This window comes from Enhydra lutris, unplaced genomic scaffold, assembly GCF_002288905.1.
Source record: "Enhydra lutris kenyoni isolate GAN:26980312 unplaced genomic scaffold, ASM228890v2 scaffoldscaffold13, whole genome shotgun sequence".
Lineage (NCBI taxonomy): Eukaryota > Metazoa > Chordata > Mammalia > Carnivora > Mustelidae > Enhydra > Enhydra lutris.
Window position 1 is genome coordinate 28,220,815 of NW_019154097.1, and position 67,420 is coordinate 28,288,234.

The 67,420-nt window shown below is 43.4% G+C and overlaps 4 protein-coding genes across 5 annotated transcripts; 3 read left to right on the top strand and 1 right to left on the bottom strand.

Moving 5' to 3' along the window:
- Positions 1–8: 8 nt before the first annotated feature.
- On the top strand, positions 9–668 carry LOC111146388 (olfactory receptor 1361-like; the record flags this gene model as incomplete). The annotated part of the gene is made up of 1 exon (XM_022501921.1): positions 9–668. A coding segment is annotated over one exon (660 nt), but the record flags the coding sequence as incomplete, so codon positions are not given.
- A 24,717-nt stretch (positions 669–25,385) lies between these two features.
- Positions 25,386–26,345, top strand: LOC111146390 (olfactory receptor 5C1). The gene has a single exon (XM_022501922.1). The coding sequence runs from the start codon at positions 25,386–25,388 to the stop codon at positions 26,343–26,345; it is 960 nt and encodes a 319-aa protein (XP_022357630.1).
- A 5,936-nt stretch (positions 26,346–32,281) lies between these two features.
- Positions 32,282–33,232, top strand: LOC111146325 (olfactory receptor 1K1). Its single transcript, XM_022501837.1, has one exon. The coding sequence runs from the start codon at positions 32,282–32,284 to the stop codon at positions 33,230–33,232; it is 951 nt and encodes a 316-aa protein (XP_022357545.1).
- An 11,405-nt stretch (positions 33,233–44,637) lies between these two features.
- LOC111146409 (phosducin like) lies at positions 44,638–52,173 on the bottom strand. Of its 2 annotated transcripts, none has more exons than XM_022501949.1 (4): positions 51,975–52,173; positions 50,360–50,536; positions 47,779–47,960; positions 44,638–45,962 (listed from the first exon to the last, which is right to left on the bottom strand). In XM_022501949.1, exons 2-4 carry the CDS (start codon positions 50,529–50,531, stop codon positions 45,411–45,413), a joined length of 906 nt encoding a protein of 301 aa, XP_022357657.1. In that variant the 5' UTR covers positions 50,532–50,536; positions 51,975–52,173; the 3' UTR covers positions 44,638–45,410. The 2 variants fall into 2 exon arrangements, with proteins under 2 accessions (XP_022357657.1, XP_022357658.1); XM_022501950.1 differs by lacking the exon at positions 51,975–52,173 and adding an exon at positions 50,877–51,729.
- Positions 52,174–67,420: the final 15,247 nt, after the last annotated feature.

The following is a 67,420-nucleotide window of genomic DNA, read 5'->3' on the forward strand; positions in this document are numbered from 1 at the left end:
TCACTTACACTGGCTGCCTCGTACAGATGTACTTCTTCATGGCATTGGCCTTGCTGGATGATTTCCTGCTGGCCGTGATGGCATATGACCGCTATGTGGCCATCTGCCTTCCTCTCCACTATACCACCATCATGTGTCCCCAACGCTGCCTGCTGCTGGTCGCCTCATCCTGGCTCTGCGCCCACCTCCTGGCCTTCTCACTCACACTCCTCATGACTCAGTTCTCCTTCTGTGCCTCCCATTCCATCCCACACTTTTTCTGTGACCTTCTCCCTGTCCTCAAACTTGCCTGCTCAGACACCCAGATCTTTCAGGTCATGATGTTTGCTGAAGCAGCCCTCGCAGGTGTGGTCCCTCTCACCTGTGTCCTGGTCTCTTATGCGCACATCATGCACACCATCCTCAGGGTCTCCTCAGCTGGGGGGAAGCACAAACTCTTCTCAACCTGTGGCTCTCACCTGACAGTAGTCACTCTTTTCTATGGAACTGTCTTTCTTGTGTATTTCCAGCCCTCTTCTTCCTACTCAGCAGGCACTGGAATGATGGCATCTGTGGTGTACACAATGGTCACCCCCATGCTAAACCCGTTCATCTACAGCCTGAGGAACAGAGACATGAAGGGGGCTCTGTGGAGACTCCTTGCCTGCAGAAGATGTTGCATCTTATAAAGAGACAAGAGTAGACCGGGCTTTTTAAATACTTTCCTCAATGGAATTCTCTATTACAATTTTGAAAAGCTCAAGGTTATGGCAGGATTAATGCTTAGAAGCATAAGCAGGTTTAAGAAATAAAGTTTGCCTGACCTGGCAGGACTGGAATAGAACCATCTAGCCAAGGACAGCTCTGCAGCCTGGATAGAAGGAGTGGACAAAAATCCCAATGGGATTTCAAATAAAAAATGGCACCAAAGTTAAGCAGGCAGAGAAGGCTTTATTCAAGATTCTTGCAATAAGAGTGAACAGAGCTCAGTCTGAGCTAAAGTCTGCTGAGGTAAATGGTAATAGGACTCTTTTTTATTTATTTGTTTGTTTATTGAGGGGGGTAGAGAGAGAGCATGTGCAAACAAGTGACGGAAGGGCAGAAGGAGAGAATCTGAAGCAGGCCTTCTGCTGAGCACAGAGCCAAAGCTTGGGGCTGGATCTCAGGACATTGAGATCATGACCTGAGCTGAAACCAAGAGTCAGACACTTACCCAACTGATTCACTCAGGTGGCCCTGGTAAAAGGATTCTTAAGTGCTGGGGTGATTGGTGAGTTTTTAAAAAACACAGGCCATCCATGTTCCCTAACTGTATTTACACAAAGTTAAAATAAACTTGTCACCTCTCTATGATAGGTGGTAGTTTTGTAACTTGAAACAAGCAACAAGATTTCCACAGTCTCACAAAGAATGGGAGATGTGGGCTTCCTTCCTTGTTCATTGTATTTCAAAGACATGGCTCCCATCTATTGAGTTGGGACATTCTTGCCCTATGAACTAGCAAGAGGCTTTTTACAAGATTGACATCTCAAAGGAGCAGAGAAAGAATTTATGATCATAAATTTTCTAAAGTAAATATTCTAAGAAAATTGAGGTCAAAAGCCTAAAGTTGGAAGAAGCTTGTAAAAAAGTTCATCAACCTGAAGAAAAGGTAAAGGCCATTTTGGTTGTGACTTAATGAATAGGTATAGGTGTGCAAGCCAATTCAAACCAGAAAGTGGGAATCAACAAAAGAATGACATCAGACAAAACTCAGGTTCTAGGAGGAAGCCCAGTTAGTAGTTCTATGACTAACAGACCCCCACTCAACTATAAGAAATGTTCACAAAACTTGGAAGGGTCAAATGCTCTGAGATTCAGGGACCATTTCTAAGCCGAGCTTTGCAGTGATTCATTCACAGGGACTAACTTAGCCACAGAGAAAGCTAAACCACGAAGACACACTATTTGCTAGAACTAAAAGAACAAGAATATTTCTAGAAGAATCTAGGCATAGAAAGATTTCAGGACTGGCCCAAAATCACACAACAGGGATTGGATCTAAGATTCTGCCAGTGAGTGGTTATTAATTAATGGGACAAGTCCTTGATTCTTTGGGTTTTCATCTCTAGTTTATTTTGTTTGTCTCCAAGCAAAATATTTTTTGCAGTAAACATCATAATAAGAATATAAAATGTAAAGAAGTAGGAAAAAGGAAGAAATCAGCCACCCTCCCCCCTATTTAAAGACAATCAATGTTGGGGCTCAGTCAGTTGAGTGACTGATTCTTGGTTTTGGCTCAGGTCATGATCTCTGGGTTGTAGGATTAGATCCCCTACTCACTAGGGAATCTACTTGAAGAGTCTCTCCCTTTGCCCTCCCCCCACCCTGCACTCTCTGTCTCTCTCTCAAATGAATAAATAAATCTTTCCAAATATAAAGACAATCAATGTTCATACTGTACATCATAACCTTCTGTCTTTTGCAAAATGCTCTGGTTTCTGCTTTCACGAGGAAATGCTGTACACACAATTATACATTCTTTTTATTTAATCTGTAACAGGAATTGTCTCCCTTTGACTTCTGTATATCTTTCTTTCTGTACAGTAATATTGAGGGGACATTGTGCAATATGATTGCTCTTTTCCTGAGAAAATCTCTGAGGACAGGAATCTTATTTTGGCAGGACAGTAAAGTATCATAAAAAATAGACATGGTATAAGTGGGAGAGAAATTGAGGGGAAAGCTGGGCAGAGCAGAACAGGATCCGGTCTTCCTCCATGAGAGCCCTGGCAGCCTGAGAAGAAGGGAGCACAGTTAGATGTGTTTTGCTGGGAGAGGAGCTACTGCTCAGGGGAGGATTGTACTGTGGCTGGAGCATGGCACAGGGAGCAGGACGTGCCCCTCATGAGAATCACACAGTATCAGCAGAGCATCTTTTTGTAACATTAAAAAAAATTTTTATCTCTGTCTACCTTGATGTTGATATTCCCAGTTAATTCTTCGCCTTTTAAAAGTTCTCGATCTTTTTATGTAAAGAAGTTTTGAATCTGTATATTATGTCAAACACTTTTGCCTTGTTGTGGCTCTTCTGCTGGTCACAGAATAGAAAAATCTCTGTGCAGAGTTCATAGGAACAGGCAAACTTTCTTCTCATTTTCTCACGATGTATGATTTCTTACAAAATTACTTTAGAAGGAAATCAGATAGTTCAAATGGTTCTTTCTGAACATATTCCCCCTCGCTTCCTGCAAGAGTTTTCTCCCCCTTTCTTGTTTTGCTTTTGGTGCTTGTTTGTTTCATGCACTTATTAACATATAGAAATACTAGGTGTTTTCTGCTTGCTTCTCTCACATAAACCTGGTACATTACACCTCAGGGTCTTTCCCTCTGGTTTTTCCTCTCCATGGTGCCTTCTCTTTCTCCAGCCCAACTAAGACTCCTCCCCTACAGGGATCAGAAGGAAGGGATCCACTGGTAATTTGCATCTTCTTCTTTTTCTTTTAAATCGTGTTCAGTTAGCCACTGTATAGTACATCATTCGTTTTTGATGTAGTGTTCAACAGTTCATTAGTTGCTTATTAACATGTGTTAAAGCTGTTGAGTCATTCAAAAGGAGTTAAACTATGCAGGCAGGAACATTTTGAAATTCTCTTTAGTAGATTAATTAATTCTCAGTCCTTCCTGTACAGAATGATAGAGTTTGAAACAAACAGATATCTCAGATACTGTGGCCAAGCTAGGTCAGCAGTGAATATTTTGCTCCTAGTCACCAAGGACAGCAAATACAAAAGCAAGGAAGGAAATGCAGAATCCAACATGGAATGTATTCAGAGCCTCACCTAATTTCACCTGGGACCATCAGAGCAGTGCAATGACTCTTTGAATGGTGTCTACACAGCCAACCAAGGCTTGATTTCTACTTCACAGACAACTCCAAGTATGAGAGACCTTAGCTGAACACAGAATGTTGCAAGCAGGTCTTTCTAACTCAAAGCTCACCCTTCTTTTGCTACCTTGTGCTGCCTCCCAACTCCCCAAAACTACATACACAAAAAGGCAGCTCATAATGAAATGGACAAGAGGCTAGACTAGATGTGCCATCAAAAAAAATGTATAGATGAAGGGTCAATAAACATAAAAAAGCTCTCAATATGATCAGTCATCAGAGAAACGCCCATTAAAGTCACAGCACAATATCAACAAACACATACCAGAATAATTACAACTGAAAAGACAGACAAAATGACAAGTAATGGCATGATATGAAGCAGTAGTACCAGACATTGCTAGTGAAAGTGTAAATTTGTAGAAGAGTAGAATTACTTCATAGTATCTACTTAAGTTGACATATGCCTTATCCTTTGAGCCAGAAACTTCATTCAACCAATATATCCAAGACGAATCCAAAAGGCAGGTATAAAAATGTCCTTAGCAGTGCTGTCATAACCAGAAGCTGGAAAAAACTCAAAGATCCATCAACAGTAACATCAACAAATAAATTCTAGGATATTCATCAGTGCAATTCTACATAGCGATGAAAATGAATCAACCTACTGTTTTGGTTTTGGTGGGGTGGAGGGGCAGAGAGAGAGGGAGAGAAAGAATCTTTTTTTTTTTAAGATTTTTATTTATTTGTTTGACAGAGAGAGATCACAAGTAGGCAGAGAGGCAGGCAGAGAGGAAGAGAGGAGGAAGCAGGCTCCCCGCCAAGCAGAGAGCCCGATGCAGGACTCGATCCCAGGACCCTGAGATCATACCCTGAGCTGAAGGCAGAGGCTTAACCCACTGAGCCACCCAGGCGCCCCAGAAGAGAAAGAATCTTAAACAGGCTCCTCATCCAGCACAGAGGCTGACGTGAGATGCTCAATCTCTTGACCCTGAGATCATGACCTGAGTCAAAATCAAGAGTTGGTCACTTAACTGAGCCACACAGGCACCCCAAATCAACTACTGTTAAATGTAAATATATGGATGCTTCTCATATTATTGGGTAAAATGAATCTTAGATTAAAAACTATGTACTGGCAGATTCCATATGCATAAACTTCAAAAACAGACAAAACTAATCAATGTAGTTAAAAGTGGGGTTGTTCTTGGAGGAATGAGAGGACTGGTGATTGAAAGGACACACAAAGAGGTTTCTGGGTTAATCTTCAGGTTCTCTTTCATGACCTAAGTGCTGACTCAGTTAGTATGTGTGTTTTGGAAAAATTAATCAATCCATACATTTAAAATGTTGTACACTTTTCTGTATACATCAATAATCCTTCAATGAAATATGTACTTGAAAACTTAAAAATGCATAAAGATTGAAATAAGTCAAGCAGAGAGAGTCAATTATCATATGGCTTCACTTATTTGTGGAGCATAACAAATAGCATGGAGGACGAGGGGAGTTAGAGAGGAGAAGGAAGTTGAGGGAAATTGGAAGGGGAGGTGAACTATGAAAGACTATGGACTCTGAAAAACAATCTGAGGGGTGTGAAGGGGTGGGGGGTGAGAGGTTGGGGGAACCAGGTGGTGGGTATTGGAGAGGGCACGGATTACATGGAGCACTGGGTGTGGTGCAAAAACAATGAATACTGTTATGCTGAAAATAAATTAAAAAAAAAAGACTGAAATTAGAAAGTTGAGGGGTGCCTGGCTGGCTTAGTTGGTAGAGCATGCAACTCTTGATCTTGGGGTGTTGAGTTCAAGCCCCATGTGTGGTGTAGAGTTTACTTTAAATTAAAATAACAATAATAATAACAATAAAAGGAAAATAGTTGAAAAAACATAAACTATAAAAATTATGTAGCTATATCATTATTGAATAACTAGACTTTAAGACAAAGAGCATTATTACAGATACAAAGGTTCATGTTATAAGCATGAGGTCTTTCATTCACCAGAAAGATACAACCATTCTAAATTTTTTTAGTACAACAATTGCTGTAAATAGGCATATTAAAGTGATAGAACAACAAAGAGAACTAGACAAAAACACACATAAGATTTTAATATACTTCCCTCAGTAATTGACAGAACAAGTAGACAAAAAGAAATCAGTAGATATTTGAAAGATTTGGAAAATACAATTAACAATATTAACCTAATGTACATCATATAAAACACCACATCTAATACTTGTGAAGAACACATTCTTTTCAAGCATACAAGAAATATTTTAAAAACTTGACCATATACTGAACCATAAAGCAAATCTCAACAAATTTTAAAGGACTGAAATGGGGAGGGGGTGGTCTGGGAGCAAGACAGTGGAGGAGTAGGAGACCTAAATTTTGTCCCAGGAATTTAGCTAGTTATCAAACCATTCTTATTACCTGCAAACTCAACAGAAGAGAAGAGCAGCAATTCTATGAACAGAAAAGCGACCACTTTTTGGAAGGCAGGAGATGTGGGGAAGTGAATCTGAGGTGAGACTGCGGGGGGTTGGGGGCAGGAAGCCTCCATCAGCTGGTTACCAGTGAGGAAGCAGCAGAGCACAAACTCAGAACTTGTAGAAGTCTGCTCCACAGAGGGACTTCGCTCCAGTGGCTAAGCAGGGAGAGCAGGGGGTGGAACCCTCACTGGGACAGCATGGTCTCAGGGCCCTTGGGGTCACAGAAAGACCGGGGATGCCTGAGTGTGGCAGAGCTCCCAAGTATCACAGTGGGGAAGCCAGTTGCAAAGACAGAGCTGAGGAGGGGGCTCTCAGCACAGGATTGCCATAAACCATGATCCATGGCACAGCTGGGTCACTACTCTTCCAGCAGGAACCCAACAAGCAGCAGATCTGGGGAGACTCCCCTACCTCCCCCAGGAGTGGCACAGGAGCACACCACAGGAATCTGCTGGGTTTGGAGACTCCAAATGGGGCCATGCACCAGAGATAGATGCTCAGTCACAGGCCAGGTGAGCTTGGAGTGCGGCCAGACACCAGGGAGACAGGAGTGACTGACTGCTTTTCTCCAAGGGTGCACTGAGGAATGGGGCCCCAAGCTCTTGACTTCCCTGTATTGGAGATCAGGAAGCCGCCATCTTCATTCTCATCCTCCAAAACTGTACAGAAAGTGTTCAGAGAACAAAAGTTTCCGAGAGCAAACCCAAGCAGATTACTTAGCCTGGCCACTGGCAAGGGTGGTACAACTCTCCAAGAGACCCCCCTCTCCCAGAAGATCAACAAGAACATCTACCCAAGACCAAGTTTACTGATCAATGAGAACTGCAAAATTCCAGCGCTAGGGGAATACAGCACACAGAATTCATGGCTTTTTCCCCATGATTCTTTAGACTTTCAAAGTTAATATTTTTAATTTTCATTATTTTTTACTTTTTCTTTTTTTTGGAATTTTTCTTCTTTCCTTTTTCAACCAACATCTTATCAATTTCTTTTTAAAAATCTTTTTCAGTTTTCATTTTTACAGTCATACTCTATCCCTTCATTGTATTTAACCTTATTTTTGTATATATATATTTTTTTTCTTTAAAATTTTGGGATACAGTTTCTTCCAAAAGACAAAAGTATACCCTACATAATAGTGTGTGGCTTTGTTCTAGTCTCCTGCCTGATCACATTCTCTTTTTTTTTTTTTTCATTTTTTTCTCTAAAACAACTTCTTACCTTATCAATTCCTTTTTTTAAAACCTTTTTTAATTTTCATCTTTACAGTCACATTCCATCCCTTCATCATATTTACCCTTATTTTTGTGTGTATATATAAGTTTTTCTTTCTTTAAAATTTTGGGAGGCAGTTTCTCCTAACAGACCAAAATACAACCAAAATCTACTGTGTGGCTCTATTCTATTCACCAGCCTGATTGTATTCTTTTTTTTTTTCTTCACCATCCCCCATTCTGTTTCGGGTCTCTTCTGATTTGTTTATACATATTTTTCTGGGGTTGTTGTTACCCTTTTAGCATTTTGTTCTCCATTCATCTATTCTTCTCTGGACAAAATGACAAAGTAGAAAAACTCACCTCAAAAAAAAGAAAAGAAAAGAAAAGAAAAGAAAAAAGAATGAGAGGCAGTACTGACTGCCAGGGACCTAGTCAATAGGGACATTTGTAAGATGTCAGAACTAGAGTCCAGAATGGTGATTATAAAGATATTAGCTGGGCTTGAAGAAAGCATAGAAGATACTAGAGAATCCCTTTCTGAAGAAATAAAGGAACTAAAATCTAACCAAGTTGAAATCAAAAAGGCTATTACTGAGGTGCAATACAAAATGGATGTTCTGGGGTACCTGGGTGGCTCAGTGGGTTAAAGCTTCTGCCTTTGGCTCGGGTCATGATCCAGGGTCCTGGGATCGAGCCTCACATCGGGATCTCTGCTCAGCAGGAAGCCTGCTTTCTCCTCTCTCTCTGCTTACCTCTCTGCCTACTTGTGATCTCTGTCAAATAAATAAATAAAATCTTAAAAAATAAAAAAAATTTTAAAAATGGATGTTCTAACTGCTGGGATAAATGAGGCAGAAGAGAGAATTAGTGATATAGAAGACCAAATGATGGAGAATAAAGAAGCTGAGAAAAAGAGAGAAAAACAACTACTGGGTTATGAGGGGAGAATTCAAGAGATAAGTGATACCGTAAGACAAAACAATATTAGAATAATTATATATATATATATATATATAGAATAATAACGAGAGAAGGGGGAGGAAGGTATATTGGAGCAAATTATAGCAGAGAACTTCCCTAATTTGGGGAAGGAAACAGGCATCAAAATCCAGGAGACACAGATAACCCCCCTAATTTGGGGAAGGAAACAGGCATCAAAATCCAGGAGACACAGAGAACCCCCCTAATTTGGGGAAGGAAACAGGCATCAAAATACAGGAGACACAGAGAACCCCCCCCCAAAATCAATAAAAATAGGCCAACACCCAACATCTAATAATAAAACGAGTCTCAGAGACAAAGAGAAAATCCTGAAAGCAGCTTGGGACAAGAGGTCTGTAAACTACAATGGTAGAAACAATAGACTAGCAGCAGCCCTATCCACAGAAACCTGGTAGGCCAGAAAGGACTGCCATGATATATTCAGGGTACTAAATGAGAAAAATATGCAACCAAGAATACTTTATCCAGCGAGGCTGTGACTAAAAATAGAAGGAGAAATCAAAAGCTTTCAGGACAAACAAAAACTAAAAGAATTTGCAAACACAAAACCAGCCCTACAGGAAATATTGAAAGGGGTCTAAGCAAAGAGAGAACCTAAAAGTAACACAGGCCAGAAAGGAACAGAGACAGTATACAGTAAGAGTCACCTTACAGGCAATACAATGGCACTAAATTCATATCTTTCAATAGTTACCCTAAATGTAAATGGGCTAAATGCCCCAATCAAAAGACAAAGGGTATCAGATTGGATTAAAAAAACAAGACCCATCGATATACCATTGCAAGAGACTCATTTTAGACCCAAAGACAATTCCAGATTTAAAGTGAGGGGGTGGAAAACCATTTACCTTGCTAATGGACATCAAAAGTAAGCTGGGGTGATAATCCTTATATTAGACAAATTAGATTTTAACCAAAGACTACACTAAGAGAGGAGGAAGGACACTATATCATACTTAAAGGATCTACCCAACAAGATGTAACAATTTTAAATATCTGTGCCCTAACATGGGAGCAGCCAATTATATAAGTCAATTAATAACAAAATCAAAGAAACAAATCAATAATTATACTAGCATGGGACTTTAATACCCTACTCACTAACGGACAGATCATCTAAGCCAAAGAACAAGAAGGAAATAAAGTCTTTAAATGACACACTGGACCAGATGGACTTCACAGATATATTCAGAACATTCCATCCCAAAGGAACAGAATACACATTCTTCTCTAGTGCACATGGAAGATTCTCCAGAATAGATCACATCCTGGCTCACAAATCAGGTCTCAACTGGTACCAAAAGATTAGGATCATTCCCTACATATTTTCAGGACACAATGCTTTGAAACTAGAACTCAATCACAAGAAAGCTGGAAAGACCTCAAATACATGAAGGCTAAAGAGCATCCTACTAAAGAATGAATGGGCCAACCAGGAAATTAAAGAAGAATTTTTAAAATTCATGAAAATGAAAACACAACTGTCCAAAACCTTTGGGATGCAGAAAAGGTGGTCCTAAGAGGAAAGTATACAGCAATACAAGCCTTTCTCAAGAAACAAGAAAGTTCTCAAATATACAACCTAACCCTACACCTAAAGGAGGTGGAAAAAGAACAGCAAATAAAGCCTAAACCCAGCAGGAGAAGAGAAATAATAAAGATCAGAACAGAAATCAATTAAATAGAAACCAATAGAACAGTAGAACAGGTCAATGAAACTAGGAGCAGTATCTTAGAATGAATAAGATTGATAAACCCAAGTCAGACTTATCAAAAAGAAAAGAGAAAGGACCCAAATTAATAAAATCATGAATGAAAGAGGAGAAGTCACAACCTACACCAAAGAAATACAAACAATTATAAGAAATATTATGAATAAGTATATGCCAGAAAATTAGACAATCTAGAAGAAATGAATGCATTCCTTAGGGACATATAAACTACCAAAACTAAACCAGGAAGAAAATGAAAACCTGAACAGACCCATAGCCAGTAAGGAAATTGACGCAGTAATCAAAAATCTCCCAAGAAGGGGCACCTGGGTGGATCAGTGGGTTGAAGCCTCTGCTTTCGGCTCAGGTCATGATCCCAGGGTCCTGGGATCGAGCCCCACATTGGGCTCTCTGCTCAGCAGGGAGCCTGCTTCCTCCTCTCTCTCTGCCTGCTTCTCTGCCTACTTGTGATCTTTGTGTGTCAAATAAATAAATAAAATCTTTAAAAAAAAATCTCCCAAGAAGGGGCACCTGGGTGGCTCAGTAGTTAAGCATCTGCCTTCAGCTCAGATCATGATCCCAGGGTTCTGGGATCAAGCCCCACATCGGGCTCTCTGCTTGGCAGGAAGCCTGCTTTCCCTCACCCACTCTCCCTGCTCATGTTCCTGTTCTCTTCTCTCTCTCTCTCTCTCTCTCTGTCAAATAAATAAATAAAATCTTTATTTTTAAATCTGCCAACAAACAAGAGCCCAGGACCAGATGGCTTCCCAGGGGAATTCTACCAAACATTTAAAGAAAAATTAATACCTATTCTCCTGAAATTGTTCCAAAAAATAGAAATGGAAGGAAAACTTACAAACTCATTTTATGAGGCCAGCTTTACCTTGATCCCAAAACCAGACAAAGACCTCATCAAAAAGAATTACAGACCAATACCCCTGATGAATATGGATGCAAAAATTCTCACCAAAATACTAGCCAGTAGGATCCAACAGTACATTAAAAGGAATATTCAGCACAACCAAGTGGGATTTATTCCTGAGCTGTAAGGTTGATTCAACATCTGCAAATCAATGTGATATATTATATTAATAAAAAAAAAAGAACAAGAACCATATGACACTCTCAACAGATGCAGAAAAAGCACTTGGCAAACTACAGCATCCTTTCTTGATTAAAACTCTTCCTGGTGTAGGGATAGAGGGTACATACCTCAATATTATAAAAGCCATCTATTAACAACCCACAGTGAATATCATTCTCAATGGGGAAAAACTGAGAGCTTTTCCCCTAAGATCAGGAACATGAAGGGCTGTCCACTATCACCACCGCTATTCAACATAGTACTAGAAGTCCTAGCCTCAGCAATCAGACAACAAACAGAAATAAAAGGCATCTAAATCAGCAAAGAAGTAGTCAAACTCTCATTCTTTGTAGATGATATGATATTTTATGTGGGAAACCCAAAAGATTCCACCCCAAAACTGCTAGAACTCATACAGGAATTCAGTAAAGTGTCAGGATATAAAATCAATGCACAGAAATCCAGTTGCATACACCAACAGCAAGACAGAAGAAAGAGAAATTAAGGAGTCGATGCCATTTACAATTGCACCCAAAAATATAAGATACCTAGGAATAAATCTAACCAAAGAGGCAAAGAATCTGTACTCAAAAACTATAGAACACTCATGAAAGAAATTGAGGAAGAAACAAAGAAATGGAAAAATGTTCCATGCTCATGGATCAGAAGAACAAATATTGTGAAAATGTCTATGCTACCTACACATTTAATGTAATCCCTACCAAAATACCATCAACATTTTCAATGAAATGAAACAAATAATCCTAAAATTTGTATGGAACAAGAAAAGACCCCTGAATAGCCAGAGGAATGTTGAAGAAGAAAAGCAAAGCTGGTGGCATCATAATTCCAGACTTCAAGCTCTATTACAAAGCTGTAATCAAAGACAGTATAGTACTGGCACAGAAAAAGACACACAGATCAATGGAACAGAACAGAGAGCCCAGAAATGGACCCTCAACACTATGGTCAACTAATGTTCGACAAAGCAGGAAAGAATGTCCAATGGAAAAAAGACAGTCTCTTCAACAAATGGTGTTGGGAAAACTGGACAGCCACATGCAGAGGAATGAAACTGGACCATTTCCTTACACCACACATGAAAATAGACTCAAAATGGATGAAAAATCTCAATGTGAGACAGGAATCCATCAAAAATCCTTGAGAACACAGGCAGCAACCTCTTTGACCTCATCCTTGGCAACTTCTTCCTAGAAATATTGCCAAAGGTAAGGGAGCAAAAATGAACTATTGGGACTTCATCAAGATCAAAAGCTTTTGCATAGCAAAGGAAACAGTCAATAAAAGCAAAAGACAACTGATAGAATGGGAGAAGATACTTGCAAAGTGACCTATCAGATAAAGGGATAGTATCCAAAATCCATAAAGAACTTATCAAACTCAACACCCAAAGAACAAATAATCCCATCAAGAAATGGGCAGAAGACATGAACAGACATTTCTGCAAAGAAGATATCCAAACGGCCAGCAGACACATGAAAAAGTGCTCAACATCACTCAGAATTAGGGAAATACATATCAAAACCTCAATGAGATGCCACCTCACACCAGTCGGAATGGCTAAAATTAACAAGTCAGGAAACAACAGATGTTGGCAAGGATTCGGAGAAAGAGAAACCCTCCTACACTGTTGGTGGGAATGCAAGCTGGTGTAGCCACTCTGGAAAACAGTATGGAGGTTCCTCAAAAAGTTGATAAGAGAGCTACCCTATGACCCAGCAATCACACTACTGGGTATTTACCCTAACGATACAAATGTAGTGATCCAAAGGGGCACATGCACCTGAATGTTTATAGCAGCAATGTGCCCAATAGCCAAACTATGGAAAAAGCCTAGCTGTCCATCAACACATGAATGGATAAAGTAGATGTGGTATGTGTGTGTGTGTGTGTGTGGAATGGACACACACACACAATGGAATACTATGCAGCCATAAAAAAAACAAAACCTTGCCATTTGCAAGACAATTATCATATAATCTCTCTGATATGAGGAATTTGAGAGGCAGGGTGGGGGGTTCGTCGAGGGGGAAGGGAGGGAAAAATGAATCAAGATGGGACCAGGGAGGGAGACAAACCATAAGAGACTCTCAATCTCCAGAAACAAAGTGAGGACTGCTGGGGGTTTGGGGGGAGGGATAGGGTGGCTGGGTGATGGATACTGGGGAGGGGATGTGCTATAGTGAGTGCTGTGAATTGTGTAAGACTGATGATTCATAGACCCGTACTCCTGAAACAAATAATACAGTATATGTTAATAAAAATATATACATATTTAAAAAATAGGATGCTGACTACATCTGAACTATCACTCACTCATTTATACCAACTACATTTCCACTCAGGGTCTTTTTTCTAATGTTATTTTCCCCTCCACGGCACCTTCCTCTCCTTCAGGCCCACATAGCTCACTTAAGTCCCACATCATCTGTAGACAGCACCCTCTTACACAAGCCTACCCTAATCACCTGGACATGATCTGCTTTTCTTGTGAGCTCCACTATCCCGTTATCTATTCTTCTACCCCTCCCTTCCAAGATCAAGAATGACACAGGGGTGCCTGGATGGCACAGCGGGTTGAGGGTCCAACTCTTGGTTTTGGCTCAGGTCGTGACCTCAAGGTGGTGGGATCAGCCTTGCAACAGACTCGCACTGGGTGGATATGGAGGCTGTTTGTGATTCTCTATCTCCCTCTCCTTCTGACCCTCCCACATGCCCCCTCTCTCTAAAATAAATAAATAAATCTTTAGAAAATGACATAAAGATGTCCACTCTTGCCACTTCTACTCAACATTATACCATAGTTTCCAGCCAGAGCAATTAAGTAAGAAAAGGCAATATAAGGCATCCAGATTATAAAGAAGTAAAACTACGTCTTTTTACAGACGACAGCCATCATATATTTAAAGATTCCTAAGGAATCCATCAAAAAACCTACTAAAACTAATAATGTGGATTCGATGCAATCCTTACAAAAAATCTCAGCTATCTTTTTTTGCAGAAAATGTCAAGTTGACCCTAAATTTTAAATAGAAATGCAAGGGACACAGAACGGGTAATATATCCTTGAAAAAGAAGAGCACATTTGGAAAGACTCTCATCTTCTGATTTCAAACCTTACTACAAAACTGTAGTAATTAGACAGTATGTACTGGCACAAGCCAACATCAAAGGGACGGATTTGAGAGCCCACAAATAAACCTTCGTGTTTATGGTCAGTTATTTTCAGCAAGGCTGCCAGGCCAATTCAACAGGTAAAGAAGAGTACTTAACAACAAATGGTGCTGGGAAAACTGAATATCCAAATGCAAAAGACTGAAGCTGGACCTTTAACTCAAACCACAGATAAAAATTAATCAACATGGATCTTTGACCTCAGTGTAAGAGCCTACAAAACCCTCAGAAGCAAGCATGGGAATAAATCTTTCTGACCTTGGATTAAGAGATGGGTTTCTTCAATATGACACCAAAAGCACAAGCAGTAGTAGAAAAAAATGGGCAAATGGGATTCATCAAAATCAAGAAGAAAACCATGAAGAAAATGAAAAGACAACCTACTAAATGGGGGGAGATATTTATAAATGATATATTCAATACTGACTTAATATCAACAATATAAAGAACTTATATAATTCAACACAAAATTTTAAAAAACAACAACAAATAATCTGACTAAAAATGGGTAGATGGGGGCGCCTTGGTGGCTCAGTGGGTTAAGCCTCTGCCCTCGGCTCAGGTCATGATCCCTGGGTCCCGGAATCGAGCCCCACATCGGGCTCTCTGCTCAGCAGGGAGCAGATGCTTCCCCCTCTCTCTCTGCCTGCCTCTCTGCCTACTTGTGATCTCTGCCTGTCAAATAAATAAATAAAATCTTTTTAAAAAATGGTCAGAAGATCTGAATAGACATTTTCCAAAGAAGACACACACATGGTCAACAGACACATGAAAAGATGTTCAACATCACTATTATCAGAGAAATGTAAATTGAAATCACAATGAGATTATCACCCCACATCTGTAGGAACAGCTAGTATAAAAAAGACAAGAAATAACAAGTGCTGGCAAAGATATGGAAAAAAGGGAACCCTCATACACTATGGGTGGCAATGTAAATTTGTGCAGCAACAGTGGGAAACAGTATGGAGCTTCCTCAAAAAATTAAAAATGGAAATCCATATGATCCACTAATTCTCCTAATGGTTATTTACCCAAAGAAAACAAAAATGCTAATCTGAAAACGATATCTGGACCCTTATGCTTATTACAGCATTATTCATGGTAGCCGAGATATGGAAGCAATCGAAGTGTCCACCAACAGATGGAGATAGATAGATAGATAGATACCATCAACTTTTTGATGAAAAAAAAAAAAAGAATATATATATATATATATATATATATATGGAATATTACTAGGCCATAAAAAAGAATGGAATCTTGCCACCTGTGACAACATGGATGGATCTAGAGGGTATTATGCGAAGTGAAATAAGTAGGACAGAAAGAGATAAATGCCATATCATTTTACTTATATATACATATATGTTATATAATATATTTACATATATAAGTAATATATATATAAATATATATATATATATGCTTATATATGGAATCTAAAAAACAAAACAAATGAACAAACAAAACAAGACAGAAACAGACTCATAAATACAGAGGACAATCTGGTGGTTGCCAGAGGGGAGGGTGTGGAGGATGGGCAAAATAGGAGAAAGGGAGCGGGAGATACAGGTTTCCATTTATGGAAGGAATAAATCACAGGAATAAAAGGCACAGCATAAGGAATATAGTCAATGGTGCTGTAACAGTGTTGTATGGTGACAGATGGTAGCTACACTTGTGGTGAGCTCAGTATGACTATACACAGAGTTGTCGAATCACTATGTTGCATACCTGGAACTATGCGATATTGTGTATCAACTATACTTCCATTAAAAAAATGTAGACAACCCACCAAAAGGGAGAAAATAAATGCAAATCATATATTTTCATTGAATATAAAGAACTCTGACAATTCAACAATAAAAAGATAAATAACCCAATTTTAAAATGGCCAAAAGATTTGAATAGACATTTCTCCATATAAAATACACAAAGGGTCCATTAGCACATGCACAATGTTCAACACAGTGAGACATTAGGAAAGTGCCAAGTCAAAGCAACCAGATACCACTTCACTTCCACTAGGATGGCCACAATCCAAAAGGTGGGCAATATCACACTGAAAAAGTAAAAAAAAAATAAAATAAAAATAAAAAAATAAATTTTTTTTTGAAGTGGACAATACCAAAATCTTGGCAAGGAATGAGAGAGAGGTGAACCCTCCTACACTGGTAGCCAAACTAAAATACTGGGGCCACTTTGGAAAACAGCTGGGCAGCTTCTCAAAATACTAAACACAGAGTTACCGTGTGATGGGGTGATTCCATGCCCAGGTGCCTAACGAAGAAAACATGTCCACGCCAAAGCGTGTACGTGGATGTTCACAGCAGCATCACTGACAACCAAAGAAAAGCAACCTGAAAAGCACACCACTGTGGCAACACTCTGCGAACTCCAGTATCAGCTCAGGTCTATGAGAAACAAAGGAAGAGCGTAATCAGAGGTGGAAAAAAATATATTAGAAAGAAGTCGTGGGCGCCTGGGCTGCTCAGCAGGTTAAGCGCCTGCCTTGACTCAGGTCATGATCCCGGGGTGCTGGTATGGAGCCCCATATCGGGATCCTGCTTCTTCCTCTCCTGCCGGCCTCCCTGCTTGTGCTCTCTCTCCCTGTCAAATAAATGGCGGGGGGTGGGAGGTTGGGGGAACCAGGTGGTGGGTATTAGAGAGGGCACTGATTGCATGGAGCACTGGGTGTGGTGCAAAAACAAGGAATACTGCTATGCTGAAAAAATAAATTAATTAATTTAAAAAAATAAATAAAATCTTTAAAAAAAAAAAAAAGTCTTGTGCGAGATCAAGGGGAACAGCAACGTCACCCCCACGCAGACCCTCCACTCACAGGAAGTGCGATTCAGGGCGCGGAGGAGAGGGACAGGATCCCCGCGCGCGGGCACTCGGGCTGGCAGGCGGCAGCGTTAATAAACAACTTGCACTCGGGGCTCATCTAGTCTCGGGCGCCACAGACAGATATCCGCACCCGCTGGCCGCAATGGTAGAAGTTTGTAGAGAGAGATGACTCACAGGGGCTCAGTCACTTGGCGGTCCAGAGAGTCTCAACAGCGCCCCGCTCTCTCAAGCCTACGTCCTCGAAAATGGCTCCCACTGTGGGAAGAGTGGGCGGAGCTACGTGCGGACGATAGGGTCAACCGGAGGTCACGAACTCTCCGTGACCTCCTCCACCAATCCACCCCTGGGACCGGGTCTTACCGTCCCACAGGTCCTCCGCTCCCGCAGGGTGCTCTGAGCGGTCTGCAAGCAGCTCCGCTGGCATGGAAGTGGCTCGTTCACTGGCTATCTAGCTGCGTCGGAAACAGATACCGTAGCAACAGTATAGGTACATACAAAAGAAAACACAGATTACGGTAAAGATTCCCTAAATAAGTCATGTGTTTCTCCACCGAGAACCCTATGAGCCGAACCACTGATTTATTAATTCCGCTAGGCTGGGGGGGTCAGTTCGCTCAGGGCGTTCCCTTGTGTCCTCCTGTGATTTAATAAAGCTGATACAGATATTGTAACAGTGTTGTATGGTGACAGGGGATTGCTACACTTGTGAGCCGTTGCGTAACATACAGAGACATCGTATCACTCTGATGTACTCCTGAAACTAATAGAACATTGTATGTCAACTGTACCCAAATTTTAAAAAAAAGAGAGGGCATAGGAAGAGAAAAAAAGATACATTAGCAGACCCATCAGGTATGAACACAAAACATACTGTGTCCATAATAGCCCAGGGGCCTCCTTACAAGGCAGTAATAACGTCAAAGTCCATGCTGTTTTGGAGGACAGCTTTTCTCCTTAGAGACATTTCAGTGTTTGGCAAAGGTAGGCTTCCATCTCGTGACTGGACACCACAGAAGCAGCAGACATCTGAAGCCAAAAGGACAGATCTGTCGTAGGAACATGTATGAGGTTTTCCCCTTGTATAAGGATTACACCCATGGCCTGACCCTTAGATGTCAATGTGGCTGCAGCTTTAGGAATCTGGCCTGGTTGTGGCGACCACATGTGTTGCTTAGGCAAGATAGCCCTGCCCCTAAGATGGCAGCCTGGCTTCCCCAGTGACAGGGGAAAGGTGGGGTTAGACCAGACAGTGTCCACACAAACCAAGGTGTATTGAGAACAGTCACTTGAATGGAGGGGCCAATGTATCTATTCACCAATCCTCACCACTTGGAAACTTTGGCGGATGGCTCTGGATTCAGGGTCCTGGGATAGAGCCCCACAACAGGGAGCCTGCTTCTCCCTCTCCCACTCCCCCTGCTTGTGCGCTCTCGCTCTCTCTGTCTCTCTCTCTCTCTCTGTGTCAGATAAATAAATATAATCTTTAAAAAAAAAAAAAAAAAGCACACATGCCTGGGTCCGGTGTAAGAACATGCATCTCATTTCCCAAGTGCTGACTCCATGGCTTGCCCTGGCCTCCAGTTGCTTCCAGTCTGCTGCTGCGTCACACATGATCCCATTTCCTCATCATCTCAGAATCCTGCTCTCGTATGTGCATCTCAAAGACACGCAGAGGGCAACAGTGTGTCTGCAGTGGAGGCAGAAAGCCTTCCTGCAGAAGGTGATATTAAGCTCATTCTGCAACAAAAAGAGCTTTTCAGGTAGACAAGGAAGAGGCTGGACATTTCAGGCAAGAGGAACAATGTGGAGTGTTAGGGGCAATATAAGAAGAATTTTGTGTTGGTCGAGATCATAAAGCATAATAAAAAAAATATTGAGCCCAAAGAATGGATGGAGAAAATGAGCCAAGGGAACCCTTCTCCCCAAACAGCATAATTGTCTGCCCCACACAGAACCTGGGGACCCACTTAATCAAACTTTCCCATCCTCCCCAGACACCAAAGAGTAAGTCATCCCTGGCATTCCCCTGCCACTGGCTTTCATGGAGTCCCCAAAGGATGTGGAAAGGGAGTCTCCATGGAGTCTAGGACAGGAGAGAGGGAAGGAATCAGGATGAAAACAGAAAGACACCATTCTCCCCGGGCCCAAGAAGTGTATAAGTCCCCCCGTTCCTATGTTAGGGTGGGGACATCCCTGCTACCTGTCCCTGCTGTTGTCACCCTATAAGCTGGATTGAAGCTGCTCCACCAGAAGATCTCCCACCGTCCTCCATCTCCTAGGTATGTCCTAACAACCCAGTAACCACACACCATCACGGGGCAAGCGGCTGGTATCTGGACTAAGACATGTCAAATGCCTGTGTCCTGAGGAGGAATGGGCTAAGAATTCGGGCTTGCTAGGAAATGGCCAAGCCACATGTAGAGAAATGCCAGCAGGCCATCCTCACCAAACTTAAATGTGTTCATGAGTATAGTGAGGCCTGGAGAGAGAGGATGACTCAAAACAGAGTTCAGCAGAGAGAAAGGAGCTAGCCAGAAAAAGAAGTGTCCAGAAAGCTACAATCTTCAGACATCAGAGCTGAAAATGCTAACCGATATGAGCTAGGGTCTTACTACTTAAAGATTTGGTGCCCAAATTAGCAGCATCAGTAACATCTGGGAGTTGGTTAGAAATGCAGCATCTCAGCCCCGTCCCAGTCCTTCTGGGGCAGAATTTGGATTTCACAAGATCCCCAGGTGATTCTTATGCATACTCAAGATTAAGACGCTCTTATCTGCTCAGGAATCCCAAATCATGCAGCACATCAGAATCACCTGGAACATTTTTTCAAGTACAGATTTCTTTTTTTTTTTTTTTCAAAGATTTTATTTAGTTATTTGACAGACAGAGATCACAAGTAGGCAGAGAGGCAGGCAGAGAGAGAGAGGAAGGGAAGCAGCCTCCCCACTGAGCAGAGAGCCCGACGCGGGGCTTGATCCCAGGACCCTGAGACCATGACCTGAGCCGAAGGCAGAGGCTTAACCCACTGAGCCACCCAGGCACCCCTCAAGTACAGATTTCTGAGGCCTGCTCTAGAGCAACTGAATCAGAATCTCTGGACACTGTGCACAGCCATATATTTTTACCCAAAGCTTCACCAATACTTCTAATGACAGAAGTCTGTAGACTGGAAACCACTGATCTGGCCCAATCCGCTCAATCTGAAGATGAGAGGACAGAGACGGAGACAGTGGCAACCACAGACTGGGGTGATCTATTAAGCAGTCTAGTTAGAGTCTCTGCCTGGAGACAAAGAAGTCGTATTTGGAGTCTGATGTGAGTTTAAGCCCCAACTTTATCCCTTCATGGCTGTACATCTTGGGACGAGTCCCCATTCTTTGGAACTCAGTTTTCTTACCTTCAAGAAAAGATACCCTAGAATGTTCTCATGGGCAGTAAGGGAACAGAGAGAAACTAGTAGAGAATTAACTCTGTGTTTTATGCATGTGCGCGTGTGCGCACACACACACACACACACTCTCTCTCTCTCTCTCTCTCTCTCTCTCTCTCTCTCTCCATAATAGCTACACAACTGAAGTCTGGGGATCCTTGTACTCAAAAATTTCAAAACAACCTAAAATCTCTGAAGCTTCATTGTCCCCATTTTACAGATGGAGAAATGGAGGGACACTTGAAGCTGCTCTGCTCCTCACATTGTGAAGGTGAGTAGTGTTTGTTTTCCAGACAGAACACAGAAACACACAAGTAGTTGACTACCAGCCGGATTGTGAATGCAGAATGTCAGTCATCCAGCTGAACTGTTCATGGAGAACATGTAGTTTAGAGAAACTACCCCTAGAGTCTTTCTCACCTACACCAGGGACGCCACTAAGGAGGAGAGGGTCCCTAAAATTCTGTATCCCTAAGGCTAGAGGGAAGAAGGAGGCATAGTTGCAAATGCTTGATTGGGTGAGACAGACAAACATTTAGGTAACTGGGTTATAATACACAGTCTAGTGGCTGGGGTTCCAACACAAGAGGTTGGGCAGTTGGGTGTTGAGATAAAGCTTCCTGGCAAAAAATGACCCTGAATCATAAAAGATAAGAAGGGTTAGTTTTAGTTCTGGGTGTGTGGATAGGGGAAAAGTGATGCAACATTCTGAAATGTCCTGAGGTTCTTTAGCCAGGACCCCATCTTTGGTTGGAGCCCAGCAATAATGGTTCATATACATGGACATACAATTGTGCATACACATGCAAAAAAATGATTTTGTGCCTTTTTGTCAGTTTGTATATTTTTCTGAAAATCATATTTTCACATCAATGTGTGTTTTTTTTCAAGTATGTCAAAGAAGAATTTATTGTAATTTCACTTTCTTGGCTTTAAAAGAAGACTAATTATCTGTATTTAAAATATACTTCTTAGCTTGCTTTCAAAAGAGAATATTTGGTATGTTTGACATTTTATATAGTATAGTGACAACCTTAAATATTTTTCAATATTAGCTTATTAAATACATTTGCAGGACTCCCAAGTGACTAATATGGTAAAAAGGTAATTATAAATCCAGGCCATGAGCAAATTTTTGTAAGAATGTAGAAAGAAAATATCATAAACCAGTTTTAGAAGATCAAAACACAATGGTGATTTTAAATATACTAACAGCTGCCTTCCCTTTCATACCATTTAAGATGAAATATATAAAAACTAGGAGCTTCTGAATATTAAAGAGCTAAGACAGTGGCAGCTTTTTGTTAATGATATACAATAATTCATTGCAAATCAAATTTTCTCCCATTAAAATTTCAAAATCTGAAGTCATTTAGTTTAATTTTGTGGCTCTCCATCCAAAGGTGGAACTACATACTCTAATTTTTTAATAAGCCCTTACCCATAAGAACTAACATTTTTTATCCACAGGTTTTCTGTTGCCTATGTCATTACGTCTTTTTATTTTCTCAATCAGAAAGTCAATTCCTGGGGCACCTGGGTGGCTCAGTGGGTTAAAGCCTCTGCTTTCGGCTCAGGTCATGATCCCAGGGTTCTGGGATCGAGCCCCGCATCGGGCTCTCTGCTCAGCAGGGAGCCTGCTTCCTCCTCTCTCTCTACCTGCCTCTCTGCCTACTTGTGATCTCTGTCTGTCAAATAAATAAATATTTTTTTAAAAAAGTCAATTCCTACGTGTTGTTAAAAGCTTCACATTCCCTTGGGTAAATACCTCCTGGTGCAACTGCTGGATAGTTCCAATTTTAACTTCTTGAGGAGTCTCCATACTGTTTTCCAGAGAGGCTGCACCAGTTTGTGTCCCCATCAACAGCATAAGAGGGTTCCCCCTTTCTCCACATACTCCCCAACAACGGTTGTTTCTTGTGTTGTTCTTTTTAGCCATTCTGACAGGTGTGAGGTGACATCTCATTGTGGTTTTCATTTGCATTTCCCTGATGCTGAGTGATGTTGAGTCTCTTTTCTCATGAGGTCTCCTTTGGAAAAGTGGCTATTCATGTCTTCTGCCCAATTCTTAACTGGATTATTTGTGTTTTGGGTGTCGAGTTGGTCATTTCCTTATACCTACCCTTTATATCTGACTTTATCAGATATGTCATTGGCCAATATCTTCTCCCATTCCATAGGTTGTCTCTTCGTTTTATTGATTGTTTCCTTCACCGGGCAGAAAAGTCCCAATGGTTCCTTTTTGCTTTTGTTTCCTTTGCCTTTGAAGATGTGTCTAGCAAGAAGTTGCTGCTGCTGAGATCAAAGATGCTGCCACCTGTGTTCTTCTCTAGGATCCTGATGGTTTCCTATCTCCCATGTAGGTCTTGTAGCCATTTGGAATTTATTTTTGTGGGATGCCTGGTGTGTGTTTTTTGAGATTTCTCCACATCGATACATACAAATTGAATCCATTCCTGTCTAACTCCCGTGAGCCTACTGACAAAGATTTAGGCTTGGCTAATGCTTGGCCATTACCAACAGTCCTGCAGGGTGTGCACCCTTGTGCATATCTCCTTGTATATGTGTGTGTGAGAGTTTTCAAAAGTAAACACCAAGAAGTAGAATTACTAGCTATTATGGACTGATTGTGTTCTCCCCAGTTCATATGTTGAAGTCCTACCCTCAGTGTGATGGTATTTGGAAGTGGAACCTTTTGGAAGGTAATCAGGTCTAGATGAGGTCATGAGGGTGGGGTCCTCACAATGGCATTCGTCCCCTAATAAGATCGGACAGCTTGCTCTCTAGCTCTGTCTGCCATTTGAGGATACAGCAAGAAAGCGATGATCATCAAGTCAAAAAGATAACCTTCACCAGAAGCCAACCATCCCGGCACCCCATCCCAGACTTCCCAGCCTCCAGAACCATGAGAATAAATGTCCACTGTTTCAGCCATCCAGTCTATGGTACCTTTGTTATGGCAGTCCCAGCAGACTAAGACACTAGGGTATGCACAGTGGGGGTCTATAACTGCCAGAGTCTCTTTCAAATGTCCCAGCTTACATTTCCACCAGCACAACCTCACCAACATGTGACATCTTGAAATTTTTCCAGCCAAGCTGTCCTTTGTAGGAAAATCTTTGTCATCCTCACCAGACACACGTAGGTGTCGAACATCTCAACTTCTCTCAAAGGAAGCGGAAAGAGCAATTACTCGGCTCCGGGCCGTATGCTGCACACCTAACGCCTCTTAGAAACCCCCAACGGAAGTAGTCTAGTTCCTAATATACACTAGTGAAGTAGCTTGCCCAAATTTACACACTAGAAAGCAGTGGAACCTAGACTCAAACCAATTCTGTACACGGCTTGTGTTCATACGCTTCATTCTTCCGCATGAAACTAACACTTATTGAGAACAGATCATACACCAGGCCCTGGAGATACACAAATGAATTGCAGGGCCATTCTTAGTGTGAAGTAGTATTCAATAAATGTTGCTTGAATGAATTTTGGATCAAGGACCTCCTATCCCACAGGAGAGACAGACACAAATATGGGACTAGAAGGCTGACGGGCCACAACAGATGGAAGCTTCAGTGCAGCAGGGTCAAACAAGGGAGTGGTTTTGTTTCCTTTGAGTGCATTAGGTAAGCCTTTACATCGAAGATCGGTTTTGCCAAACACAAAAAAGGGAAATGGATTCTAGGCAGAAGGAGCAAATGCAAAGGCACAATAGTGTGAAGCGATGTTACACTTTCTAGAAAATACACTATTTTTAATTGCCTGAAAGTTGCTTTCTTCTGGTAATGAGTCAAGGCATTAGCTCAATTCAGTTCATTGATTCTTCCTGAAAATCCCTGTTGTGTACTGGGCCCTGTGTGAGAGAGATATTTTACATGTATTCTCTCATTTAATCCTTGCACCCTTGTCTCTCATTACACAGATGAGAAAATTCGGGCTCAGAGAGGTGGAGAGTCTGGCCCTGGATTACATTCAAACCTCTGTCCACTTCTTGTTGCCTCCCCAAGATACTAGACCACATCTGAACTCTCTCCACTCAGGTCGTACTCCAATGGGACTATGTCCTCCCAGAACCTCAAGATCCATCACTAGTTTCCCTTTGGGTCAGGAGATTTTTCTATTCATTTCATTGTCTCTTTTCCTCCTTGGGAAACTGGAGAGTAAAATGCATCTGGAGTCATGGAGTGTTCCAACCTTGGCCAGATGTTAACTATTGCCCCATCCATCATTCATTCATTTCACAAACGTTTGTTGAGTACCTACTATGTGCCAGGCAATGTTTTCAGTACTGTGGATACAAAACTGAGTAAGACAGACAAGAATTCTGCCCTCAGGAAGGTTAAGTTGCAGTAACTCATCAGAATTAGAAAGGAAGGTTTGGAGAGGTTATGTGGCCTGTCCAAGGACACACAGCAATGTTGTTACACAGGTAGAATGGAAGTCCGAGTCTGCCTACCTCCCAGTGCTCTCTCCTCCCTCCTCCATGGTGGGCATAATCTATGTCTTATATCCCTCTTGCTTTGCCTCTCATTAGTCTCTATCCAGCAGGATGACTACAGAGAACCTCACCTGGACCAGGGTTACCCCTGCTGAATTCATCCTCCTGGGCATCACGGATCGCTGGGACCTACGCATGACCCTGTTCCTGATTTTCCTGCCAGTCTACCTAGTGAGCCTGTTGGGAAATATGGGCATGGTGCTGCTGATCCGCCTAGATGCCCGACTTCAAACGCCTATGTACTTCTTCCTGGCCAACCTCTCCTTGCTGGACGCCTGTTATTCCTCAGCCATCGGCCCCAAGATGCTAGTGGACTTGCTGCTGCCCCATGCCACCATCCCTTACATGGCCTGTGCCCTCCAGATGTTTGTGTTTGCAGGATTGGCTGACGCTGAGTGTTGCCTATTGGCAGCCATGGCCTATGACCGCTACATGGCCATCGGAAACCCTCTTCTCTACACAACAGCCATGTCACAGCGTGTATGCCTGGCCTTGCTGGGAGCATCAGCACTGGGTGGAGCAGTCAGTGCCTTTGTCCACACGACCTTCACCTTCCGCCTGGATTTCTGCCACTCCCGGAAGGTCAACAGCTTCTTCTGTGACATCCCTCCACTGCTGGCCATCTCCTGCAATGACACCAGTCTCAATGAGCTCCTCCTCTTTGCTGTCTGTGGTTTCATCCAGACAGCCACTGTGTCGGTCATTGTCGTGTCGTATGGCTTCATTGTTGGGGCTGTGATTCGCATGCGCTCGGCGGAGGGTCGCCGCCGAGCAGCCTCTACCTGTGGCTCTCACCTCACGGCTGTAGCCATGCTGTACGGGACACTCATTTTCATGTACTTGCGTCCCAGCTCCAGCTATGCCCTGGACACCGACAAGATGGCATCTGTGTTCTACACTCTTGTCATCCCAGCTCTCAACCCGCTCATCTACAGCCTCCGCAACAAGGAGGTCAAGGAGGCAGTCAAAAGGACTTGGAGCCGATTCTGCTGTCCTGGTCCAGAGCACTAATAAGAGGTCCAATGAGCCTGATTAGAGCTATGACAAGATAAGAGGTCCCTTTCTGACCCCTGTCCCTGTGGGTAAAGACAGATGAACCTCTGGCTTGGCTGACTCTTGCAATTGTTGAAGGGACTAGAAAGGGGGAGAAGCAACAGAAGGGAGGCAAGAATCTCCCAAGGAGGTTAATCTAGGACCAACATCTAGAGCCAGAACCAAGATCAGGCTAATGTGGCTGTTGAGCTGCCTTAGGTTCCTCAGTGTTCAAAACTCGAGTCCCTAGATATTACCAGGTGAACTTACTGGATGTATTTGCCACTTGAACTTCTAGAAGTCTGTTTCCCAGAAACACCAGGTAAAAACTGTGTTGGCCCTAAGTGTTCCTAGATTCTTGCCCTTTTAAGGTTCTTCATGACCAGTAAGGCTGCTCCTGCTCTCTTTGACCCGCAGAGAGCATCTTCAGAACCCTCTCACATCAAAGAATGGGACTGAATCTGATAAAACAAATACCCCTCCTTATTAGCCTATATATTCCATCTCTCCCGGAAATGGCTGAACAGCACAGGAACATACACAGGCTCATTCCTAAAATTCCAATAGTTAGGTTAGAATCTGGCCCCTGCTACATTAGGTCAGGTATATGATGAGGTTAGGAAGGGTCAGAATTATGGATGTGGTTAGAATAGGGTTAGGATTAGGATTCTGGTTATGCCTAAAACAACGGTTAGGGTAAGGATAGAGCCAGGGCTGGGTTTGGAATTTAAAAGCAATCAGATAAGTTTAGGATTGAATTGAAATTACATGTATTATAGGATTTGGGTTGATTTTAATTAGTAGTAGGTTTGGGATAAATTTAGCAGTCAGAGTTTGGATAAACTTGAGCTCTTATTAGAAATAATTGAGGGTTAGTTTTAGAGTACAGGGCTAATTAAGGCTGGCGTTCAGGTTTCACTTTTATTGCTAGAGTACATTTGGGTTAGAGTGTAGTCCATATCAGAGATCTGTTAGGTAAGTTAAATTTATGTGTGGATAAAATTTGTGATAAGTTTAAGTCACGGTCTAAAGTTATTATAGCAGTGAATCTAGGCTCAGAACTAGATAAGAGTTAAACATAAGAAGAGTATTTTAAGTATTTAATTGACATGTCTTGGGTCTAAATTTAAGATTTATTTGGGGTTATAGATAATGATTCACATGTCCTAAAGCTTAGGGGTACAAGATGTTTATTGGTGCATTTACATTTCATTCAGAATTGTGAACATACTCAGATTAGCACATGGCCCAGTACAATAGACTGCTTTGTGTTTAGATTACAACATCCAGAGGCAGAATTAGTGTTAGGAGAAGGAATGCCATAGCCCAGACCTCTTGGCTAACCACAGGGCTCTCAGCCTGGGGTCACTCTGCACCCTTCTGACCCAATGCTCTTGGGATTTTCATCTACCCAGAGTTCACAATGTTGACAGATTTTCTTTGCCTCCCTGATTCAGTTCCACATGGGCAAGGCCAACGCATGGCATTCTGCCTGGAAAGCCCCTTCATGCAGAGGAGCAGTACAGGAACGGACCCTGAGAGTTTGAGCAGGAGCTGAGGAGAGATGGAGCATGGCCAGAGCCAATGTCGGCTCCCACCTGATCCCCCTCCAGTTCTCCTGATTTGGCTGTGATGAGGCCAGGGATGGAGAGGTATGGCGTTCAAACTCCAATAAAGTTCCCCACAGAGTCTCTTCTTTCCTCTCCACCTCACCAATCCAACCTCCCTTCAAAGAGAAATCAGCCACCAGGCACGAGATTGCAAGAAGACTGAAGTTTCGGCCTGGCTCCCTGGGAAGGTGACACTCCTTGTTACCAGGACCAGGACCCTCCCTCTCAGTAACCATGGTCTTCTGGGGTGTCCCAGTGTGATGGAGAGAGGGATATGCACAAAAGTGTCTCTTTATCTTAGAAGATTTTATAGGTCTCCTGAAAGGGTCACCAACTTGTCCTGATTTTCCCAAAGCTGTCCTAGTTTTAAAACACCAAGTCCCATGTGAGCTCTTATTAGAACCTAAGAACCTGTGCAGAGCTCGGAAAACCAGAATGGTTGGTCACCTTGTTTCCTGATTAGCACACATCTCAACAGCAGAGGGTAAAATATCCTAGGTCAACACATTACGACAAAAGTTTCCCTAAATTAAAACCCCTTCTCCCATCACAGACTTTTATAACCCTTTCCCAGTCCTTGCCTCCTTATCACTGTAACAACTCACAAGCTATGACAATGGTTAGAGGCATTATCAGAAAATTTGGCAGCCTCCAGACTGAGAATATGAAGTTTGCCCCCAGTTCAGTAATTTATACTTAAAGACCTCCTCTCTGATCTTTTCTTCTTTGTGCATGTTCTTGGGCTCTCATGACATGTACAGGCCCCACCATGATCAGGGAAGTTTCTAGAGACATCTGGCCCCTTCCACTGTCTTGACACTACAGGATGTCCACAGGTCCTCCCACATGGATAGCATCAGTGGAGCAGCAATAATTACAATATTAATTACATAAATAATAAAAATAATAATGCAATAATTGCAGAAATCCTGCACATTAAGGTGAAGTTGCAGGCTACTATGCTGGGCCTATATAATAGAGAGAACAAGCAAAAGAGAAGGGGAAGGACTGGGAGGCAGTAACAGCCTAATCCGGAGGATGAGGGAAGAGAAACAGATCCTTGACCCCAAAGTGAAATGTCCAGGAAATTTCCCCAATTCTGGTCAAATATTTCCTTTTTAAACCTCCTTCAACACCATTTCCCAAGATAAGCAGTCAGGACAAGAGCAGGCTTGAGGTGGGGGGAACTGGGGGTCTGATTCAGGGCACTTACTGCACAAGGTGTTGTGGGCCTTACAGCGTGGGTGGGAATTGGGAAAGGAACATTCCGTAGGGGAAGGACAAACAGGTATAAAGACATGGCCATGAAATGAGCCCAGACCATGCAGGAGATTTTAAGGACAGTAATTTAACTGGCTTGAGAGGGGCATACTAGAAAAGAAGCAGAGGGAAGTCTGAAGACTGAGGGTCTGAGAATGAGCGAGGTCATGGGTGGGGTCTTAGGTAGGGGAATGCGGACTCTACCCGGTAGGCAATAGGGAATCACTGAAAGTTCTTATGTTCCAACTCCCCCCTTTATGGCTGTTCTGACACGGAGTCATGCAAAGCCATTCCCGCCTGGAATGCTATGTGTGGCACCATTCCCTTGTGTCACGATACACACCCAGCAACGCAGACCCCTCCCCAACATAGAGACATCCATGCACAAAGAAACACTCTCATAGACACAGCCACCCACACAGACACAGATGCAGCAGCACACTCACACACGTGCTCCAGCCAGTTGCACGGAGACACAACCGCTCTCTCCGCACCCAAGCATATAATCCTGCACACTCACACATGCAGTCTCACAAACATACACGCTGCCGGTCACCAGAGGCACGGTCCCTCCCACACTCCTCCACTTCCTGCCGCGTTTATCAACACTTACTAGGTAGAATCATCTACCAAAAAAAAAAAAAAAAAAAAAAAAAGAAGCCACCAGCAACAGCAGAGGGGGACAGGAGGGTTGGCCACCCGGGAAGCTACGGCTGTAAACCCTGGGCTCCCCTGCCCCCGACCCCAGTCACTGTTGCTCGGGGCTCAGGAGTCGGTCTGACCCTTCTTTCTGGCCTTCCCAAGCAGGGACTGAGGGGCAGAACCCTCCCTATGTTTGAGCTCCTGAATGTCCCTTGAGGTGGAGGCAGCACCAACGCCCCCTTTCTCCCAACAAATTGGGCCCTAGAGAGGCAGCATAACAAGTCCCAGGGCTGAGCTGCATCCTGCCCCAGGGATGAGGGCCAGGGGAAGGCGCGGTATTGCCTCTGGGGGTGGGGAGGTTGCTAAAGTGTTCCCGAGCCCCCAAACCCCGTCAGCTGTGGCCAATAACTCCCTCCTCAGATACCCCGGTGACAGAGCATGCAGGGGCCCTGCTGCCATTCCTTCCTGCGATGCGGAGAGGCCAGAGGGTACACCGGGGCACAGCGCACAGACCTGTTTTCCCACATGCGACTGTGAGCATGAGACACACGTGTGAGTGTGAGAGTGCCTGCTGTTTGTGTGAGGCCATGATTGTGCATTACTGTCACCGTACAACGATGTCAAAGGGGAGGCAGGCTGGCGCAGCTCTGCGGTGATCCAAGCGAGTGAGTGTCACCACGTGCATGACAGTGGGAGGCTGTGAGCCCCTGAGGCTGTGCATGATGACAAGGTGATCAGCGAGGGGATCGGGTGTGCCTAGCATGGGCAGGAGCACGCACTGGTAGAGCACTTACACAGAGCCGGTGGTCGTCTACAGAAGCACAGATGGGCACGGCAGGTCCCAGTCGCTGTACATGGTGCTGTGAGTTTCCACAAACAGGAGCATGTGACCGATCGTCACTCTCTGGCCTCAGCACTATGTCGTGATTATATCTGACCGTCTCTTTACGTGTATGATGATTTGAGTCTGGGAGTTTGTGGTTTCACTTGTCCACTTTTGTGTGACGCCTCCGCGAGGTCCACATTTCTGTATATTACGGATTGTGCCTGTGCATTTGCAGAGACCAGACCCTCCTGCGGCTGCGCAAGTCTGCAAGCCTGCACGGCTGTGTCTGTGATTATATATGGATGTCCTACAAACAGCTCCGTGCGTTTTAATGTTCATTGACACCAGTGTAGACACAGGTCAGAACAGGTCCAGTTTGTAAAGAGCTTGCCCCCACCACCCTACCCTCCATCCACTCACCCTCCTGGAAGGTGGCACATGATGGGGACTCTGAGAAAATGCTCTACAGGGAGCCAAAGCCAGAGGATTCTTCTTACACAATGGAGGGGAAAAAAGGAAGACACTAGGGTAGGGAGGGGCTTTATTTTATTTATTTTATATTTTTAATAGAGAAGGACACAGGAAGAATTAGGAGATCATTCCCCTGCAGGGATCGTCTCAGCAAAGGCCTCCAGCAAACCTTGTCCTAAAACCTCTCTCAAGTTTGCTGCAACAGACACAGATGGGGAAAAATGAGAGACATAAAGCAAGTTGCCATCTGGCTGGTGTATCTGTCTGTGCAAGTTTCTCTCAAAAGGTTGGGCATTAGCTTGATTCTCAAAGAGTGCTTGATCTCATGGGGAAAGTTCCTAAGGTATATGGGGAGTCATCCTGATTCTTGTGTACTTTTTTTTTTTGGCAAGTCTGAAAATACCTTTATTCTTCTCTCACATTTGATTATTATTTTGCTTTAGCATCAAATTCTAAGTTCAATACATTTTTTTTCCCTTCAGAATCTGAAGATATTGCTCAACTGTGTTCTATCATCCGCTGCCAGCGGAACACTTGAAGGCAGTCTGGTTATCAGAACATCATTAGATCCTTGTGCTCTATCCCCTTGGGAAGTTGGGGCTCTTGTCTTTATCCTCGGGGTTCTGAAAGGTGTGGTCCTCCCTCCTATCTTGTTTTGTTCTGTTTTTCCCCATTTTTACTTTGTGGAAATAAGTGCCTCATGGTCAGAACTCTTACCTGCTGTGTGGATCCTCCCTCTGTCTTTTCTTCCATACTTTCTTCCTGCTCTAGCCTCCATCCTGGGCAACACCTTTTGTTCTATTGTTGCTTAAAATCACAAAGTATCTGAGCTGGAAGTGGCCTAGAAGATCACTTAGTTCAGTTCCCTCATCTTACAGATGGGAAACCTAAAGCCAGAAAGGAAGAGGGTTCGGGCGGTGACATGACTTGCCCACAGTCACACCTGTGTGTAATACCAGGGCTGTCTGATTCCAAACCCGTGATTTCCCCCATGGCCAGGAAGCCTTGAGAAATGTAGTCACACTTCACCCTTTTCCTAGACACTGGGGAGATGCCCCAGGAGTAGAAAGAACCCTTGTGGGTCTAGGGGAAGAACCAGCCCAGCCATGGATGCTACCAATGAGTCTTCGGAGGGAGCCCCATTCATCCTATTGGGACTGACCACAAGTCCTGGACAGCGGCGGCCTCTCTTCGTGCTTTTCTTGGTCCTGTATGTGGCAGGCATCCTGGGTAATGGACTCATTGTGGCCGCCATCCGGGCCAGTCCAGCCCTGCACGCACCCATGTACTTCCTGCTGGCCCATCTGTCCTTTGCTGACCTCTGCTTTACCTCCATCACTGTCCCCAAGATGCTGGCCAACTTGTTGGCCCATGACCGCTCCATCTCCCTGGCTGGCTGCCTGACCCAGATGTACTTCTTCTTTGCCCTGGGTGTGACTGATAGCTGTCTCCTGGCCGCCATGGCCTATGACCGCTACGTGGCCATCCGGCACCCTCTCCACTATGCCACAAGGATGTCCCGGGCCGTGTGCACAGCCCTGGTGGCGACCGCGTGGCTGGTGTCCCACCTCCACTCCCTCCTGCATATCCTGCTTATGGCTCGCCTGTCCTTCTGTGCCTCCCACCAAGTGCCCCACTTCTTCTGTGACCACCAGCCTCTCTTAAGGCTCTCCTGCTCCGACACCCGCCACATTCAGCTGCTCATCTTCACCGAGGGCGCCGCGGTGGTGGTCACTCCCTTCCTGCTCATTCTTGCCTCCTATAGGGCCATTGCGGCTACGGTACTCCGGCTGCCCTCAGCCTCCGGGAGGCTCCGGGCTGTGTCCACCTGTGGCTCCCACCTGGCAGTGGTGGGCCTCTTCTACGGGACAGTCATCGCCGTCTACTTCCAGCCCACATCCCAGTATGAGGCAGAGCGAGGCCGAGTGGCCACGGTCATGTACACCGTGGTTACCCCCATGCTAAACCCCATCATATACAGTCTCCGGAACCGTGATGTGCAGGGAGCACTCCAAGCCCTTTGCCCCGGACGGAGGATCTCAGCTGCGGACTCCTAAGCCCCGGACCCCGCCAAGGAGAGACTGCATCACCCACAGGGACAATTAAAGAATGTGATCATCTGTTCTGTGCTTTTTCCAAAATCATAGTCATAGCTATCACTTTCCAAGCACCTGCTATGAAGCAGAGCCTTGCCTGATCTTACGTTATTCCCACAAAAACCAGGGAAACGGATATTATGATCCTGTTTCATAGACGTGGAAACTGGGTTCAAAGACAAGAATGGACTTTTCCACGTTTACATGATTTTTAGGTGGCAAAGCTTGTGCCCATTCTTCCTCATCATTCCTTCTTCCAACACTCACTCCTGGACACTTAGGGTGCATGCTACAATTTTCTGATGATCTAAAGCTGTAAGGGAGGGTGCAAATCCCCAAGTCTTGCTTTGTGGGGACTGGCACCTTATTTTCCATCACATCACCATGTATTCCCAAATAATTGACTTCTCAACTGTCTGGGACACGGACAAAAGTTCACATACCCATGCGTCAAGGGGTTGACCTCTCCCAGTGTACCCAGTATGGCGGGTAGGAGACACTCCAGACATCTGAGATGAATAAATGATCATCTATTTTTATGCTGATAAGCATTTAGAAGCTGTGCACACTTCAAATTCTTTGTTATTGTACTTGTTTACTATGACACCACCTGTCGGCTACACCAGGAACTCTGTAGAAGGCGCGTGCAGTGGGCATGCACTGTTAAGTTCAGGAAATGAACCAAAGCAGGAAAGAAGGGCTGGGCTGCAGGCGTTAGGGACAGGTGGCAGGTAAAGAGGTGGTCTTTAAGTCTTTATCATGGGCCAGCCCTTCATTTGCTTTTACCCACACAAAGCAAGGGTATTCTTACTGCCACTTGACAGAGGAGGATTGAGGCTCCGAGACGGCAGACGAGTCGGTAGCAGAACCAGAACAAGCCCTTCTGCAGCTGGAGGTGCGCAGGTGCATTTTAACGGGGGCCCCACAGAATCCAGACCCCACAGAATCCAGGTTTGGGGGCCTCGGTGGGAGAACTTGCAAGAAGGAATCCCAGACCGGGGCTGGTGCACTGGCTCAGGTGAGGACATATTTGGGGTCCGAAAGGCTTCATGATATGCCCAATTTTTTACCAAATAGGTTTATTTTTTTTTTATTTTATTTATTTGACAGAGAGAGATCACAAGCAGTCAGAGAGGCAGGCAGAGAGAGAGGAGGAAGCAGGCTCCCTGCTGAGCAGAGAGCCCGATGCGGGGCTCGATCCCAGGACCCTGAGACCACGACCTGAGCCGAAGGCAGCGGCTTAACCCACTGAGCCACCCAGGCGCCCCAAAATCGGTTTATTTTTTTATGTCCCCAGCTCTCCAAGAAATCCACCCCCACCCCACCCCACCCCACCCCACCCCACACACCCTCCCCTTTTGGGCTCTTCCCCTTCCAGGGAGGAGGAGGGCTATAGCAGTTTTGGCTTACCCACGGGCCTTTCCAGGTCCCACTCACAAGCCTGCCACCACCTGGTTCTGGAACTGCCACACTATGCTGTTTGACCTTAATTAGTTAACTAATTAATTAAAAGGGAGCTTAAACGTTAGCCGTTTTAGCAAAACAAAACAAAAAACAAAATATTTTAAAAAAATTTTTTTTCAGGGCGCCTGGGTGGCTCAGTGGGTTAAGCCTCTGCCTTCGGCTCAGGTCATGATCTCAGGGTCCTGTGATCGAGCCCCGCATCAGGCTCTCTACTCAGCAGGGAGCCTGCTTCCTCCTCTCCCTCTGCCTGCCTCTCTGCCTACCTGTGATTTCTCTCTCTGTCAAATAAATAAATAAAATCTTAAAAACACTATTTTTCTAATAAACTGACACAGAAACATATATAAAACTGAAAGGGAAAAAAGCAGCACAGTCTAGGTGAGATGAGAATCAAAGGCACCTTCTCTACTTCCTTGATGCTTCTCCACCTCCCCGAAGGGCCCCCAGATCTAATCCAATCCCTTCATTTGATACACTGGAGGAATGAGGCCTGGAGTGGTTAAGGGACCTGCCCAAGTTCACACACACTTAGTGGTAACCTTCAGGCTTCCTTGCTCAGCCCACCAGACTCCATAGCTCGCCCTGCACTGACACTGAGGCCACTTTTTCCTGGTCCTCTTTCCACCCATCCACTCCCAGATTATCTGCTCATGATATGATGCCAGATCTTTGCTACTCTCCCAGTCACCTGTCCCTTGCTTCACAACCCACATCCTCCCTCTGCCTTCTCTGAAGTTTCACAAAGATACTGGTCGTGAGGCTCACCAACCATTCCACACCTGCACCATCAGCCCTAACCAAGGGAGGAGGGTGTGTCCCGAGGGACCTGGACACACCCTATGAGCTGACCACGAGGGACCTTATCTGAGTTCCCGTGGTGTCTCTAGAACCTGGCACAGAGAATACGTATGCAATATGCTTTTGCTTTGTCTATCTTCTGATCTTCTTCCAGGTGATGTTTCTGCATAAGGGGAGAGGGACACAGTGGGGTTTCGGAGATTACCAATACTTCCTTCTTCTGGACCACCAGCCCTGCCCTGGTCATCCTACCCAGGTGTCATCCCAAAGAATTAGTCACACCCTAGAAGGGTGCTCCACTTCCAGACCCCCAGTAGGACAGGCAAGAGAAGGGAATGGCAGGCATGTAAATAGCCTCAGTCACCAGGCATGTGGGTCCCTGGGTCCCATCCCCAACCCACTCCTACCTAGATCTAGCCTCTTGCTTTACTTTGGGTAGATCTCTCAGCTGACATTGACATGAAGACAAGAGGATAAATCCCTCTCCAAACTCCAGAAAGACTACAGGGGAGCTCTTAAATCCACTAAAGAATATCCCCCTGGAGCTTTTTCACATGAAACATAAAAAAACCAATTTTGAACACCTTAAGCAAAATAAGCATATGCAGTTACGCTAAAAAATAAAAAAATTTAAAAAAATAAGCATATGCAAATGCTTGTAATTTCTGCTCCCAGGCTGTTCCCCTGGAAGAGTTTATGCTTATCCCAGTGAGACTGCTATAGTTCATAGCAGTCCCTCTTCAGAAAGTCTTTATGCTGCACACGGAAACCTGCTTCTTCCCCACCATATCCTTGACTTTGTCTTGAAGTGACTTCCGGCCATTTCAAAATCGATCTAGCCCACCCTCCCAGAATCAATACGTTCAACTTTTCAGTTTATTCAAAATAACATGGAGCACTATGACCCACCTCATTAAGAAAAAAACAAACAACTTCATTTCGAGAAAGGAATTTGAGTTTGCCTCTATACCCTTGCTTCTCATGCAATCTTCCTGCATTATAAAGCAAGGCAACCTTGTTTCAAAGGTGCAGCAATTGGAGAGATCTCAGTAGGGAAAGAGACTCCAATCATACATGGTAAATTGATTACTCCTTCTCCGGGTACGAAGGAAATTTCTATAAACCTATCTAATCTTTCATGCAAGGACTGCCACCAGAAAAATGCAACCAGCACACATGAAAAATAAGAACACAAGATTCCGTCTCAATGCAGATATGGCTGCTTTAAATACTTGGGATAGATCAATACTCCGGGCAACTGGTAGAGCCAGATGCTTAGTACAGAAGATTCCCTAACTCACCCCATTCATGTCTCTTTCAGTGTCTTTCCTCCACTCCCTTTACTTTTATGTGCCTCTCCTGTTTTCTCATTTCTGTCAGTGGTTCCTACTCTCTCCCATTGTTCGCTGTCTTCTCTCTCTTACTATTACTCACCAGGCACCAGGACTATGCACACAGCTCTTGCACTCATGTACATAATGGTAGCATGGATTATGATCCAAGCCAGAAGACAGGTATGAAGTGCTATATAGCAGCATCTAAGAGGAAGCAAGGACTTGAGATCGAAGCAGAGTTGAGGAAATTCATGGAGGAATCTCGTCAATTACATCAATGGCCCCCATTCACCCATCCCTGAACCCATGCCCTTGGCCACGTAACTTTGCCCTCCATGTCTCTGGGTTCAACCACATAACTTGCTTTGTCAATAGAATATTAGTACGTATGAAAAGAAGCCACGATACTGGGCTTGTTCTCTTGCGTTTTTCAGTGCCGTGAGAAGAACATGCCCGGTTAGCCCACTGGCCACAGAGAAGGATGAAAGACACATGGAGCAGAGTCACTTAACCTGAATCCCTACCTAACCTGTAGATGCGAGAGCAGCCCAGCCAAGATCAGCCAGGGCCCAGCTGTCCCAAAGACATAGGAGTGAAAATAAATGATGCCTGTTTTAACCAACTGAGTCTTCGGGTGATGTTACATAGTAATAGCAAGCTGATGAAGCTCCCAGAGTTATTTCTGATATTTGTCTTTATCCCCAACACAGCATGTCCCAACCCCTTCAATGTCCCAAGGATTGCTCTACCAAAGCATGAATCTACGGAGGATTCTTTGAGAGTAGGAATTACGCTTTTCCACTGGACCAGGAGCACCTGGAAATAGGAGTCACGGCTCCCCCTTTCTGTTCTCATAACCAAGTCCACCTTCTCTCTGCACAGAGTCAGGTTCATCTCTTGGCTCCTTTCTTTGGAGACTTTATGCTCATTCCTACACTTAAATTCAAACCACACTGGAACACTGTCAGCGCCTCTCCTCTTGTGGGAAGGGAAACAGAAATTGATGAAGGCTGGAAAAAATAAGATGAGCAAAACTAATCAAATAACTCTCTGTTTGGCAAGTAGCCAGACCCCCCCACACACACACCCCCACACACAGAGACACTATTTCCACCCCTTCTTCTCCAAGGACCACAGAACAACCGACATTTGGTAAAACCATGACCAAGACCATCACCACATGCATCACAAAATCCAGTAACCACAGACCTCAGAAACCACAATGACAAGGTAGAAAGCTACTTAATGATAGGCCAGATTTCGTGCTGGTGGCTTTGCCTTCATCATACCATTTAATCCTCATAAAAATACTGTGCAGCCCACATTATTATCCCCATGAGGAAATTGCAGCCCAGGGAGGTAACTTGCCCAAGGCTCCAAGCTACAAAGCAGTAGAATCAGTATTTGAATGGAGATCTGGCTCTGGGCTAAAATGAGGAATTAAAAGCCCTCCCCTCCCTCCCTTCTTACTCTGAATCTATTTGCCATGCGTCAGAATCACCTGGCCTGTTTATGTAAAATGCATATTCTACCCTCCACCCCCAGACATCCTGCATGGGAGGGTCAGGAGTGAGGGCTGGAACCGCATTTTTTTTTTAAATTTTATTTATTTATTTGACAAACAGAGATCACAAGTAGGCAGAGAGGCAGGCAGAGAGAGAAGGAGAAGCAGGCTCCCCTCTGAGCAGAGAGCCCGATGCGGGGCTCGATCCCAGGACCCTGAGAACATGAGACCATGACCTGAGCCGAAGGCAGAGGCCCAACCCACTGAGCCACTCAGGCACCCCTGGAACTGCATTTTAAATAAGTACCTTAGGAGATTTTGTTGCAGGTGGTCTCCCAGGCACACTCACAGAATCCTGGCCCTATATGCTATAAAACTTGAGCTTGCCAAAAGGGAGACAGCATCCTTGCCTTTAGAAAGGCTGTGCTTACACGGGAAGTGTTCAGAGGTAATGCAAAGGGTGTAGCAAATACACAGCTCTGGAAAAGATGGACAGCAAGGTCCACCATGAACCCCAGAGGCCAGAGGATTCTGTGATTCTTCCCAACTCTCCTTCCAGGTAAGTTTGAGGTGTCCTATTTCTCCCTCCTCTCTTGAATGTATAGAAATTACTAGGAATCAGTGTCTTAGCTCAGTCCATAACACCAACCACGGGGCAGGCACCCCTCATCTCTTCCCAGCAGCCTTTCTGGGTGGACATCATCATAGCCTGTGCAGAGGTAAGGATGCCACGTAGTACTAAGATCCTGACTTCTGAGCTCTGAGTTCCTGGGCACGTTAAGTCCTGACATCGGTTTTCATCGGCTGGTTGACCTCAGTCAAATTGCTTAACTATAAATGAGGATAATAATATCTCTCCGGGGTTGTTATGAGAATTGTCCAAGAAAATATATATAAAGTCCTCAGAATAGGGGTGCCTGGCTGGGTCAGTTGGTGGAGCATGTGACTCTTAATCTTGGGGTCATGAGTTCGAGCCCCACATTGGCAGTAGAGTTTACTTTTAAAAAGTTAAATTAAAAAACTAAAAAATAATTAAATAAATACTGAAGTGCTTAGAGTAATGACCTGGCACCTGGTAAGTCTCAATATATGTTGGTCACTTGCACCATCACAGGGAGGGGACAAGAGTCATTGGGGGATCAGTGGCAGGATTGGGATTTGAACACAAAGCCTGTGCTCTGAACTAGGGAGCTTGGGAGTGTTCACTTGGGACTAGTGAGTGCCCCTGCTTTCCTCTTCTCTTCCTGGGCCAGCTTTTCTCTCAGCCTTAACGGACCATAATACGGAAGTTAAGTGCACGCATGTTGTATTCATCAACTAATATTTTTTTTTTTGCTTTGTTACTCACTAATAAAGTGTGTGTATGTAATACTTTCTGGTTCTCTTTCCGAAAAACAAATTCTCTAAAATGACTAGTGCATGGTAGTAAGCATCTCCTTCAGCCCCGAAATGGGAAGTCTGTGGCTGGGTTTACCAACAGCAACGAAACTATTCTTTCCCTCGCCTCTGCTGCCACCATGTGGCCAAAACCAAGTTACAACTGGCATTTCCTCTTGCTTTGGCCGGGTGGAGGGTTTCGCTGGAATTTGTAACCTGGTTCAGGGAGCATAGGTAGTTCACCTCTGATCAAAAACATGTAACATTTCTGGAAAAGCAACATAGCAGAGAGCCTTCTACCCTAATGTGAATTTCAGCCTACTTCAGCCTTGGCGATTTTCCTTCCCCACTTAAGCAGCCAACGTGAGCTTCCATCAACTCTAATCAGAAACCGGAAATGACAGGAAGACAGTCCCTGTCCCCAAATACTTCATCGTATTTTGTGTAAACAAATACTTACAATTCAACTGGGGCAACCACAAACACTGAAGAAGGGGTTACTCTACAGGAAAGGGAGAAAAGGTCATTCAAGCCACACTTAGGAAAAAACCTACATTTTTCACTGAACTAAAGAAATACAAAATGATAGCATGAAAACAACAGTAGATGACCTACTGGGACATTCCTTTGTGTTAAGCAAAGTGCTAATTACTTTACTGGCATTAATTCATGGGCCTGTCAAGCAAGCTACTGTTATCCCACTTAGGTGGGAAAGCAAAGCCATGGCCAGTTTTTGCTGGAGTCAGGCATTGAGCCCTCCTAACTTTTTTTTTTTTAAGATTTATTTATTTATTTTAGAGAAGAAAAGTGCATGAGTTGGGGGTGGGGCAGAGGGAGAAAATCTCGAGCTGATTCCCCTACATGGGACTCTATCTCAGTATCCTGAGATCATGACCTGAGCCAATATCACAAGTTGGATGCTTAACCGACTAAGCCACCCCAGGGGCCTCCCTCAAAACTTTTCTTAATCAATGTTGTCATAACCCCTAGAAGTACGGGCAACGGTGTGACTGCTTATTCCTAAAGAGACAGGAAAGACTTAACAAGGTTCCACAAAAAGAAACAGAGATACAGCAAGTGTAGCAAATGTTAGGGGTAAAATGAAATGAAGGCTATACAGGTATTAACTGTAATATTCTTTTCATTTTCCTGTAGTTTTCAAAGTTTTCAAAATATGAGGTGATTTTCCAAAATGCATGAATTCATAAAACTTGAGAGCCCGACGGGTCTTAAAAGAGCATATAATTTAGCTTTTATTTTACAAATGGGGAAGCTAAGGTCTGGGGAGAGGAAGAGGTTTGTCTGGGGAACAGAGCTGGCTGCCAAGAGAGAGCTAGAGTTCACGAAGTTCACTATTCTCTGGATCACTGCCACCAACAGTGGACAGGCAGTGGCAGTATGGTTCTGGGTAGACTTGGGGGGGAAGGACTTTGTGGCATCCTGGCAGGGAAGGGGGACCCCCAGCAGGTCACAGCCACAGCCCGGATGGGCAGGGGTTCTGACATGAAACACAGGCAGGACCAGAGACCTGGGCTCCACCCAGCTTAACTCCTTGTTCTCTTAAAATTTTCTCCCTAATTTTCTTCCTCCAACCTGTTCTCTCCACTTTTTCTTTTTTATTATTTTTTTTTTAATTTATGTATTTACTTTGAGAGAACGAGTTTGCATGGAGGCGCAGGGTAAGGGGCAGAGGGAGAGAGAGAATCCTCAAGCGGACGCCTGCTGAGCAGGGAGCCGAACTCTGGGCTGGACCCCACCAACCCAAGATCATGACCTGAGCTGAAATCGAGAGTCGGACACTTAACTGACTGAGCCACCCAGGTGCCCCCACTTTTTCTTTTTTAAATTGATCTGTTTTATTGTCCCTTGATCATCTGCTTCCTCCATGCAGAACTAACACGACATTGTGGAAATGGTATAAATTCTGGAAATACACAGACCAGGTTTTATACCCTGCCCCGCCCACAAGCTGGAATGGTCACTTAATCCTGCTAAGTCTTGGCTTCTTCATGTCCGAAAAGTTACTGTTTATTTCTTACCTTGAAAGGCTGTTGGTATTCAGTGGGCCAATATAATATGTCCTTTATTTTCTTATTTTATTTATTTATTTATTTATTTTTGTTTAAGGATTTTATTTATTTATTCATTTGACAGAGAGAGAAATCACAAGTAGGCAGAGAGGCAGGCAGAGGAAGAGGGGGAAGCAGGCTCGCCACTGAGCAGAGAGCCCGATGCAGGCCTCGATCCCAGGACCCTGAGATCATGACCCGAGCCGAAGGCAGAGGCCTAACCGTTACACTGAGCCACCAAGGCGCCCTATTTATTTATTTTTAATTATGTTCAGTTAGCCAACATTATTAAATGTTTATTGATCCTTAGCAAGAGTCAGGCACAGTAATGGGCACTGGGGATGATAAAAACTTATTTGAAGGCTATGTTCGAAATATTTGATATGAAAGGACTCATGTTACTCATCCCCATTTCACAGATGAAGACACTGAGGCACAGAGGGGTTCAGCATCTTGCCCACAAAGCCAGTAAATGTTAGCCTATTATTCCTGGAGTGAAGAGTGATTATGCCACACACTGGAAGGAAAACAAAGCCTGTGCCTTCCCGGGACTCTCGTTTTGGAAGAAAGTGCAATCTGGATACTACAGGGACACAGCTTATGACAGACAAATAGATGTTTCTTTCCTTTTCTCCTTTCCATGGCTAAAAAGGAGAACCACATAAAGAGGAAAAGAAAAACTGAGCGTTTTGTTTCAAATCCTTTCCTCCCTTACTCAAATAAGCTGTTTTGTGATTACTGCTGTCATTCACCTCAATCCGTACGTCAGTGATTCTCACACCTGCATGAGCCTCAGAGTCACCTGGAGGACTTGTAGAGTGTGCTGGGCCACTCCCAGCATTTCTGATGCAGTCCGCGCATCAGGGTGGAGGTGGAGAATCTGCATTTTGATCAAGTTCCCCAGTGAGGCTGACTCCTCTGCTGCGGGAACACGCGTTGAGAACTGCTATCCCGGAAGAGGTGAAGCACAGTGTTCCCATTGCAGGGGTGAGGAAACAGAGCCTCAAGATGCCGAGGTCCTCACGAGGCGCTACAGCAGTGACAGGATTCCAACGCAGATCTTTCTTGACTCCTGAGCCTGTACTGTTTCTTCTATATCTGAGTAAGAGATTTAGTACTTGAGGACTTCCCCATTCCATGTCTGTGTATTTTATTCTAGAATCTCTGTTCTTGAAAGGCAAAGTAAAGGTTCTACAAGTGGTATTTTCATTTCCAAAAGGAACAGAAGATGGTTTCTAAAAACTATTTTGCGGGCCACCTAGGTGGCTCAGTCCATTGGGCATCCGGCTCTTGGTTTCGGCTCGGGTTGTGATCTCAGAGTCATGAGATCGGGCCCCAAGTTAGGCTCCATGCTCTGCAGAGTCTGCTTGGGATTCTCTCTCTCTCCCTCTGCCCCTTCCCCTGCTCAGGCAGTCTCTCTCTCTCAAATAAATAAATCTTTAAAAAAATTTTTTTGTAAATGTTCTTGCCTGCCCACCAAGAATTCCTCTTCTAGAAATCTATACAAGAGAACAATCCAACATTTCAGCCCCAAATGCAAAGATGCTAAGTGTTTTAATGAAAAACTGGAATCTAAATACCCAATATTGGGGCGCCTGGGTGGCTCAGGCAGTTAAGCATCTGACTCTTGGTTTCAGCTCAGGTCATGATCTCAGGGTCATGAGATCGGGCCCACATCAGGCTCTGCGCTGGGCGTGGAGCCTGCTTAAGATTCTCTCTCTCCCTCTCCCCCTCTCCCACCACTCATGCATGTGTGCTCTCAAAAAAAAAAAAAAATTAAATACCCAATATTAAGGAACTGGTTAAATAAATCATGGTATATCGATATGATGGAGTATTATGAAGCCATGAAAAATTATTTATTTAGAATTTTTATAACATATTGAAGTAATTATGATATAATATTAAATAAAGTAGAACACAAAATTAAATCTAATAAGTTCTCAATGTTATTAAAACACTAAAAAAAAAGACTGAGGGAAATAAACAAGAACATTGACAACAGTTGTCTCTGCTTTTTCCACGCTTTCTACGGTGATCTTTTTAAAGCAGATAAACCATACACTTTCCTCCTACTGATAAAGCGTGACGGATATTTTCAAGATCCTTCTACATTTAGTCCACTCTTGAATAACCAGGAAAAGCAAAAATGAATTTTAAAGTTAATCTTTTAATTCCAGATTACATCTCCCCGACCTTAGAATGTACACCGTTTTAAGAAAAAACAAGTGAAAAGCATTCAAATGACAATCATTATTATAAATATGAATATGAATAGAAAAGACTAGAAGGCTACCTATAAAAATGATAAAGCGGATAATTTTTGATTGGCAGAATTACAGGACTTTTAAAATCACTTTTTAACAATAATTTTTATTACATTTTCTACAATGGACATCTATTACTTCCGTAGTAAAAAGTCTTTGCTGTTTTTCTTTTTAAGAGACAACCACCGAGCAAATTACAGCGCCATCTACACAGTGGAATATCAATGGCCATTTTTTAAATGTTGTAGATTATTTAATGACATGAAAAAAAGTTTGATCTATATTAGCTGACCATACTATAAAACAGTATGCTCAGAATGATCCCATTGTTTTGTTTAAACACAACCAAAACGTCTACATATACAAAGAAAATACAATGGAAGGAAATATGCCAAAATGTTAATAGTGTTTTACCCTAGGCAGTAGATAGGCGGTAGAATTAGATATTATTCTAACTTTCTTATTTTCACTTCTGTATTTTGGCAAATGTTCCTCTGTTAAATATTATTTTTCCAGTATCCAAAAAAAAGAAAAAAAAAGCTTTTTAAAAAGCTACATTAAAACAAAAACTTACATTGTTAAGTAAGAGAAAGACAAAGAAATGACCAGGAGTTATCTTAAGAGATCCTCCTTTCAAAAGGCTTCCCAGCTCCAAACCAGCTCTGATTTCTAAATTAAGCTGGCCTTCAGCATCAAGAGGGCAGTCAGCATCAATCTTTCCTCCTATTCAAGACTTAATAATGCTTGAGCGGGACACTGGCTCCAACAGCAGAGGTCACCCCTCTTGATGGGGCCAACAACCATTGTCGGGAAGCTTTAAACAAGACCCTGGTAGAGAAGAGGGTCTAGGGTAAAAATGTAACTGCCTTCCAGGACTATGGATCTGATTACAAGTAAATATAATTTATGATCATTGATGAAAGAGACACACTGTTTATGTTGCAAAGAACACACTAACTATAGAATTATATTCCCAGGCCTGGCAGAGACCTCTGAGACCATCTGAAGACAATTTCTAGGACACTGTCTTTAGGACGTTATGTAAATATTGACTAGAAACAGTAACAGAGATGTCATGCTGAAGAATCTTAGGTAAACAGTTGAAAAGCCTGGCTTCCTGTTTACACAATTTTAAGTCACTGCTGCTAGCCACAAGGTGATTCAGCATTCCAATTTAATCTAAGAATTTCTTGACTTTACGTATAATAAAAGGGACTACAAAGAACAGCTGAGATGCCACACAACACAGGAAGGAACAAAAATAAACACACAGCCATGTGTCTTCCAGCCAAAACAATGAGAAATCTATGCAATTAGACTAGCAGTTCAATCTATTTCCAAATCGCTATCCTCACTGTGACAGGTGGCAGAGTTACGCACAGACGTCAGCACCAAGACTTCCTTTTCGGGGAGCAATCCAAATTCCTGTAGAAAAGCTTCAAGGTCCACAGCAAAGAAATCTTCCCCCAGCTGGTCAGTGACACGAACAAAATTGCCGATCAATTCACCTCCCTTGTAGATCAGCAGGGCAGGAAGGGCGTTCCTGGTGAAGCGACTGCTGGCCCCAATCACCGAGCTCTTCACCCGGCAGAATTTGACAGCTGGGTACTCAGCAGCAAGGCAAATCATGCAGCCGTTCATGGCTTCGGTCCCAGGAATGCCGTCCTCATAAATATGGACCATGATGAGGGTGCTTTTCTGTTCTTTATCAATCATGTCTAAAAACCCTTCTCCGCTGGGGATCTCAAAAACCTGCTTGAACTGGGGCCCTCTGTGAAGCTGCTGCCGCATCTCCTCCATCCTCTGCTTCCGGTACTGCTGGAGAAACTCTTCATCGTCTTGGTCCTCGTTCATCATGGCGAACTCCTTCAGAGTCATCTGCAGGACGACCGGCAAGTTAGCAGACGCCACACAAACCCGATCTGCGCTCGCAGGACGCACCTGGGCTCACGGGACGCGAGGAACCCTGCTCAGTGCTCTGTATGCGTGAAAGCCCACAGGACTCTTCCGAGAACCCCATCGGGAGGGAACTGTCATTGCTCCCAACTTGCAATAATAATAATAATAATAACCTTGAGATTTTTGGCACCAGTTCAAGAAGGTACGAGCCCAGGATTCAAACTAGATTTTGTAAAACCCCAATCTTGGAACTACTGCGTTATGACGCCTTTCCACCCAAAAAGGCAGCTAATATCACTTCATGAGCTTGGTTTTTTTTGGTCAGTCTTGACAATGGATTAATTATTTTACCCATTGTGTCATTTTTGGTAAGAAGACAACAGGATAGTAAGGAATTTTAAAAAGAACACTCACCGTTCTTGCTCTGCAGCCCCCCCCACCAAAACACACAGTCACATATACTCTCTAAAACTGAATGTTGCTTTTTATTACCAGTCACAAGCTGAAATTATTTTTGCTTTTTTTAACAGCAGCTGTGGGTGTACCAATGAAGCCATAACCTCCTTTTGCCACTTGGCATCATTACATCATAAATATTTCCTCATGTTTCTAAGTATCTTTTTTTTTTTTTTTAGAATTACTCATAATGTGCCATACTTTGCTTAATTTCCGTGTTTCTGGCATGGAGCCAGTTTCCGGCTCTGTTCTATGGCACATAATCCAGCAGGACAAGGACAGCTTCTCTCAATTGCCCCATGTGGTCATGTGATACGTTGCTTCATCTGCTCTAATCTCAGTATATGGAAGCCCTGGGAGCTGCGGGCACACTGCCCTGAAGCCGGCTTATGTTACGAAAGTATCTTCCTGCTCCTAGCCTGGTGCAACAAGACATCCTTGTGCCTCGCTCTGCCTAGTATGGCACGGAATAGAGGGTGGGCCAGGGGACAACAGCAGATCAGAATGGACATTTCTGCATCACGGCCAGCACCATCCTTCCCCCCAGCTCCCAACTCTCCAGTCTATCCGGGCCTGCCAGAGTGGCTCTTTCTGACCGTAACTGCTAAGAAAGAGCTGTTTCTGAGCTGTTATGGTCAGAAAGTCTCATGCCCCCAAATCCTTCTCCTGCTCCACGAAAATGATTCCTCTCTCAATCCCCTTATGTGCTCCCTGATCCTGGCCAGTAATTTCCAGCCAAGAGCTGTCTGGCCATAGCCAAATGATCTCGGGCACTCCTAGACATTCATTCATCTTCAGAGAGCAGGTGGGGGGTCTAGATGGTCCTTTTGATACAGGGGAAAATGAGAGAGTCAGGGACCTAGTCCCAAATATCTTCCAGAGTATCCATTTGCTTCTACTGTGTGGCCTTATTCCACTAAATTCTCATGAACAGGCTTCTGGTGAAACAGAGCAGCATCACAAAAAGAGCAAAAAAATCTGGCTGGAGATCCTACTTCCCATCAGCACTTACTGGTTGCACACCCTGAGCCAAGGCCCCCCTCACCTCGAACTAACGGATGCATCATCGGTAAAACAGGGTAATGCCACCGACCTCAGAGGGTTATTCCTGGCCCAAGGTAAGGCCTCAATAAAGGACAGAAAACTCCCATTTACTGAGCACTGTTAATGGGCCAGGCTCTGCACTGGGCTTTGTACTCCGAGAGCACTGTGAGGTAGAGACGCTGACCTCACCTAACCCACGACAAGCCGGACTCAGAAGGAAGATGCATCCCCACGGCGCGCCAGTGGCCGCCCTGAGAAAGGCCGGGGGGGGGGGGGGGGGGGGGCTGCTAATTACCTTCGCACCGAGCTTCTCCTGCAGTGCCTCCTGCTTGTGCCGCTCCTCCTCTTCATCCAGATGGGACCTGCAGGTCATCGACAGCTTCTTGACCAGCCTTTCCATCTCCCGGCACTGCTCCTCCCTCTGCTCTGTCTCCAACTGTTTGAAGCGGCGCCAGTCATTTATCACCCCTTTTGGACCTGAGTGGGGGGTGAATGCGGAGGTGACTGACAAGAGTGGCCAGAGGACTACGGGCCTGCTCACATGCGGCCGGAGCCTGCTCCATCGGGGGCACGGTGGCATGCACACAGGGCAGCGTGGCTTGCTCTGATTAAATGGACGAGCTAGGGCCCCAACATCAGGAGGGGCACTAAATAAATCATGATTTAGCTACTCAGAGGAAACTAAGGTAACTCGTAGAAAGAGTGAGGTAGCTCCATGTTCCTTGCCATGGAAGATGCTCAAATATATTAGGTCCAAAAAAAAGGAGAGCAAAATGCAGAACAATATCATGGTAGGATCGTCCACTTTTTAGAAAAGGAATTATGTGTGTGTGTGTACATATGTATGGACATTTATTTATGCACACATACCTTTGTATGTTCACAGAAAAAGAACTAGAAGGAAATGGCAACAGTTAACAGAGGCTGTCTCTAGGAAGGGGGATCCAAGGGGACTAGTGGGACAGAACCACTACTTTTTTCTTTCTACATTCATACATTCTGTATCATTATCCAGATTTTTATAACAAGACTGTGGCAGGTTATTCTGTTAGTCAGGTTACCCCCAAGCCTCCCTGCCTCCTGCCATGTGATCCATAGGACCTCTTAGGGGATGAGTATATGCATTTCCTGCTCACTGATGTTGGCCTTGGCCATGTGACTTGCTTTGGCCAATGAATCCTAAGCAGAATATTTATGAGCTGTTACATGTTTTCAACAGTCCTCTCTTGCTCGCTAGACTTGGTCATGAAAAGGCACGTCCCGGTCCAGGGTTGCTCCTTCAACCCTGCGGCGGATAAATGAAGCAAGGGCAGGGCTGCTGCTGACCCACACCAGTAGCTTATAACACATTTGAGAAACACACCTTCACTATCACAAGCCACTGAGGTCTGGAGGACCTCTGTTACCACAGGAAAAAAATCTAAAAATCTCTATGAAGAAAACTTTAAAGTTCTACCAAGAAACACAAAGAAGGATGGAAAAGCGATACCATATTCCTGACCAGGAAGACCCAACATCACAAGGGCGCCAATTAACCCTAAATTAATCTATATTCTTAATGCATTCCCATGTGTGCATGCTCCTAAATTTGTTTTGGAAAAATAAGAAAGCAAAAGTTAAGGGGCACCTGGCTGGCTGAGTCAGTAGAGCATGTGCCTCTTGACCTTGGGGTTGTGAGTTCAAGCCCCACGCTGGGTATAGAGCCTACTTAAAAAAAAAAAAAAAAAAGGCTGGGACAATGATGACAAAGAAGAGTACTGAGGTGGAACCAGCCCCACTAGATACTGAAACCTGTCACACAGTAATGAAAAACAGTGTGATACAGCACAGTGAAAGACAAGTCAACACAAGAGACTACGAAGTGCAGGTAAAGACACAACTACAGGGAGGAATTCAGTACATGATAAAACTGACATTTCAAAGCAACAGAAAAAAGATGATTTATTCACTAAATGGTGTTGAAACCACTGGGTGGCAATATGAAGACAAAAAGAGGGCCCTACCACATTCCTTGCACCAAAATGAATTCCAGATGAATCAATATTCAAGTGAAAGAAAGAAAGAAAGAAAGAAATCATGAACGTACTAAGAAAAAGCATGGGAGAATCTTCTTATAATCCCGGAGTAAAGAACTTTTCGGTAAGAAACAAAAGTAAGAAAGTATAAAATAATGCTTTCAGGCACATTAAAAAAAAAAAATGTTTTCTGCCAGGAAAAGGACATAAAATCAAAAGACAAACAACAAATTGGGAGAAATAGTTACAGCGCATACCACAGATGAGCTTCCTTACTATATAGCTCCCTAAAAAAAAAAGACCAACCACCAAATTTTAAAAACGTGTAAAGGATAGGAAAATATCTCTTAAAGAGGCTCAACATCCCTCTTGAAAAAGATAGAAAATAAAACTACAATGAGTTACCACGTCATCCAGCAGGAGGCAGAGATCCCAGATTCTGTTAACACAGCAGGAGGGCAAGTGTATGGGGAAAACCACACTGCTGATTACATATAAAACAGCGCCACTTTAATGGCCACAATTTGGAAATATCAAAATGTAAAAGTGTAAATATGCCATTTCTAGGACTCTATACCACCATATAGTATGGATACCTATGACTTCTGTGATATCAAACAACTATGAATTTGAGAAGCCGGATTCAAATGCAAGTCAGTCTGTGTTCACTGTGTGTGTTCACGGTCTGTGTATGGTGTGCACGCACGTGTGCACTGTGCAATGAAATGGCTAGAAGCACGCGCAGGGACATGATGACACGAAGACTAGGAGTGAGACTGGAATTAGAGAGAAGTGATCAGGAAATACATATTTCACGGACATTTGTTAAACCTGATCCCAGAGCTAAGGGATGTCCAGTACCTGTGTTAACGGAGATGCCTTCGCCTGCCAACTCAGCATCTGCAGGCATCGATGTGCCGGCCAGCGCACCCCTGCCTCCATCCTTGTCCTCGCGGTCGCTGTCCTCATCATCACTGCTGCTGTAATAGTACTGCAGCTTCTCCCCCAGCAACTTATCGTCCAGGGTCGTCATGGTGCCTGAAGGAGGCAATGTATCAGGCTCTTTGATGGTGTGAACCAGACAGACAATGGGCTAGGGACTCACTTATGCTAAGATCCTACTATTTTTAAGACCCGAAAACTGATTTTTTTTCATAAGCATGCCATCCATGCCATGGGTGACCAGGTCAATCACGCTCTTTGTGCAGAAGGTAAAACTGAAGCTCAGATAAGGGAAGGTTCTTTGCCAAGAACCAGCAAATGGTGGAGCTGGGATCAGACCCCAGGGTACCCGACTCCACCAGACTGAGGATATCAGTCACTGTCTTCCGTGTACCATAGCTTGTACCAGCGTGTTGGCTTGGAGGAATCTACTTACCGACTAGAGGTTTCACCTACACATACTTTTAGGATTTCCTAATCGACTACGACTGCTGGGTAATTGTAAACTGGGTCAGAATCCTCAGGAAAAATTCCAAAGAGCAGCATCAAGAGTATGACGCTGAGTCACTGTTGGTCTAGGTCAATCACTCATCTGTCCCTTGCCTTCAACTTCCTTGAAGAGCTCAGTGACCATGTGGATGGATGGGCTCTGAAAGCCCTACCAACTTTGGTTAAAAGAAGGGCCCTGACAAGATCCTACTAATTCCCAGGAGTTCAAAAGGCAATGGCTGGAGCCAAGACTCTGCATCAGAAGATGCCAAGGGCACCTGGGGAGAAAGGTACTGCTTAGCTCCTCAGAGGCCAGCTTGCCCTTCCAGAAGTAACGGTGACAACTTGAGTCCCTCCTCTAAGCATCGCAAACATGCTTCCTTCATTAAAGGAAGGAAGGGCCTGTCAAACTCCGTTGCAGTGTGGCTCTCCCAGGGGTTCCTGAAAGCAAGGATGTCCAAAGTCCAGCGCAAGGTCTCCGCACCATTCACTAAGCACAGACGGACGCAGTCCGGGTCGGCGCGGGAACGAGAGACCCCAGTAGTCAGGGAATGTGCACAGAAGGCAGGGCTGATGGAAAGAAACGTGCATATACGGGGGTCTGGGGGTGAAGAGGAGCCGCGGGGGCCCAGAACCAAATTTAAAGTGACGAGGAGCGGTCGGGACAGGATGGGCGGAGAGACGCGCCAGGGGTGCGCTCGGTGAGGGCGGGGCCTTTGAAGAGGACGCGGCTAGGGCAGGGCCCGTGGAGAGGCTCCCGGAGAAGGCGGGGCCGGCGGAGGGGGCGGGGCCCCTGAGGGGAGGAATCGGGGGTGGGGCTGAGAAAAGCGGAAGGGCTGGTGGAGGAGGCGGGGTCGCAGGGGGCGGTGAGGGTGGGGCCAACGGAAGGGCGGCAGAGGGGTGCGCGGAACTTTTGGGAGAACCTAATGGAGGTGGGACCAGAGGAGGGGGCAGGGCATGGAATCGAGGCGGCCGTGGGGGTCGAGGGGCGCGCAGACATCACCTCCCACCCGTGTTCCATGTCCGCCGTTTCTTGCCGACTGACCTCAGTGCAGTTACCCCGCCTAGCTCAGTCCGGATCCTTTCGGGCCAGCAGCTCTGGACACTTCGGAAGGAAGGAAGCGCTGGGTTGGAGGAAGAGAAGTGGGTCAGCGCCGTGAGCTCTAAGAGAAAAGCCGCCGGAGTCCCGACTGCGCGAACCAATGAGGCGGCCTTCCTGTGGTCGGGCAGACGCACGCTGCCCAATTAGGGAAGGCCTCCTCCGGGGCTGAGGGAAACGCTACGGGTCCTTCTTTGGGACAAAACACCTCGACGTCGGTAGTACTCTTCAATCGGTTTTGTTTTAATTTAAACGAAAAGTTATCCTGTGCGTACCTAGTTTATAATACTAAGAAAAGTTTGTTTAGTTATCTTTGACATTTCTGAAACCATTCCACTTGTGTTTCTTATTGCTTCTTAATCACATCGCGGCCCTTAAAACAAGACAGACTCAGAGACGTTAAGTATTTTGCCCCAAAACACACAGACTTGCATTAAAAAAAAGAAAAAAAGCCAGGACCCTGACAACGCTGGTGAATTTCTGAATTGGATCCTGGAACGGAAAAAGGACATGAACGGGACAACTGATGAAATAAGGTTTATTAACAAAAATAGTGTATCAGCAGTATTGATAATTGTACTATGGTTATGTAAGATGTTAACCTTCGACTATTCAGGGTGAAGAATATAGAAGTCCATGTTACTTTTGCAACTTTTAAAAAAATCTAAAATGATTTCAGATTGAGTCCTTATTAAGTGTCCAATACACAGCCATAAAGTAATTCATAGAAAGCTTTGTACAAACTGAATCATCCAAAATAACCCTAAAACAATACACTCTAAAATAGGGCTCCTAATTTGAGGGAGAGATCCTCAACTTGTGGTCCTGCAAATTGTCTGGAAATTGGTATATGTGCCCATTTTCCTAAGAAGCTGTTGGTTCAGGCTATCAAGAGTGAGAACTTCGCTCCCCAAATTTAAGAACAATTCATCCTATGGAGACCTTATGGTGACTTTTTGTGGTTTTGTTTGCAGAGTGAATCATCTTAACTTAATCAGATTTGTGTGTTGAACAGGCAGCCAGCTGGAGGATGCTTGTAATCTGCCCTAGGTGACAAGCCAGAACCCAGCAACAGAGCTTCTGTAAGGCAGATTCCCCATTAATACCTGTTAAATGAATGCATTTGCTTTTAATTCTGTTTTTCTGACATCTCCCTGAAGCAAGGATCTTCTTCATCCCTAGTGGTGCTTTGTCCTTCAAAATTCACTTTGAGGGCACCTGGGTGGCTCATTTGGTTAAAACGTTTACCTTTGGCTCAGGTCGTGATCCCAGGATCCTGGGATCCACCCTCCTGGGCTTCCTGCTTAGCAGGGAGCCTGCTTCTCCCTCTCCCTCTGCTTACTTCTCTCTCTCCCTCTGCAGCTCCCCCTGGTTTGCTCTCCCACTCTCTCTCTCTTTCTCTCTCTCAAATAAATAAATAAATAAAATTTTAACAAAAAAAAACTTTTTTTTTTTTTTTTTTTTTTTCACTTTAAATTGAAGGCTGTAATCCTCAGGGCTACCCAAGGATCCTTGTTTCCCTGGGCAGGTTACCCTCCCATTCACTGAAGGGAGCAATTCACATCTCTTTTCTCAAATCCTCAATGCTCTCTCCCCTCTCCTGGTTCAATTTATGACCTTGGTTCTTATTTTGCCTGAAAAACACAAGCAGTCAGGAGCTGAAGATGCCTCAAAACAAACAAAACAATCAGAAGCAATCAAAAGAGAGACTTGCACTTGTGTCCACCCTCAAAACCTACCAACAACCTCCTGCATCCGTACCTATTAAATGACTCACTGCCGCAGTGGCTTCTGCTCCTCCAGCCTGGTAAAGGACTCTTCTGGCAATGACCTCCCCTCTGTCTCCCCTGCAGATACAAGCTTGCTTTCTACAGCCTGCTAATATGCTTTCCCGGTTCTCATCTCCAAAAGAAGAAATCCGCTCAGATACCATTTACCACCATTCAAATTCTTAAAAATCAGAAAGTTTGATAACAGCAAGATTATGGGGAATACATTGCAGGTGAGGTGTAAATTGATACAGCTCTTACATATGAGATACATTAGTCAGTAATGCAAAAATATATACCTTTACTCTTAATCATAGGAAACAAACTGAGGGTCCCTGGAGAGGAGGGGGGTGTGGGTGGGGATGGGTCATTGGGTGATAGACATTGAGGACGGCATGTGATATAATGAGCACTGGGTATTAGATAAGACTGATGAATCACTGAATTCTCTACCTCTGAAACTAATAGTATACTATGTGTTAATTTAAAAAGAACTTAGGGAACAGTGAATGACTGACTAAAGTTTTCAGAAGAATCTGGCTCAAGGTATTCAATAGTATAAAAAATATAAATACCTTGTTAATTATATATTTGCTGTTTGAACATTAGAGAGAATCAACAAACTATAAAAAATACTTTTAAAGATTTAATATTTTTTTAGCCCAGAAATTCCACTGCTGGAAGTTCATCCTTTCAATATACTTGCATGAACATAGTATTTAGTTTAAAAAAAAAAAAAGGCAAGTTGGTGGAGAGCATTACATATTAGTTTCCTGCCTTCTGCATAAAAATATAGACAAATAATGTTATTTGCTTATATCTGCTCAAAGAAACAGAATGGTTATCTTCAAGGGACAGAGGTGAGTAAGGACTGGAAGGCAGACTTTTTATATATAACTTTATATGTGTATGTTCTAGAGTTTAAGAATAATTTGGGGGGTGTCTCAGTTGGTTAAGCGTCTGACTCTTGATTATGGCTTGGGTCATATCTCAGTGTCCTGGGATCAGCCCCATGTCCCACTCTGCGCTAGGCATGGAGCCTGCTTGGAAGTCTCTCTCTTCCTCTCCCTTGGTTCCTCCCTACCCTGCTTGTGCTTTCTCAATCTCTCTCTCTCTCTTTCTCAAAAAAAAAAAAAAAAAAAAAAAAAAAAAAATTTTTTTTTTCCTTTGGAGTTAATACTACCTGAAATTGTCCCTTTGGTACAGTTGTTTTTTTTTTTTTTTTTAAAGGTTTATTTATTTATTTATTTGACAGAGAGAGATCACAAGTAGGCAGAGCAGCAGGCAGAGAGAGGGGGAAGCAGGCTCCCTGCCGAGCAGAGAGCCTGATGTGGGGTCCCAGGACCCTGAGATCATGACCTGAGCTGAAGGCAGAGGCTTAACTCACTGAGCCACCCAGGCGCCCCCCTTCTGGTACAGTTTTAAGGCTGATTTTCATTTATGTCTCTTAATATATTCACTCTCTTGGGTATATATGACTGAGGGATATATCTAGTGGTGTCCTTGTTGGGAATATAGTTTGACATCTGTCAGGAGTATGTGTATGTGAGTTAGTTACCTAGCTATATTCAACAGGACTGCTCAACGTAGCAGAATTTGGGGATGGTTTGGACAATGACATTTCTGTCTAATAGGAATACCAGGTGTAATTTATAGTTCTTAAAGTGTTTGACTCGTAGTGCTTTTGTTTATCCAAAGAGTACATTGAAAGTATTTCTGGGGCACCTGGGTGGCTCAGTGGGTTAAGCCTCTGCCTTCAGCTCAGGTCATGATCTCAGTGTCCTGGGATCGAGCCCCACATCGGGCTCTCTGCTTTCCCCATTCTCTCTGCCTGCCTCTCTCCCTACTTGTGATCTCTGTCAAATAAATAAATAAAATAAAATAAATCTTTAAAAAAAAAGAAAAGAAAGTATTTCTTAGCGGGAAAACCAAAATATATAGCTGTTTTGTGGCTATTAAAGCATTTGCCTTTTATCAAGGGAAAATCTTGAGCCAACCGAAAAATTTACAAACGGTTATTAAACATATTTGAAGTTTTGAGGTAACTGAATGAAATTCATATAAAGATGCTTAAATGCCTTGAGGCATGATGGGTTTCAGGTCTTGCTCTACCCTTAGAATTTTTCTGGATTATGATAATAAGACATAAAATGGGCTTTGGTCTTCCACTGAGTTTTCCACCAAAATTTTTGTAGATTTAGAACAATTTGTCCCTGTCACTTTTTTTTTTTTTTTAAGGTTTATTTATTTACTTTAGAGGGAGTGAGGGAGAGAGAGAAAAAGAGCGCGCAAGAGAGTAAGTGCAGAGTTCGGGAGGGGCAGAGCGAGAGGGCAAGAGAAACACAAGCAGCTTCAGTGCTAATGGCAGAATCCAACTGGGGCAGAGGCGGGTGGGGGGGGGGGCGGGAGGGGCGGGGGAGGGCTCAATCCCACGACCTTGATTGAGATTAGGACTCTGAGATCAAGACCTAAATGGAAATGCCAACTGAGGCATTGCATTTGTATCTTTTTCTATTTACTTATTTGAGATTGAGAGCACGGTGGGGCGGAGTAGAAGAGGGAAGGGACAAGCTGACTCCCAGGTGAGTGCAGAGACGCACCCTCCCATCCTCACCGCCCACCCCCGCCCCTCCCCGCACAGCAGTGACCCCCGCCCAACCTCGAGGCACAGCTCCATCCTCGGACCCTGAGATCTTGACCTAAGCCTAAATCAGATGCTTAAACGACCGAGCCACTTAGGAGCCCTGGGATTTTTTTCTTATAGAAGTATTAAAGGTCTAGAGACAGTTTGGAGTGACACTAAGCGGCATGAGGACTGTTTGGAATAACCAGTCTTTCTTATTCTTTCCTTTCTTTCTTTTCTCTCTCCACCAGCCCCTTTCCTTCCTTCCCTCTTTTTTGGGGGTATGGAGCCAGTTTGTGGCAATTCAGTGTCTTTCTTGTTTAGAAATTAAGCAGCTTTTCTTCTTGTATTAATAAATATAAAATCAGGGCACCTGGGTGGCTCAGTGGGTGGAGCCTCTGCCTTAGCTCCGGTCATGATCTCAGGGTTCTAGGATGGAATCCCACATCGGGCTCTCTGTTAAGCAGGGAACCTGCTTCCTTTTCTCGCTCACTCTCTGCCTACTTGTGATCTCTGTCTCTGTCAAATAAATAATCTTAAAAAAATAAATATAAAATCAATAATACTTCCTTATATAATATTTAGATACATTTTTAAGTTTCAGAAGTGTTATCTTTGGTAAAGACTTTAATTTTGTTTACTGAAATTTTCTTTAGATGTTGGGTTGTCTTTAAGGAGCAATTAAATTTCTTTTCAGAGTTTTGATTAAGGCATCTGAGAAAAATCAGAAAAGCTCTTTGTTTTCATAGCATTAGTAACGGTATTTCTCACACTTAAGCGTAAGGAACGAAATTTCCTCTTTTTAAGAAATATTTGAGTTCTTTTTAATTTCATATATATTTTTAATCTCTATAAGTCATTGGAGCCCCCCTTAATTTTTGAGACATTATGGCAGATATAACCTTTATTCTGTTAATACAGTGAATTACACTGATTGGTTTTCATATGCTAAAGAAACTTTACATTCCTGAGATAAACCCAATTTGGATATGATGTATTGTACTTTTTATAAGTACATATAAGTATATAGAAGTACATAAAACTTGATTGGTCTAACAATAATTTTCCCATGGGTTTCTCAACATGAAAACTGGTACCCTGAAGACCTCCTGCCTACATTGTCACCTGAAGGCTTCCTGTATGCACTGGCGCCAATTACCTGCACAGGTTCCTGTATAGTTCACCTGTGGTCCAGAGACTTGCTTTCTGCTGGCCAGCAACCAGTTCCAGCCTGGGAACACCAGCAAACTTCTCTGCTGTGCCGTGGGCTGAACTTCACCTTCTGCACTGAGGTCTGCACCACAGTCTTGGGAAGGGGGCCTCTTTCCAAGTATGTCCTTCCATAAGGTACCAAATGGAATTCTTCATCGGGCCCCATATGGAATTTCCTTTTATCTTACAGTCATTCATTTATTAAATCTTAATAATTCTTTATATGAAATTTCCCCTGTATGGTTTCTGTCTCCTGACTGAAGATAAAGAGGTCACTAGGTCTAGTCCACACTTAGGGGAAAGGATCACCCAGAACATGAAACAGGAGCTGGGTGGCTCTGGGAGATCTATCAGTTCCTGACTGCGGTCTGAGCCAAATGAAGCTTCTAAGTAATAATGACAAGAAGAGGGTCATGCTTCCAAGATCAGGTTACAAAAGATTGTGACTTCTTTATAGAGCCCCTTTCCCCAGTCTCTCCCCCAGTCGCAGGCTCTTCCTGTTTGCTGCTTGGATGAACCAAACCACCATACTGATTGTGAGGGGCTCAAGTGGCAAGGAACTGAGGGCAACCTTCAACGGAAAAACCGAGGCCCTCATTCCAACAGCTGGAGAGGAAATGAATCCTGCCAACAATCCAGGGAGTGGGCCTGGCAACAGACACTTCCCCAGGTGAGCGGGGAGATGACTGAGGCCCCAGCCAACACCTGTGTGACTGGAAGCACAGGACCCATTGAAGTCACACGCAGATTCCTGACACACAAAAACTGTGGGATAGTAGATGCTATTGCGTTAAGCCACTAGGTTTGGGGGTAATTTGTTAGGTGACAATAGATAACCATACTAGATAACAGTATAATAGGTAATACAATATAGATATAGATAATAGATAATAGAAGAGTTATTCCAATTTTTCTTTTGATTTTATATGTTTTGGAAATTGTACTTTGAAAGAATTTGTCCATTTTTAAGTTAAGACGGCCTAAGTCCAATTTATCCGTTTCTTTCAGAGATAGCCCAAGTGCACCAATTTATTTGCTCAAAAAATATGAAACAAAAAACATATGTCCACACAAAAATACGTATACAAATGTTTATAGCAGCTTTATTTGTAAGTCAAAAATTTGAAACAACCCAAATGTTCTTCAATGGGTGAATGTTTAACAAAATGGTACATTTGCTACTCAGCAATAAGAAGGAACAGACTATTAATACATGTGACAATTTGGATGGATCTCAGGGGAATGAGGCTGAGTGAAAAAAGCCAATCTCAAAAGGTTACATCCTGTATAATTTCATTTGTACAACATGCTCAAAACGAAAAATTTATATATAGAGAGGATAGATCAGGGGTTGCCAGGGATTAGGGATGAATGAGGATAAGGGAAGGGAAGGAATATGAATGTTAAGGGGTAGCATGAGGGATCGTTGAGCAAAGATCCTTACTTTTTTGTTGTTGTCATTCAGTTCTCTTAACTTGGGAGTAGTGGTGGGTCCACAAATCCACATGTGCTAAGAGCTAGACACACACACACACATACAGACATGCAAACGAGTGCATGTGAAGCAGATGACATCGGAATAAGGTATGTGGATCTTTACAAATGTCAGTTCCCTGGTTTTGCTATTGTACTATAGTTATGAAAAAAGGTGCTATCATTGGGGAAACTGTGTGAAGGATGCATGGGTCCTCTAGTATTTTTGCAACTCCCTGTGAATCTATAACTACTTCAGAATATAGTTAAAAAGAAAAAAAAAAAAAAGAACATTTGAACTCATTGTCTCTTGGGTTAAAACATCTAGTTTAAATAGGTACCCAGGCCCCACCATGGCTCTCCATCCAGTTTCCACAGAGGTTGACTTCTGAGTAAAGACCTTAAGAAAGGGAGTATCTCGGGGTGCCTGGGTGGCTCAGTGGGTTAAAGCCTCTGCCTTCAGTTCAGGTCATGATCTCAGGGTCCTGGGATGGAGCCCCACATTGGGCTCTCTGCTCAGCAGGGAGCTTCCTCCTCTCTCTGTACCTGCCTCTCTGCCTACTTGTGATCTCTGTCAATAAATAAAATCTTTAAAAAAAGAAAGAAAGGGAGTATCTCATCATGAAGATATCCACTGAGGGTGGGGAAGCATTGTCCTTAGAGAATAATAAGCAGAAAAGCCCTACAGTGGAACCATGCCTGGTGTGGTGAGCACCTAAGTGGCCAGTGCAGCTGCAGCATGGTGAGCAAAAAACCAGAGAAGAGGCCTTGTTTTTCACTCTGATGATGATGCAGCTGAAGGGTTTTGAGCACAAGAGTGAAATAGTCAGACTTCACAGTTTAAAGGGATCATGCTAGCTGCTGAACGGAGGAAACGGCAGAAGCAGAGAGAGCAGGAGGCTCTTCAGGCTAATTCAGGTGACAGATCATTGTGGCTCAGACCTAAGTGGCGAGAAGGGGTCAAATTCGGAATGTGTTTTGAAGCTAGAACTGGCAGGATTTGTTGCTGGACTAAGTGAGAGGTACAGTGATCCAGGGGGAAGTAACAGAAATGGCGGGGGCTGGGGTGTAGACTGGAGGTTTGGAGACTGTAGGAATCCCAGAAACTCTGTCTTAGTCACGTTAAGTTTGAGAAGTTTATCAGGGATCCAGACAGGGATGTTTGGCAGCCTGCTCTACCTGAAACTGTCTACAGTCCTGAGAATTACCACTCCCACCTTACAAAATCCCATCAAAGTTGACTGTATTATATTCATTCTGGTTGTATGACTCACGATCTAAATTCACGTTTTATTTGTTTCTTGTCTATGCCTCCATCTATAATGTCAGTTTCATGAAGTTAGGGACTAGTTCACTCCTGTATCCTTTAGGCCTGGTGCGTAGTAGATTCTCATTAAGCTATCTGCTGAATGTCTCTAAGAACCATACCAGCCTGAACATTTGACAGTGGATGTTATTTAGTAACTTGGATAAGATAGGTCCCAAATCCATTTTCATCCATTACAGCAGTGGTTCCCAAATTTTTTGCACATTGGAAGCACTCGAGGAGCTTTAAAGGGCAGATGCCTTGGTCCCACCCCGAGAGATGGAGAGATTGTGATTTAATCTGTCTGGGATGTGTTCTGGGCTTTGGGATTTTTTTTTCATAAGATTTTATTTATTTATTTGAGAGAGAGAGATAGCAAGAGAGGGAACACAAGCAGGGGGAGTGGAAGAGGGAGAAGCAGGCTTCCTGCTAAGCGAGAAGCCTGATTCAGTACTCGATCCAGGACCCTGGGATCATGACCTGACCTGAAGGCAGACGCTTAATGACTGAGTCACCCAGACATCCCTGGGCTTTGGGATTTTTTAAAAGATGCCTAGGTGATTGCAATGTGCAAATAAGTTTGGAACCACTGCACTGCGGAATTTTCAATTAAGGTTTTTACCTTCCTCTTTGTTAAAATGAATGCTAATGACTCCAATAGGTACAATAAAGGAGATAAAATCTTCCTGGATTTTCATCTCCTTAAGTTTCCTCTCCTTTGCCTGGATCCACTATCCCTGGTTCTTTCTCCTCTTCCTTTTTTTTTTTTTTTTAAGACTTTATTTATTTATTTATTTATTTTAAAGATTTTATTTATTTCACAGAGAGAGATCACAAGTAGGCAGAGAGGCAGGCAGAGAGAGAGATAGAGGAGGAAGCAGGTTCTCCGCTGAGCAGAGAGCCCGATGCGGGACTCGATCCCAGGACCCTGAGATCATGACCTGAGCCAAAGGCAGAGGCCTAACCCACTGAGCCACCCACGCACCCCTCTTTCTCCTCTTCCTGATCGAAGTTGTCACTCCCGGGCTTACACAAGATTACACGTCTCACAAATACAGCTCTCTTCTCAGCAATGAGGTCTGGGACTCTCAGCCAAATCTTATCTTCTGTAATGTGTAGATGTCCAATATCTTCTCTCTACAACAAATCCTGTCAATCGCTCTCTCCTGCTTCTCAGATCCACCTCTCTCACCCTCCACCCTTGGTGGGCCATGCTCTGAACACTTCTTACCAAGACTGCTGGCCTGGCTTCCCTGCCGGTCTATCTCTAGCTTCACCTCACTTTACTACTGAAGTGATCTTTTTAAAATCCCAGATTGTTCAGATCATCTAACTTCCAAGACTCCCTGTTTTTATTATGGTATTCAATGTCCTTCATAGAGATTCCTACCTACCTCATCTAGCCATGTGAATTCAGGCAAATTTGGTTTTCTCATCTATAAAATGGTGACAGTAATGGTCCTAAATTTTAATGTACCTATAGCACTTAGAACTGTCTGGAACATGTTAAGTGCTCTAAGAGTTACTTACTCCTTAAACACTCCTTCCACTATAACATGGCTAAAACGGGTTCCAACCCCCACCATCACTACCTTTGGGAAGGTAGGACAGACTTGAGTTCTGAATTCGGACTCCACTACTTTCTAGCTAGGAGGTCTTGGGCAAGTTACTTAACATCTCAGATACAAAATAGGAATCATAAGATCTATAGTGAAGGACTGTTAAGATACAGAGTGGATTGCTGTGAAGGTAAAGTAGGTGCTCAGGGTGTTTTCCCTCTCTCTACCTGGTGACATATTATTCAGCCTACAAAGTCTAGAATTCTCTCTCCTGGTTCACCCCCACTACCATCTGCTCCATAGTTTCCCTTCTGAAGTTTCCATACACCCTACATTAGAACATCATTCCCTAAGCTGCATATTCAGATTTGTCTTTACCATTTTTCACACTATGAGCTTCCAGAGGAAGGCTTCATGTTTTATTGACCTTTAACGACCACCACAGACTGGGTCTTACAATTATCAGCTGAGTGAATGAATACAACTACTCAAGGCCAGTGAAAATGGTGTTTCGATGCACTCAGGCCATTATCTGTTCATATTCTGAGGTTCCACAGCTATGACATATTAGTTATTTATGAATTTGTCCTATTTCATTCCTCTTCTAGAGTGTGAACTGCTAGTATTATCTATGTCCTCATCTCCCATATAGAAAGTACTTTATCTGGGGACGTCTGGGTGGCTCAGATGGTTATGCGTCTGCCTTTGGCTCAGGTCATGATCCCAGGGTCCTGAGATCAAGCCTGCCTCAGGCTCCCTGCTTAGCGGAGAGTCTTCTTCTCCCTCTCCCTCTGCCACTCCTCCTGCTTGTGCTCTCTCTCTCAAATGAATAAATAAAATGTCTAAAAAATTTTAAACCAAAAAAAAAAAAAAAAAAGAAAGAAAGTACTTTACCTGTATTTGAATTGAATTGACTGCATTGTAAAATATTTCAATCTCCCTAGTCTATTCATTCTTTCAGATCCTTCCCAGGCAATGTATGCATGAGGTAGGTGACTATTTATTTATTTAAAAGATTTTTTTTTTTTTTAGGGACGCCTGGGTGGCTCAGTTGGTTGAGCAGCTGCCTTCGGCTCAGGTCATGATCCCAGCGTCCTGGGATCGAGTCCCACATCGGGCTCCTTGTTCTGTGGGGAGCCTGCTTCTCCCTCTGCCTCTGCCTGCCACTCTGTCTGCCTGTGCTCGCTCGCTCTCTCTCTGACAAATAAATAAATAAAATCTTTAAAAGACATTAAAAAAAAAAAAAGATTTTTTTTTTAAAGATTTTATTTATTTATTTATTTATTTGACACAGAGAGAGATCACAAGATCACAATGGCAGGCAGAGAGAGAGAGAGGGAAGCAGACTCCCCACTGAGCAGAGCCTGATGTGGGGCTTGATCCCAGGACCCTGAGATCATGACCTGAGACGAAGGCAGAGGCTTTAACCCACTGAGCCACCCAGGCGCCCCTATTTTAAAGATTTTTAATTTTAGGGGCATCTGGGTGGCTTAGTCGGATAAGTATCCATCTGACTCTTGGTTTCAACTTAGGTCATGATCTCATGGGTTGTGAGCTTGAGCCCTAAATGGGGCTCCACACTCAGTGTGGAGTCTGCTTGAGATTCTCTCCCCCTGCCCCAACCTCTCAAATAATACATCTCAAAAAAAAAAAAAAAACCCTTTTAATTTTAAGTACAACCTACCCGCTCCTGTGGGGCTTGAACTCACAACCCCAAGATCAAGAGTCCCATGCTCGGGGTGCCTGGGTGGCTCAGCGGGTTAAAGCTGCTGCCTTCGGCTCGGGTTGTGATCTCAGTGTCCTGGGATCGAGCCCCGTGTCCAGCTCTCTGCTCAACGGGGAGCCTGCTTCCCCCTCTCTCTCTGCCTATTTGTGATCTCTCTCTCTCTCTGTGTTAGATAGATAATAATAAAATAAATAAAATCTTAAAAAAAAAAAAAAAAAGAGTCCCATGCTCTATCGACTAAGCCAGCCAGGCACCCCAAGGCAGGTGATTATTTAAATCTCAAGGAGTATCCTGGTAGCTCATTTAAGCCAAACAGTATACCAAGGATATAACTATAACTAAAATGCACCATGAACTTAATATTGACACTAAAACAACTTTTAAGGTGGACAAATAATTTTATTTTGTGCATGCAAATACATGTCAAGTACTGCAAACTTTTTCCATCAATTTTCTCTCAAACACTGAAAATCATGATGCTCTATTCTGTGAACAGCCAAAGCTAATATCTCTTCACTTCAGTGCTACAGCAAAAAACACACAGAATTCACTCTTTGCTATTCACTATCATCACAACCCTCATTGTTCCATCTCTGCCCTCCCCCCATATACAGGCCTTATAAATCCTAGCCTTCCCCCATTTAATCCTATTCCTATAGCACAAAGGGAAACATTACAATTTGGAAATTCAAATTGAAATAAATGGAATAGAATTTATTCCCATATATATTCCCCATTTCATTGTACAGAATTATTTTAAATTATAGTTTTAAATAGAAGCTGAGTATATGCCTTAAAAATGAGCATTAAATCCATCTTAGAGATGGTGCCTGCTTTTTACATGATGGGTGTACACCATCTTTAATTTCATTTACATTTCAATCGAACAATAGATTTGCAAAGAAAATGTCTAATACAGACGTAAAAATATTCACACTAGAGCTTCACAATCGGTTGTACAATTGACAAACAGGCCTCTTTTCCCAAACTTTCCAGCTAAGCAAATTTATAAAATGTAATCAATGCAACAAGAAAAACATTTCTCTTTCACTTCCAGGGAAAAGAATATGCAATAAACAGTATAAATGCAGACAGCAGTTGCTGCAAGCTAACCACGATACTCCCAAGTGGCTGTACAGTGGATATGTGCAGTACAAATAGAAGCCACATGTGTTGTATCACAACTACAGTATAATTGTTTGCCCAGCTAAGAGAATGCATGCACTTCCATGCCTTGGGTTATAAAGTGAGGCCTAATTCTCGACAGATTGATGGAATATATGCAAATGACCTTGGCTTTTGGCAGTACTAAGTGCAGCCAGTGTCTATGTTCCACTGGTTTGAGGATATTTTTTAAATTTTTATTTAAAAAAAAAAAGTTGCCAATTTCAGATTGGGGGGAATAACTGCTCTTGGAGTAGAAATAAGACTCCACTCAAATGTGGGGTGTTCTGATCAGTGGCCTTGACTCCTTGTATTCCCTTGCCAGCAAAGGGATACAAAGGAACTGCTAGTATAAAGGAAAAACTAGCAAATGTATCCAATTTATCCAGAAAATGGGATACTCCTTGAGCACGTTCATTTGTGTTCTGCTTGCAGAAGGGGTTCTTATGAAGGAGTTACAGTAAGTGATCCCATCAACACTCTTCAATCACTAAAACACAAGGAAAGTTCTTCCAGGAAACTAATACATAGTTGCAAGGCAACTTTTCCCTTTAACTGCTCAGTCACCAATAACTGGTGACAGTCTGCTCAGAAAATGACACAAAGAAGCTAGGGAAGAAATACTCAGATTCAAAGTTGAAATCACATGCTGAATCTGATCATTACAATTCCACTCCTGTCAACTAGACAACATGGGCTTTAACATCTAAAATGCAAGAGCAAGCTAGATGGTTTTTAAAACAATGTTTTCAAATGTTTAAATGATCCCATTTTAAATTCCTAGAAATTGCTGTGCATCCTGTAATTTTCTCCAGGCAGTATATAAAATTGGGATGTGCTTTATATACTTAGAATCAACTCAAAATTTGAGTGAAAGTGACTAGATCCATACAAATGGGATATTTCAGTTCTCGTATAAGACGTGAGGTTTCTTTTATCCTTTGTGAGAGTAAGTAACTACGAGGAAAAAATCAGTGCCACTGACCCAGTGAAGTACTACCTTCTCCGCAGACTGTAACACACAAACTCCACGCGTGACGCTGGCTTACCAGATGGTACTGAAAGAAGCCATGGCAGGAAAGGCAAGGGAATCTGCTCTGCTCGGGTACCAACCAGATGAAATACATACGTCACTTTTTCAGGTTTTGGAAAAGGAACTGCACACTACAGAAGAGAACTACTGAGGCTACATTCACAGAATCTGAACAAGGCCCACAGCCTCCAGAGTGGGACTTAGAAACGGAAAAACAAAACCACGAAAAGTAAAACAAACACCCCACCACTTTCCCACTTTCCAGACCTCAGACTACTTTTTCCTAATTAGACCACAGGCACCATATTCAATTTAATTACCAACACCACACTTTTCCTCTCCTATTGCCTTATATACTGATTCCAAACATTTGTACATCACGACATGTTGGTAAAAGGGTCAAATGACAGGGAATGCACCCAATTTTAAAAAGTCACATCCTCGGTCTGATTTATAATTTTTCCCCCCTCCATGACATCAGGGAGTAACTTTTTGAAGGATCAGAAAAATTGCTCTTTCTTCTAAAGGGGCAGAGAACGAATGTCTTTCCTTACGTGAAACCCACCGTGAGAAACAGAAGATGGCCACTACACAGATAAAGGATGCAATACAGAATAATCCCAACACAGAAACAAATCCTATGTTGTTAGTGAAAATGAGAGTAAGTTTTTAAGAACCGGGAGTTATTGTTTTATGGGATCACCTGCTGCAAGACAAGCATTATTTTAATATAAATGTTCTGAGACATACCAATAAGGTTGGCAGGTATATACATATACTGATGCAAATGTAATTTCACTGGACAAGTAGGCAAACACCTAAGCAGTTTATCCCAAACCCCTCCAGCAGAGCACAACCAAATTTCAAAGTTTCAATTTTAAAATTAAAAAGATAAGGTTAAATACACAAGATCAATTTATGTAGTATATATTCACCCTCAGAACGTGCTGAAGATGTTTTGCGTAGTTCTGTTGCACAGAGGGTTCTTTCCCTGAGGGCACATAAGGAGCTCTCAAACTGTTAATAGGTCTCTATTTTGTAACAAAATAGCAATTTTAAAATCTTAAAAAAAAATACATTACCTTCAACATGGAAGATCTCACTATTTAAATATCCATGAAATAGACATACTGGTTTGCAAATCCTTTTTGGAAATACAAACAGCAAATAAAGTACATTGGAAGCATTTTAAATGTAATAAGCGCATATTTATAGAAGGGTTCTGATATAAATTATATAACAATCATGTTCTTGTAATATCCTAGGCTAATTTATAACGTCAGAAATAAGTTAATGTAACATGGTTTAAAACTCTTGTTCCTATTCATTTCAGGTTACAGAGCGAAATAAATAAAATGTCTTTGTAGGGATAGGGAGCACTGGCCATGGCAAAAAGGTACAGCACTAACCGAAGGAAACGAAGTCAAGGCTACTGTGCTGTTACGCTACAAACAAACATGTTCATACATCTGAATATTAAATAAATGTGTAAGATCTTCCACACTGACACCAGAATATCAAAACTAC

Coding starts and splice junctions, on each gene's coding strand:
- LOC111146390 (XM_022501922.1), top strand. CDS start 25,386: ATGACTACAGAGAACCTCACCTGGACCAGGGTTACCCCTGCTGAATTC.
- LOC111146325 (XM_022501837.1), top strand. CDS start 32,282: ATGGATGCTACCAATGAGTCTTCGGAGGGAGCCCCATTCATCCTATTG.
- LOC111146409 (XM_022501949.1), bottom strand. CDS start 50,531: ATGACGACCCTGGACGATAAGTTGCTGGGGGAGAAGCTGCAGTACTAT. Junction 47,961..50,359: donor AGGCATCTCCGTTAACACAG/GTACTGGACATC, acceptor CCCCCCACTCAG/GTCCAAAAGGGGTGATAAAT. Junction 45,963..47,778: donor AGGAGAAGCTCGGTGCGAAG/GTAATTAGCAGC, acceptor GTCGTCCTGCAG/ATGACTCTGAAGGAGTTCGC.